Source organism: Ambystoma mexicanum, chromosome 10 (genome assembly GCF_040938575.1).
Source record: "Ambystoma mexicanum isolate Mex_15411 chromosome 10, UKY_AmexF1_1, whole genome shotgun sequence".
Lineage (NCBI taxonomy): Eukaryota > Metazoa > Chordata > Amphibia > Caudata > Ambystomatidae > Ambystoma > Ambystoma mexicanum.
In genome coordinates this window covers 555,039,289-555,111,377 of record NC_090932.1, presented here as the reverse complement: position 1 = coordinate 555,111,377, position 72,089 = coordinate 555,039,289, and the positions used below count along the sequence as shown (strand labels likewise).

The window sequence follows — 72,089 nt, the reverse complement described above, 5'->3', positions numbered from 1 at the left end:
CTTTAGTATCCCTGGGTCTGTGGGAACAACAGAACTTAGATGTCTACAATTCCATTCCAGACAATACTAAAGAGCATTACAAAGACAGTGTTCTTGTGAATGGTCAGGAGACTCCTGCCATCAGAGACACTGGGGCCAGCATTACTGTAGTTGATGAAATATTTTTCAAGGTTGAGAATGTTGCTAAGGCACCCACAATCCTAACTAAGCTTGCTGGAGGCCCTGTCCAAATGCTTCCACAGATACCAGCTCTCATCCACTGCAATGACATGACTGTCAAGATACCTGTAAGTGTGCAGAGTGAAGTACCTGGGAGAGTACTGTTGGGGAATGACTTAAAAACTCTTGGAGTTGTATCAAGCACCCCCAGGCCTCCCAGCAAAAGGAAACAGGAGCAGACTAGGAAGCCCAGAGAGAGTACCTCCAGCGGCTCTCAAGAGATTATAGAGGAAAATATTACTCCCAATCCACAGGACTTACTGACTGCAATTTCAAAGAAGAAAGAGGAAAAGGGGAAACCTAAAACCTCCAGAAAGAAACCAGCCAGTACTCCTGTGCTACCAACAAGGACATCCCCGAGAGGACTGTCCAAAGTCACACATGTGACCCCTCTACCAGCTGAGGCTGAGTGTGTGGAACAACCTTGTGTGGTTGAATCAGCTGCTGAGGAATCAGAGCTGGAAGAGGACCTTGCCCCTGTTGGAGATCTGGATCCTGCAGACCATCCTGAGCTGCAGTCTTTACTGGCAGAAGGTGAATCATGTAGGGCAGACTTCAGCAGAGGTCAACGAGAGTGTACTACTCTTGAAGGTCTTCGTCAACAGGCAGCTTCCCAGCTGTATGGGCAAGAGCCAGGGAAGAATAGGTTGTACTGGGAAGATGGCCTCTTCTACAGTGAACCGACTCAGTCTATCCCAGGGAGATACAGAAGACTTGTAGTGCCTCTTGAAAGCAGACTCCAGTTCCTACAGTTAGCCCATGGGATACCTTTGGCTGGTCACTTAAGTTTTAAGAAGACCAAGGAAAGGCTCTCTTTGTATTTCTACTGGCCTAATTTGGGGGTCTCATTTATATACATTATGTAGGAGCTGTCACACTTGCCAAGCCTGTGGCAAGAGTGGAGCCAAGAATGTGGCACCCTTACTGCCTCTCCCAGTGGTGGGAGTCCCTTTTGAGAGGGTAGGAATCGACATTGTTGGTCCCTTAGACCCTCCAACATCTTCAGGAAACAGGTTTATCCTGGTTGTAGTAGACCATGCTACTAGGTATCCTGAAGGCATACCTATGAGAACTGTTACAGCTCAGGCTTGGGCTAAGGCCCTACTTGGTATTTTTAACAGAGGAGATTTTCCTAAGGAAGTTATCTCTGACAGGTGATCCAATTTTATGTCCCACTACATGCAGGCCATGTGGAACAAACTGTGGAGTAACTTACAAGTTCTCAACGTCCTACAATCTCAGACAAATGGATTGGTAGAGAGCTTCAACTGTACAATGAAGAGCATGATAGGTGCTTTAGAAGAACCCCTTAGAAGAAAGTGGGACCTTCTACTGCCATGCCTTCTATTTGCTTATAGAGAAGTCCCTCAGGAGGAAGTTGGATTTAGCCCCTTTGAACTTCTTTATGGCCATCCAGTTAGAGGCCCCTTGGCCCTAATTAAGGAGGGCTGGTGAGTGCTCCTTCCCCCAAGCCAGTGAGAGTCATTGACTATGTGATATCTCTCCGGAGGAGAATGTCACACATGATGGCAGAAGCATCAGATAACTTGAAAGCAGATCAGGCTCTGGTGAAGCATTGGCATGACTGGAAGGCCAGCATGGTTCAGTTTTCTCAAGACCAGCTAGTTCTAGTTATGGTACCTACAAGGCAGAGGGCCTTACAGGACAAATGGATAGGACCCTTCAAGGTTGTGGGTAAACTTGGAGAGGTCAACTATCTGGTGGACCTAGGCAATCCTAAGGAGGCTCCCAGAGTCTTTCACACCAACTGTCTAAGTTTATGTCTCAAGACCAGAATGGAAGCTTTGCTTCTAGCTTCAGCTCAGGCGGAGGTGGAGAGTGAACCTCTACCTGACCTACTCAGAGACCAGCCTTTAGATGAGAAAATAGAAGGAGTACATCTCTCTTCTAACTTGACACCTAAACAACAGGAGGAGTGCGAGTTTCTGTTAAATCAGTTTGCCTCCCTGTTTTCACTTTCACCAGGCTTGCCCCTTGGGGCCAGCATGATAATCAAACTGGTGACTGTTTACCTGTTAAAAGCAGAGGTTACAGGATGTCAGATCATGTAAGATCCCACATGGAGGTCAACAAGATGCTCGATCTCGGGGTAATAGAGCCCTCTACCAGTCCCTTGTCTAGTCCAGTTGTTCTAGTACCAAAGGCAGGATCCAAGGAGTTGAGATTCTCTGTGGACTACAGCGCTCTTAATGCAGTCAACAAGACTGATGCCCACCCTTTACCGAGGACAGATGAACTCGTGGACAAACATGGTTCAGCCAAGTACCTCAGTACATTTAATCTCACTTCAGGCTATTGGTAAATAGCCCCGACAGACCATGCCAAGGAGAAAACCACATTTTTAACCCCAGCAGGCCTCTACCAGTTTAAGGTAATGCCTTTTGGATGAAAGAATGCACCTGCTACATTCCAAAGGATGGTTACCAGGTTCTGAATGGGATGGAGGACTTTACATGGCATACATGGATGACAGTGCAGTGTTCAGCCCTACTTGGAAAGAACATGTTGACCACTTAGGATATGTTTTGCAGGCTCTTGAACAGGCCCATCTGACCATAAAGGCTAGTAAATGTCAAATTGGTCAGAGTAAAGTGGTCTGCCTTGGACATGAGGTAGGAGGAGGTAAAATCAGGCCATTGCCTAGCTAAGTACAAGCTGTACAAAACTGGGCAACCCCTACTACTCAAACCCAAGTGAGAGCCTTCCTAGGCCTCACTGGTTACTATAGGAACTTCACAGAGAACTATGGGACCATAGCTTCTCACTTGAATGTGGTCTCCTCTCCCAAATTCCCTAAACAGGTCAGGTGAAAGGAGGAGTGCACTCATGCCTTTGAAGGCCTAAAGAAAGCCCTTTGTCAAGCTCCAGTCTTAAGAGCTCCTGACTATAACCAAACCTTCATTGTGCAGACAGATGCTCCAAATACAGGTATAGGTGCAGTTCTGGATCAGCTGGATGAGAAAGGTAGAGAGCACCCCATTTGCTCATCAGCAGGAAGCTGAAGGAACCTGAGACAAGGTGGGCAACCCTTGAAAAAGAATGTTTTGCTACTGTGTGGTCACTGAAGAAGTTTAGACCATACTTGTATGGATCTACTTTTGTGATTCAGACTGACCGCCAACCCTTGAGATGGTTGATGCAAATGAAAGGGGAGAACCCTAAACTACTAAGATGGTCAATCAGCCTGCAAGGGTTTGATTTTACCATTGAGCACAGGTCTGGGTGTCACCACCAAAATGCTGATGGTCTCCCCAGGATGTTTGATCGACTGGAGTAAGGAGATTCATCCAGGAGTGGATTAAATCCTCCTGTCCCTTAGTCTGGGGGGGACGAGTTTTAGGGAGAATTCTCAAAATGTGCTAATTTCCCTTGCCTTTTTTGACACCCAGCAACTTTGTTGGATTTCTAGGATTTGATTTTTCTACCTGGGAAGAGCATGAGCCTTTTTTTCCCCACTCTTACATGTATTTTGATGTGTGTTTTACTTTAGTGTTCTTTGGTTATGGAGTTTTAAAACAACTCCATGGGCATCATCTTTTTCTGGGTGTCACACAGCACCTTCAGTGCAGTGGAACAGGGATGTCTTTCAGACTTCCCAAGGTTTAAATACCTTCTCTGGGACTGACTACTGTCACCCAGAGCATGTAAAGTTAAATTTACTTTTCTAGTCTCTTTAAATGTACTGACCCAGCACACACTATCTTCCTATAGAGTGCTGAAGGGGTTGCCTAGCTTCCCCTAAGTCCAAACACTCATGTAACCGTCAAATGTTACCCTTTCATACTTTTAATGGCTGGTGGCAGTGGTTTAGATCAAACTACCATGATTTTTCCCGACTGCGAACAGCGGTAGCTAAAAATCGGGTCAGCCATGTTTTTCAATATGGCGCCCAACACCAGTCTGTAAAAACAGACTCCGATCGACTTTTTTCGCCATTTCTTTTAGACACAGGTTTGGTCCCTTTGTTCATTGGCCTTTGTTGAGCTTCAGTGTTGAAGCCCTCCTCTGGCGCCAGGGTGTCTGGGGTGGACAGGATGTGAGGGAGGTGCCTGAAACTCCCTGTGCTTAGTCTTCTAGGAGACCTGAATGCACTCTGGTTGTGAATGGCCAGCTGGCTGTCTGGCAAGGACGCCACCCTGCTGTGTGAGTGACAGCCAGGCTGGAATGAATGGGGGAAAACTGTTTAAAAGCAGGTCTCTGGGACTTGGAAAACAGAGTCGACCACTAGAACGAAAGAACCAAAAACGAGCTGAAGGAAGATGACTGCTGCAACTCCTGGACGACTGGTGAAGCACTTCTGCAGGTCCAAATTGCCTGAAACTCCACCGACAGAGAAGCCCTTCATGGTTAACTTCTTCCCTTGAGTTTGGTGGGAACAACCAACTCGCAAGCCACCTGGACACTGTCCCATCTGGTCAAATTTTCATCAGAGTGCTGTTGAAAACCAGATAGCCAGAGGGAAGGAAACCAGCTCGTGGACTTTAAGGTACTCGCACCTTAAATCGACATCTTGCTAAGCTTTTGGCCTCATCCCTGGCCAGTGCAGGAACCTCCCAAGTCCTGATTCTTGTTCCCATGACTGAAGCTCAGGAAACAGCAGCGAGATCGCTCGAACTGCCTGGAACAACTGCCTCATCTACAGCTCTTCTTCAATACAAAGGCACTGTCAAACGCGAACCGGAAATCTTTTCGGCCATTGCAAAATTTCGTGGAAACTTTCTCAACTTCGAAGACTTGTCCTTCCCTAAACATTTGTCAAACTTTTCGCCTAGCCAAATCCTTCTAAACTCTGTGGCAAAGACTTAGAGGCCGATTCATGGAATAATTAGCGCGGCGCAAGTGGGCAAAAACGTGCGATTCGCAGTGGAATAGCGAAAATCGCAGTGAACGTGCGAAAATCGCACGAAAAGCAGCGCACGTCGATTCATGGAAGGCGTGCGCGAGAAAACCAGGGGATGTGCGAAAAAAAAGTGCGCGGCGCACGTTGGCGCACGTTGGCGCACAGGCCATCTAACAGCGTGCGCCAGGTCACAGCGAAAATCGCACAGGCCACAGCGAAATTCGCACATAGCGCGGCGCACGCAATAAAAGTAGGCGGAACACGGGCGTAACACTCGGAATGGGGAACAACTTGCCAAAACGTGGGCGTCACGGGGGAAGTACAGGGCACAAGTGCGCGGAACGCCCACACGCTCGCCTACAACACGTATTCATGGAATAGAATAGGGGAAAAAAGCGCACGCTCAAACCAGCGCACAGGCACAAACACGACCGCCACAAGAAAGGAGGCGGTAGCGTCTCTGCGGCTGTAAGAAATGTGCGCCAAAAGGTGCGCCAACAAATAGCACTATATACTGCCATGGTGAATGTCCCATACTGTGGCCCTCCAGGAAAAATGACGTGCAAAGGGGTACCCACAAACACGGACACCCGCTGACAAAAAATACGTGTGCATGTATACCGGGATGCGCGGGAAGTGTCACACGCGATTTGCAGGGTACGTGCATCACAGGGGTTCGCGTGAAGTTATTCACACGATCGGGCCTGGGGGAGCGGGCTACGTGTATTACAGGGGTTCGCGTGAAGTTCCTCACGCGATCGGGCCTGGGGGAGCGGGCTACGTGTATTACAGGGGTTCGCGTGAAGTTCCTCACGCGATCGGGCCTGGGGAGCGGGCTACGTGTATTACAGGGGTTCGCGTGAAGTTCCTCACGCGATCGGGCCTGGGGGAGCGGGCTACGTGTATTACCGGGGTTCGCGTGAAGTTCCTCACGCGATCGGGCCTGGGGGAGCGGGCTACGTGTATTTCAGGGGTTCGCGTGAAGTTCCACACGCGATCGGGCCTGGGGGAGCGGGCTACGTGTATTACAGGGGTTCGCGTGAAGTTCCACACGCGATCGGGCCTGGGGGAGCGGGCTACGTGTATTTCAGGGGTTCGCGTGAAGTTCCACACGCGAATAGGCTGGGCGCGTGTATTTCAGGGGTGCGCGGGAAGTTCCACACGCAAATAGGCTGGGCGCGTGTATTTCAGGGGTTCGCGGGAAGTTCCACACGCGAATAGCCTGGGCGCGTGAATTTGAGGGGTGCGCGGGAAGTACCACACGCGAATAGCCTGGGCGCGTGAATTTGAGGGGTGCGCGGGGAGTTCCACACGCGAATAGCCTGGGCGCGTGTATTTCAGGGGTGCGCGGGGAGTTCCACACGCGAATAGCCTGGGCCCGTGTATTTCAGGGGTGCGCGGGAAGTCCCACACGCGAATAGCCTGGGCGCGTGTATTTCAGGGGTGCGCGGGAAGTTTTACACGCGAATAGCCTGGGCGCGTGTATTTCAGGGGTGCGCGGGAAGTTTTACACGCGAATAGCCTGGGCGCGTGTATTTCAGGGGTGCGCGGGAAGTTTAACACGCGATTTCTGCACGGTACGTGTATTTCAGGGGTGCCGGGGAGTCCCACATGTGATTTGACAGTGTGGGTCCTCCCAGGTGTACCCTGTACACCCTCCACGGCCCCTGCAGGCAGCCCACACCACAGGGGACTACCCTGCATCCCTGGTCATGTCCCGCAGGCAGCCCACCCAACATGGGCATGCCCCCCAGCAAAGGCACATGTCTCCTTGAACTAATGAACACCAACACATGTCCCCTTGCACCCCCACCCCCCAGCACTGTGGGGCACATGCCAGCAGGTCCCCCACCCATGTCCAACTCATGTCTCCCACCACCCCCACCCCCCAGCCACCAGGGTCACCCTCCACCAGGGCCCCACTCATGTCTCCCACCACCCCCACCCCCCAGCACTGTGGGGCACCTGCCAGCAGGCCCCCACCCATGTCCAACTCATGTCTCCCACCACCCCCACCCCCCAGCACTGTGGGGCACCTGCCAGCAGGCCCCCACCCATGTCCAACTCATGTCTCCCACCACCCCCACCCCCCAGCACTGTGGGGCACCTGCCAGCAGGCCCCCACCCATGTCCAACTCATGTCTCCCACCACCCCCACCCCCCAGCACTGTGGGGCACCTGCCAGCAGGCCCCCACCCATGTCCAACTCATGTCTCCCACCACCCCCACCCCCCAGCACTGTGGGGCACCTGCCAGCAGGCCCCCACCCATGTCCAACTCATGTCTCCCACCACCCCCACCCCCAGCCACCAGGGTCACCCTCCACCAGGGCCCCACTCATGTCTCCCACCACCCCCACCCCCCAGCACTGTGGGGCACCTGCCAGCAGGCCCCCACCCATGTCCAACTCATGTCTCCCACCACCCCCACCCCCCAGCACTGTGGGGCACCTGCCAGCAGGCCCCCACCCATGTCCAACTCATGTCTCCCACCACCCCCACCCCCCAGCACTGTGGGGCACCTGCCAGCAGGCCCCCACCCATGTCCAACTCATGTCTCCCACCACCCCCACCCCCCAGCCACCAGGGTCACCCTCCACCAGGGCCCCACTCATGTCTCCCACCACCCCCACCCCCCAGCACTGTGGGGCACCTGCCAGCAGGCCCCCACCCATGTCCAACTCATGTCTCCCACCACCCCCAAACCCCAGCCACCAGGGTCACCCTCCACCAGGGCCCCACTCATGTCTCCCACCACCCCCACCCCCCAGCACTGTGGGGCACCTGCCAGCAGGCCCCCACCCATGTCCAACTCATGTCTCCCACCACCCCCACCCCCCAGCACTGTGGGGCACCTGCCAGCAGGCCCCCACCCATGTCCAACTCATGTCTCCCACCACCCCCACCCCCCAGCACTGTGGGGCACCTGCCAGCAGGCCCCCACCCATGTCCAACTCATGTCTCCCACCACCCCCACCCCCCAGCACTGTGGGGCACCTGCCAGCAGGCCCCCACCCATGTCCAACTCATGTCTCCCACCACCCCCACCCCCAGCCACCAGGGTCACCCTCCACCAGGGCCCCACTCATGTCTCCCACCACCCCCCACCCCCCAGCACTGTGGGGCACCTGCCAGCAGGCCCCCACCCATGTCCAACTCATGTCTCCCACCACCCCCACCCCCCCAGCACTGTGGGGCACCTGCCAGCAGGCCCCCACCCATGTCCAACTCATGTCTCCCACCACCCCCACCCCCCAGCCACCAGGGTCACCCTCCACCAGGGCCCCACTCATGTCTCCCACCACCCCCACCCCCCAGCACTGTGGGGCACCTGCCAGCAGGCCCCCACCCATGTCCAACTCATGTCTCCCACCACCCCCAAACCCCAGCCACCAGGGTCACCCTCCACCAGGGCCCCACTCATGTCTCCCACCACCCCCACCCCCCAGCACTGTGGGGCACCTGCCAGCAGGCCCCCACCCATGTCCAACTCATGTCTCCCACCACCCCCACCCCCCAGCACTGTGGGGCACCTGCCAGCAGGCCCCCACCCATGTCCAACTCATGTCTCCCACCACCCCCACCCCCCAGCACTGTGGGGCACCTGCCAGCAGGCCCCCACCCATGTCCAACTCATGTCTCCCACCACCCCCACCCCCCAGCACTGTGGGGCACCTGCCAGCAGGCCCCCACCCATGTCCAACTCATGTCTCCCACCACCCACACACCCCAGCACTGTGGGGCACCTGCCAGCAGGCCCCCACCCATGTCCAATCCATGCCCCCCTGCACCTGGGTCCCAACATTCCCCAATCATGTCCGTAATGCCCATCCTCCCCTGCCAAAAGGCCCAACCAACTATCACACCCACCCACATATCAAAGGCAATTACATGTTACACCCCCAATGTAAATAATGCAATTTAACACATGTCTGTCACACACAATGGCTGCAAGTGAATGTCAAAACACCCAACATGACATGCCTGAAAGCAATGAGATGATACCACACATTGAAGATTAAAAAAATAATATGTATTGAACAGCAAATAAGAAAAAACACAAAGCAAATCAAACAAAACAAGATGAATGTCCATGAAAAAATTTTGAAAAAATAAAATAAGCCAATCAAGAAGATAATCCTGGGTCCATGAGCCCTACCAAATTAAACCTAACTGACTACTAACTAAAAAGGGAACTATATACAAAAAAGTGGTGCATTGTCCAATCGCAACCCAAAAAAAATTCAAAAAAACAAAGGAAACCTAACCCTAACTATACAACTATATACAAAGGCAGCGGGCTATTCGGACGGCTCACTGGTTGTTGTCATGGGCCAGGGCATCCTCGAACTCCTGCTCAATGGCTTGGAGGCGGGCATGTTCCCTGGCCCCGAGGTCCCGCAGGGATAACGCAGTGTCAAGCTCAAACTCCCTGCGAAGACCCTCGAGGCACTCAGCCCGCCTCAGCGCCCTCCGCATGGAGTCCTCCGCCCTGACCATCGTGAGCCGTTCCTCCTCTGCCCGCTGCCGCTCCGCACCTATCCGCTGGCACAACCTCTCCCACACGGAAGCCACTCCCATTCCAGGGTTCTCCTGCCCTCCGGCCGATGCCTGCACCCCTGATGTTGATGGCCCCGAGCCATGATGCCTCCCACGTTGAGCCTGCTGCTGCCTCCGACGCAACTGCCTGTGCCAGCACGACGGCATCCAGGCTGATGGAAACCACCGACGCCGTCGTGCACGTGCCCTGCCCGATGATGCCGTCACATCCTCCATCTGCTGGGGTCCAGTTGCTCTGGTGTCCACCCCTGCTGGATCTCTGACTCCCGACTGTGGCAGGGATGGGATCCCCACCGAGCTGGCTGCATTGGTCGGGGCAGGTCCACAGGGGGCCCTGGTGGCATCTGGGCTGGAAGACGGCAAGGAGAACGACTGGTGGATAGCCTGCACAGAGGAGGAGAGGGCCGCCACATTGGCCAACACATGCAGGAAACCCCCGAACATGGCCGATCCCAATTGGGCCACGTCGGCACGGTGCACTTCGTGATGACGTGCGTGCTCCTCCCGGGAAGCACGCACGGCATCACGAATCGCAGCCGTGCGCAACGCGACCCCAATCAGGACCTTCTCCGCACGGCCAGGGGTTCCCACGTCCGCAGGTGGAGGGGAGTCAGGTGACATGGACATCCCCTCTACCTGCGGACAGGCCTGGGACGGGGCATCCCTGCTGGTGCATGGTGGTGCACTCACAGGGTCAGGGACAGCGACATGCACAGGCCCCTCCACGGTGACCTGTGCTGCCTCCTGCCCCTGGCCCTGGACTGCACCACTTGCACCAGCAGGGATGCCCCCACCAGGCCCCATGTGTGCCCCAGTGGCGGCCTCCTCCTCCTCTGTGCAAACCACCAACCTGGATGGCTCCTCACCGTCTCCCACCGTAGCAGGCCCCTGTGGGGGCTCACCCACCCCTTCCGCTGCAGCCGTGGGGGCATCCCCGCCGCCTTGCTCCACAGCGCCGTCTCCGCCCTCTTCTTCACTAGCCGCTGCGTAGAGGGAGACAAAGAACACAAGCATCAGGGCACTGTACAATGGTCCCCTAGACAGGAAGCAATAGCAGATGAGCACCACTGTCAAAGTACACGTCCATCATGTCCCTCCACAACACATGGGCCAGTCCAGGCAAAACACACACAGTAACAGGCATGGTGCATGCCATGGACATTTCCATGCATGTCCAATGGACTCTTGAAACATTCAATGATATGTAACTCACATGCATCATGGCTCATGCCCATCACATGCACACACATCACCTCAGTCACATCCATCTGGCCCCAAACACACCAAACACAGCGGATACAAGGGTAATTTTGCTGCTTTACTGAATCTCTGCATTGTCACACACATGTGTCATGCATCCATGGCATGCACAAGTCACAGACACGCAGGTCAGGCACACAGACATGGCTACCATATATGTACCTGGCATCAGCACCCATCCCTCACCCCCACCCATGTTCAGGTACAGAGACTGGCATGCTCTCATGTTCATAATCTGATTAGGGCTCCCCATGCGGCATTTCAACACATGCAACAACCATGTGCATCACACATCACTGGTCGCACATGCATTACCATGATGTCCCTGCACACATACATGCATACATGGGCTATGGCACACATACAGGCAAGTATCATAGAACCAGCACACCGCAACATGCCCTGTCACACACAGTAATGCATGGACACTTACCGCTCAACTCCAGACGGGCCTCCCTCTCAAGGATCTGGGCGTGGAGCGCTGGGCATACGCGTTCCAGGACCCTCATCTGGATGGTACTCATGCGGCCCCGGCCCCCCTCCACGAGGCGCCGGGCCTTCACAAGGGTCCTGGACCTCAAGTCCTCCCAGCGCTTCTTGATCTTCAGGACGTCGCGGGTTGCCACCCCCTCCGCGTTGATGGCAACCACACAGTCGGCCCAGATCCTCTGCCGTCCTTCCTTGCTGGCGCGGGACGATCCAAAGAGGGCATCATACTGCCCCAGGACATGCTCCACCAGGACACCAACTTCGGTGACAGTGAAGCTGGTGCCCCTCTGCCCCTCTGGCCTGGGGTTGCCACTGGTGCCAGATGTGGAAGTGCCCGACATGGCAACCCCAGAGGCAGGTGTGGGTGGGCAACTGGGTCCTGGGGCTGGGCTGTGGAGCGATGTAATACCAGTCGGGAGTCTTCAGTTCCAGCAGGGGTGGACACAGCAACTGGACCCCTGCAGATGGCTGATGTGCAGGCACCAAATGGCAGGGCACGGTGGCAGCAGGCAGGCAGGCAGGCAGGCAGCAGCAGATGGCACGTGGGAGGCTGCTCGGGGCACTGGGGGGCAGTAACTCGGCCTTCTGGGCAGGAGCGTGGGCTTCCGTGTGTTTTCGCGTGGCCAGCTTGATACGGAGTGATTTGGCACGTGAAAATCCTGCACGTCAGCGTGAAATCCGAGGAAAGGCCCTTAGCGCGTAAGCGCGTCAGCACGCATACGCGATTCTATTGGACCAGAGTCCCTCAGCGCGTAAGCGCGTCTGTGACGTGACCCGCACGGGTGTTCCCCACTCAGGACGTGATGACGGGGCACACGTGGAGATACTGCACGTCAGAGTGTCATCGCGTGTAATTGGACAAAAGTGCGCGTACACGCGATTGGCCTATGTACGTGTATTTAATGGGTGCGCGGCCACTTACACACGCAAGTACGTCAGCGAACCGGTATCCCGTGGTGCGTGTGAATTTCCACACGCTATTGGACTGGCAACAGGATTCCAGGGCTGCGCGGGTCACACGCTGTATCCCGTGGTGCGTGTGAATTTCCACACGCTATTGGACTGGCAACAGGATTCCAGGGCTGCGCGGGTCACACGCTGTATCCCGTGGTGCGTGTGAATTTCCACACGCTATTGGACTGGCAACAGGATTCCAGGGCTGCGCGGGTCACACGCTCGCCTAGAACACGCGCTAAGCATAAATCGCGGACTTTAACAATAACAAGCTCAGACGCCAGGATGAACATACCGTTCCTAGCAGCAGTGGCAGTGGGCTACCAAAGGAGGAGGAGGATAGTCAGGGCCAGAATATTCACACCCAGAACCAGCCTTTTCGGGATGCCTGATGACCAGGTGTATGGGAGGTACAGGTTTCCACCACACATCATACTGGACCTGGTGACTGAGTGGGAGGATGACCTCACATCACCCACCCTGTGCTCCCAAGCACTCAGCCCCCTGGAGAAGGTCCTCAATGTACTGCACTTCTTAGCCACTGGATCATTTCAGCGGACAAGTGCCATAGTGGGTGGGGTGTCACAGGCCACCCAGTCACGCTGCCTACACCAGGTCTTGAACATCATGACTGCACGCCCATCAGTCCGCAGGCACATATACCTGCCCAGAACACCTGCAGAAAGGCATGCTGCCGCCCTGGATTTTTACGCAGTGGCACGATTCCCCAAAGTGCTAGGTGCCATCGACTGCACCCATGTGGCTCTACGTCCCCCCAGGGCATCTGAGCACATCTATAGGAACCGCAAGCACTGGCATTCCATCAACGTGCAGGTAGCATGTAATGCCAAGGGAATCATCACCTCAGTATATGCCAACTATCCCGGCTCCACCCACGACAGCTTCATTTACCGAATGTCCACCCTAAGCCGGGACCTAGAAGCTGGGCGGCATGGCGATACATGGCTGCTTGGTGAGTATGTATGCCACTGCACATGCATGCATGTTGGATACTGAGCAAGGTCACAACCTCACCAATGATACCAATCCCCACCTCCACAGGGGACAGTGCCTACCCTCTCAGCCCCCACATGATGACGCCAATTCGGAACCCCACCACGCCACCCCAGGTAAGATTTAACACAGCCCACATCACAACCAGGGGCATAGTGGAGCGCACATTCGGAGTGCTGAAGTCACGCTTTCGCTCCCTTGACCGTTCTGGCGGGCAGCTGTTATACGCTCCCCCAGTAGTGTGCAGGATCATAGTGGCAGCATGTGTCCTGCACAACGTTGCAACACGCCGGGGCCTGGCCGTGGACATGGTGGTGGCCCCACATCCCCAACCACATGCACAGCCGCTGCGCATGGGAGGGGAAAGGGCACGGGGGGAGGCAGCCCGTACACAGCTAGTGGCTAATTACTTCACATAGAAATCACACCCCTGTGGAGTGCACACTGCCCTGGCACATTCCATCTGACAATCAATGATGACTCAACCTGACACTGATCCTGAATGTGTGGAGAATGAACCGGGAATTCCATGTCAGCCTGAGATTGTTCACCTGGAAGTGTCACAATGTGTGCATCCCTACCCACACAGACACCACCAATGCAGTTTTGTGAAGTTACACATTGAAGCAGCTAAAATGAATACCCACTTGCAAAATGCAACAAGAGGACAGTGCCATGTCAGCCAACCCAACCCCAGCACTGCCACACGACACACCGTGCCATGACATGCTAATTGCAGGTAAACAAAGTAATCCACACAACATGACATCACTCTCACTATGTACAGTGGCACTATTAGAAACCTGCAACACCTGAAATGCTCACAGCAATGCCGGACCAACAACATACTTGAGCACGTAGTACCATTAACATGACATCAAAAATGTAACATATTAGTAGTCTCACCACCTGGAAATGCCTGCACTCCCACCACTACCAACTGTGCAGTGTTGGCGCCATGTAGAGTTGTAGGTGCACTGCTGCCAACATGGTCCCCATCGCCAGACTAGAGGTCCTTGTGTGGACTTGAGGAAGGGACCTGCAAATTGGGAGGTAGACACAGAAGAAGAGTTACACATCAATGCAACATGCAGTGTACAACACAACAGCAATATGCACTAGGAATGTATACACAGTATTGACTACAGACTGGCCACACAGTTAATGGGAGTCCAACGTCACTGTGTAATTCACTGTCACTTGGGCACACCCTTTGCAAGCCCATGGAAACGGGAAGCAGGAGGGGTGTGTGTGACTCAAACCCAAGCATCTGAACCAAATACATTACAAGCCTGCATGTGCCCAGCCACAATGCAGCGTATGCCCACAGGAACCACGGGAGCCAACAGATCGGAGCCAACAGATCGGAGCCAACAGATCGGAGCCAACAGATCGGAGCCAACAGATCGGAGCCAACAGATCGGAGCCAACAGATCGGAGCCAACAGATCCTCCCAAAAAAATTGGGAATAAAAGAAATCAAAATAAAAATGAAAATAAGAAAAAATCAAAAATGGCCATTGATGGGCCCGGGGGGGGTTGGGGAGGCCACCCAGGAGGTCCGAGGACAGGATGCACACCAGAACCCACCTGCGTGGATCCTGGGAAAATAAAACACCTCCATGGGCTCATGGCCCACACGGCTACCCTATTGTGGGAGTGTCACTGCTGTCGCTATTATCACCCTGTGCAGCTGCATCCGGAGGTGGTTGCACTATGGGAGGCAGCCCACGCAAGGCCCTAGTCTGCTCCTCCATGGCTGCAAGCATGCGGGTGTGGTAGGTCTGGTTCTGGAGGATGAGTGTGCGGAGGTCCCCATGCAACAACTCACGGGATGCCCGGACCTCCGCCCTCGTTGCCTGCATCTCAGCTGAGAGCGTACGGGTGAGACGCTCCAGCTGCTGTTCTGTCCTTTGGTGTGTGGAAGCCTCAAGCTCAACAAGAGTCGTCCTGAGGTGTAGGAGCTCCTGCCTCAGGGCTTCCCTGTGGCCCTGGGACTCAATGGAGATGGCCTCCTGCAGAGTCGCCAGTGCCGCCCGCCTGTCCCTGTTGGACCCCAACATGTCCTCCCTGTGTGACTGGCAGATGGAGTCAGTTGCCTGCTCTAGTCGCTCCATCAGCCTTTCTGGGGGGACAATGGAAGTGGCCACCCTATCCATGGCCTGAGCCATCATCTCGGATGATGCAGCCTGTTGGGTAGCCATACCGTAAATGGATTGCTCCCATGCGGTATTGCCAGGTGGCGTACGGCCACCACGTCGGCGGGCACCACACCTGTCTGGGGCAAGGCGAACTGCGCCTTGCTGTGCCGGCACTGCCTGAGGCTGCAGGACTGCATTCCCCCTCTGATCTGCTGGCCCAGGAACAGGATCAGATGTCGCGGAGTGTGACCCTGCATCCGTAACCACCAAAGGCGTAGCTGCCAACACTGACATCCCCATGGAGGGTACTGACCCTGGTGCAGGTGGGTGAGACAGAACAGAATCCCTCCCTGGAACACTCACCAGCGACGGCACGTAGGTCTCATCCGAATCAACACCTGAGTACAGCTCGGGGGAGGTGCAGCCAGAGACACCCCTTGAGAGCACGACCTGCAGCACTTGTGGGTTCTCCCCCACCACCACACCACGTCCCTCACTGGTGGTTGGTCGGCCCTGGGACACCTCCTGGGTCTGCACCATCTCCACAACCCCAGCAGTATCAGGTGCGTCTTCCCCTGCAAAGACATGAAAACAAAGTAATGGAAACAGGCATTAGCACCATGGCACACATTGAGGGCTGAGAAGCAAGAGAACCAGTACTTGATTGACATGTCCCACATGACTAAAACCCTCCCATGCATGCACCCTCACTGCGTATGAAGTGCAGGCAAACGGCACACACTGATGACACCAAGATGGAAGATGAACAAATTTTCTGCATGCTGCCTGGCAGTGGCATCACACATTGGCCTGTGATTGGCAGGTGAAACACACATGCCATCACACAGATGGCATGTACCATTGCTATTGAGTGAAGATGGAGAGGAGGGCAGCACCTATTCATTCAGTCCAGTTCCCGCATGTAATAGCTTTTCTGATTCTGACAGGTCAGATTTTTCACCTGGAGCTGCCAGTCTGTAATGGTCAAATTGCACAGGGACATGTGTGTACAAATGATATCCAGGTAACAAAGTCACTCCCCTTTACCATACCCATGTCAGACATGTGACTAGTGGACAGCGACATGCCTAGTGAAAGTGGTGGAATGCAAACAAACTGACTGAATGAACAGTGAAAATTAAGCAAATCTGTTGTGTCAAGGTGACACTTCAAGGGCAACTGGCGTGCAGTTGTGCTAGATGTCTACTGTTGGCAGAAGGGATACTGCTATGGCCAAATGCAGCTGCGCAGGAAGTATTGCATGAAGCACATGGCTGACCCATACGACTGAGGCACACACACTCTCTCCTGGCACCCAAACAGAAGCCCTCACACACACACCATGCACATGTATGACACACACATGCATGTGCACTCACCGGACAATGCCTCGTAATCAGCCAGATCTCCCACGCCTTGGATCTGTTCCTCCGTGACGTAGGTCCCAGCGACTGACTCATGTGGAGTGAGTTCCATGTCTACTACTGGAGACCCACCTCCAGTCACTAGAGTTGCGGCATGACTTGAGGCCAGCTTACTCTTTGCCCTGCGCTTTAGGTCATTCCAGCGCTTATAGCAATCATTGGCTGTGCGCCTCACGATTCCAAGGGCACTTACGATGTCCGCAACGGTCTGCCAGTGTGCCTGGCGTTGTGCAGGTGTGGTCTTGGATCCTGCAACAATGACCATCTCGTTGTCATGTCCGGACACATACTCGACAAGTGCATTCAGTTCGTCATCCGTGAAGCTGGGCTTCCTGGACGGGCCGGACTGTGTAGCCGTGTCTGGGGCATCAGCCTGTGCCGGACGAGCACTCTTCCTCTTCCGCTTGGAAGGTGGTGGTGATCCTGAGTGTCCTGCGCCGCTCTGGACACTAGGGGCAGGAGCCCTGGTGGACTCTGTATCAGGAGTGTGGGATTGCACACTCAGCATGGGAGTTGGTGCAGGCATTGGCTCGAGTGTGATGGTGTCAGGGGGAATGTCAGCAGCATGGACTAGGACCGACACTGTCCTGGCTGGGTGTGTGAGGGCTGGGGTGGATGGAGCCGCAGCTGCCCCTGCAGCCACTCCGCCCTGCCTCCTTGGTGCAGTAGATGACCTTGCAGCCCCAGATCCACGTGGCATGATGGCATCAACGTGCACCAGCGCACGTGTCGTAGCCCTGCTGACCTGGAAGTCAGCCATGGAGTCAGCCAGGTCTGGTGCCACAATGGGCTGGTCCAACAAGGGCTGAGCATGGATGGTGTCAGCCACTTCAGCCTCAACGGGAGGGGGGGAGGGGGGGGAGGGGGGGGGATGATGGGTGCCCTTGACTGGTCCTCCACACGTGGGGGGTCAGGCTCACCCTGCAAGTTACGACCACGTCCCCTACCGGATCCACCACGGCCACCACTTGTGGCTCTTCCACCTTTGCCACCCTTACGGAATCCTCGCCTCCCAGCCATGGCACTGATGTTAATGTGCGTATGGGAGTGGCTGTAGACAATTGTCCTGGGCAATTGGGGGTCAAAGGGGTTGGGTACCAGATGGTAATTGTACCCTAGTGCTCTAGCACGGCTGATTGTAACCCCTGGGGAAAGATGACGGGTCACGCAACGCACAGGAGGCCCAAAAAAGGGAGATGACGTGCACGCAACCCCTCCTAGACCACGTGTGCAGAAAGAAAAACCTGCACTACGCTGTGGCACCCAGTAACACAAGAATGAACGTATGCGTGTCACACGCAGCCTAGAATGACCTCTGAAGGGGTAGGCAACACACGGGGCAAGCACAGAAGTTGGATACGTGCGTGACTCACCGTCTGCCAGGTAAAAGAGCGTGAAGAATGAGCGCGTTTGGCTGGCTAAACCCCCGCCAAAAGAAGATGTGTGCGCTGTCTGAGAAGACAGGACAACAGTAGAAGGGGACACTGTTTGAGGGAACAGGCCCAGGTAAACCAGTAAAAGAGAAAAAAGAGAAAAAGCTGTCAGAGGTAACAGGGAATACGAACTGGAAACGCCGTGAAGTAAATCGCGTGTGAAACGACAAGAAGTACAGATTTCACCCACTCGCTCTCCACGAAAAGCACGTACAAGGAAATGGTGTTCTACATGTACCTTATATACAGGCCCACACGTACAGCGTCACTTACGCGGCGTGTACGTTCACCAATCACACGCTTTGTCAGTCCTGCGTGTAGATCCATTTTCACCAATCACACGCTTTGTCACTTCTACGTGTACATCCATTTTCACCAATCACACGCTTTGACACTGGGACGTGTCACGCAACAATTTCCTGCACGTGCAGGTGACTATAGGCGCGCATATGCTGTTGACGGGTTTACGCGCTAAGGCCCTTTGCTGACGTGTGGGATTTCACTACCTATCAGGCTGTCCACGCGTTCACACACGAGAGACTACGCTCCTGGCCAGGAGGCGAAATTACTGCCCCCCAGAGCCCTGAGCACGCTCCCACCTGCCATCTGCTGCTGCCTGACTGCCTGCTGGCCACGTGCCCCACAGTGCTGGTGGGTGGGGGTGTTGGGAGACATGGGTGGGGGCCTGGTGGAGGGTGCCCCTGCACTGGTGGGGGTGGTGGGAGACATGGGTGGGGGCTTGGTGGAGAGTGCCCCTGGTGGCGGGGGGTGGTGGGAGACATGGGTGGGGGCCTGGTGGAGGCTGCCCCTGGTGGCGGGAGGGTGGGGGTGGTGGGAGACATGAGTGGGGGCCTGGTGGAGGCTGCCCCTGCACTGCTGGGGGGGTGGGGGTGCAGGGGGACATGAGCAGGTGTGCAGGGTAGTCCCCTGTTTTGTAGACTGCCTGCAGGGGCCGTGGAGGGTGTACAGGGAACACCTGTGAGGACCCACCCAGCCTAATCGCGTGTGATGATTCCCACGCACCCCTGTAATACACGTACCCTGGCTAATCGCGTGTATTACTTCCCGCGTACCCCTGTAATACACTTACCCTGGCCAATCGCGTGTTAAACTTCCCGCGTACCCCTGTAATACACGTACCCTGGCTAATCGCGTGTTGAACTTCCCGCGTACCCCTGTAATACACTTACCCTGGTCAATCGCGTGTTAAACTTCCAGCGTACCCCTGTAATACACGTACCCTGGCTAATCGCGTGTTGAACTTCCCGCGTACCCCTGTAATACACTTACCCTGGCTAATCGCGTGTTAAACTTCCCGCGTACCCCTGTAATACACGTACCCTGGCCAATCGCGTGTTGAACTTCCCGCGTACCCCTGTAATACACGTACCCTGGCTAATCGCGTGTTGAACTTCCCGCGTACCCCTGTAATACACTTACCCTGGCCAATCGCGTGTTAAACTTCCCGCGTACCCCTGTAATACACGTACCCTGGCCAATCGCGTGTTGAACTTCCCGCGTACCCCTGTAATACACGTACCCTGGCTAATCGCGTGTTGAACTTCCCGAGTACCCCTGTAATACACTTACCCTGGTCAATCGCGTGTTAAACTTCCAGCGTACCCCTGTAATACACGTACCCTGGCTAATCGCGTGTTGAACTTCCCGCGTACCCCTGTAATACACTTACCCTGGCTAATCGCGTGTTAAACTTCCCGCGTACCCCTGTAATACACTTACCCTGGCTAATCGCGTGTTAAACTTCCCGCGTACCCCTGTAATACACTTACCCTGGCTAATCGCGTGTTAAACTTCCCGCGTACCCCTGTAATACACGTACCCTGGCCAATCGCGTGTTGAACTTCCCGCGTACCCCTGTAATACACGTACCCTGGCTAATCGCGTGTTGAACTTCCCGCGTACCCCTGTAATACACTTACCCTGGCCAATCGCGTGTTAAACTTCCCGCGTACCCCTGTAATACACGTACCCTGGCCAATCGCGTGTTGAACTTCCCGCGTACCCCTGTAATACACGTACCCTGGCTAATCGCGTGTTGAACTTCCCGCGTACCCCTGTAATACACTTACCCTGGTCAATCGCGTGTTAAACTTCCAGCGTACCCCTGTAATACACGTACCCTGGCTAATCGCGTGTTGAACTTCCCGCGTACCCCTGTAATACACTTACCCTGGCTAATCGCGTGTTAAACTTCCCGCGTACCCCTGTAATACACGTACCCTGGCCAATCGCGTGTTGAACTTCCCGCGTACCCCTGTAATACACGTACCCTGGCTAATCGCGTGTTGAACTTCCCGCGTACCCCTGTAATACACTTACCCTGGCCAATCGCGTGTTAAACTTCCCGCGTACCCCTGTAATACACGTACCCTGGCCAATCGCGTGTTGAACTTCCCGCGTACCCCTGTAATACACGTACCCTGGCTAATCGCGTGTTGAACTTCCCGCGTACCCCTGTAATACACTTACCCTGGTCAATCGCGTGTATGACTTCACGTGTACCCCTGATATGCACGTTTCCCGCTTTGCGTTCCTTGTTTGGCAGCCCTGTAACTGGTCCAGGGTTAGCGCAGCCCTTTGCGATGATTTAGCGATTTTGATGGCTTTTCCTTGCGCAAGGGCGTTCTTGGGGGCGTTACTGGCGCTGCTGCAGGGTCGCTGCGATACTCTGCGCCACGGCTGGTTTGGGAGCATGAAATCCATGAATACGCTGTGCGCGGAAATCGGTTTTAGCGCACGTGCCTGGCGCAGTCAATCGCACGCGGACACTCTGCGCCAGCCGCTTGCGACACTTTTCAGCGAAATTCTATGAATTACCCTGTTAACCGTTTACTACCAGAACTGTGCTATCCTATACAAAGACTTTGAACCATTGTCTTTGGCCCAGGCCTATGAACTGAATTAATTTGGTAGCTCACTGAAACCCTTTGCCCTGCCTATGCAAGTATTTGTGCTGTCTGTTCTTATAATCTTGTCTTTTTAACCCTTTTTAAAGTATCTGAAGTGCCATTTTGCTCCCACTTCAGGGGAGCAGAACTTGTTCATTTACTTACCGGTTGTGTATTTGGGGTTTATTAGTGTGTGATATTGAGCTGCTCTTGCTAGTGTCATGTTTTCAAACTAACTGTGTAAATAAATGTATATTCTTTTACAAAGAAACCTTGAGTAAGTGTTTGTTTGAATCACTGTAATTGTTGGTCCTTTGTGTAACTTGTTCTACTGCTCACTTTACTCTTGAGATAAGTCAGGCTGTTCAGCCATCGTACGCTGTGTAAAACGGGCTTGTACCAAAGGTGAAATTGTACTTACACTTGTAGTCTTAATTGTGTGTAGTGTTCCCAAAGGGTACTGCACATGATTCTGCCTAACAATAGATAAGGATGTTAATATGTCATTGGTGGAACCAAAGATACAACAATTATCCAAGAAATGGAACAGAAATAACAACCTCTTTTTGATCCAACAAAAGAAATATTAACATTATATAATACAATGGGGGTCATTACGAGTTTGGAGGTAGCCATGGTCGTGTCCGGGTCCGTGTTCTTTGAATGGGGACTTACCGGGTCATTCCAACCTTGGAGGACCCGGTATGTCCCCATTCAAAATACCCTTCCCCATTCCCATTCGAGCCCCCATAGGGCTCAATAGGTATGGGGAGGGAGCTAATAACGGGCCTGTAAATAGCAGGCCCGTTATTAGGTCCCTGGTTATTAGGTCCCTGGTCCCTTAGCGGCTCCCGCTAAGGACGGCTGGTTTTACCAGCCGGCCTTAGTAGAACCCGCTAAGGGACCTCGGAATGCAGCGGTAAGAGGTTAACGGCACCGTCATCCTTACCGGTGCCATTAAACCCTTACCGCCGCACTCGTAATGAGGCCCAATGTTTCCCAGTAGACTCACCTAGTTCCTATTTTAAGAATGTATATAATGATAAGGCGAAGAGATTCATAATGCAACTGAGATTATAACTTTTACCTACACTTTCTAGGACAGGTGCATGGATGAACATGAGATATGAGAGTTTTATGTTAAAGCGTATTATAATTTAAGATTTGAATTAGGACATTTTAAATCAGACCATACTGGGGTCTTTTGTGTTCTGGTAGTAGCACAATTTTAAACTTTACTATGTACCATATGTGGCTTCAAATTGTGGACAGTTTGCTCTAAGAAGATGAGCAATAATATAATAACACAATGGCCCTCATTACAACACCGGCGGTAACCAATGGCGCGATTAGAACCATGGCTGCTGCCGGTATTGTAACGAGTCCGCCAATGGTAAATGGGAAAATACCGCCCCATTCCAAGGTTGGCGGGGCGGTAATTCCCCATTTACCATTGGCCCTTCCACATTCCCATTTCTGCCCCATAGGGCTCAATGGGACTGGGGAAGGTGGTAATTACGGTACTGCAAATTGCGGTACCGTAATTACCTCGGAAGTCCCTTTGCGGGTCCCTACTTTAACGGCTGGTCCAGACCAGGCGTTAAGGTCGGGAGCCGCAAAGGGACCTCCTAATCAGGTGTTAAACCCTTAACGCCAGGGTTGTAATGACCCCCAATGTATTAAGCCCAAATTGTATATGATGAGGTAATAATGATTTTTAAATTGCTAGCTAGTTTAAAGGGAAAGGAAATTATATTACGTATTTACGAATTTATATTGTTGATTTAGTATATGAAATAATATTGTGATGGGTAATGAATTGTTTTTTTTTATATGTAGTGTTAAAAGGTTTCTTTAGCCAAACAGTTTAATAAAAAAACAAAAAAACTCTCTACCAAAGTCACCAACCCTACCTCCACTCTCACTACCCACACCCACCCTACGTCTACTCTCTCTACCCCACCCACCCTACCTCTACTCTCTCTATGCCCACCCATCCACTCTACCTCCATTCTCTACCCTCACACCATACCCCCACTCTCTACCTCACCCACCCTACCCCCAGTCTCTCTACCCCACCCATCGTACCCCAGCCTCTCTACCTCCACCCCCTCTACCTCCACTGTCTCTATACCCATACATCCTCCTGACCTCTACCTTATACCCAACACACCCTACCCCAACTCTGTCCACAACCACTCACACTGCACCCACCCAGTCTCGCTAACAAACCCACCCTACCCTTACTCTCTCTACCCCACCCAACCATCCTACCTCCATTCTCTACCCTCACTCAACCTTCCCCCAGTCTCCCTACCCACACCTGCCCACATGACCCCCTATCTCTCATCCCAAACATCCACCCTACCGCCACTCTCTCTACCCCATCCACCCACCATACCTCCATTCTCTCTAGCCCCACCCACCCTACCTCATCTCTCTACCCTAACCCACTTTACTCCCACTCTCACTGCCCACACTTGCCCACCTTACTCCCACTCGCTCTCTACCCCACCAAGCCTCCCCAAGCTCTCTACTGTCACCCACACTACCCTCATTCTCTCTACCCCACCCACTCATCTCTCTCTAGCCCCACCCAGCCTCCCCCATCACTCTACCCAAACCCACCCTATCCCGACTCTGTCCCCAACCACCCACTCTACCCCACTCTCTCCACCTCACCCACCCTAAAACCACTCTCTCTATCGTCACCCACTCAACCTACCTCCACTTTCTCTACCCCATGCCCACATCCTAGCACCACTCTCAACAGACCCACACCCACTCTCTCTACCCAACCCACCTTGCCCCCACTCTCGCTACTTCCACCTACACACACTACTCCCACTATCTCTACCCTCACTCAATCTCCCCAATGTCTCTATCCCCTCACACCCTACCCCAATTCTCTCTATTGTACCCACACACCTCTCTCTATGACCACCCACCCTCATAAACTTTCTCTACCAGAACCCACCCAACTCTCTCTACAATCGTCTGTGAGAAACCTGAAGGTGTCTCACCCGCTAACCCCGGGTTCTTTCATGTAGGTGGCTAGGACATGGTGATCACTATTGGATCCAGTTATTGGGGGTAGACCAGTGCGCAAGGATCCCCTGGATGGGGGGTCGTCTGGGTGTGGAAGTGGGACACCAAAGGGTGAGACGTGATATCCCCTTCCTTATGACACCTTTTCCCCATCCTACCAGGTAGGATATCTAGAAACTCTACCCCCCTCCCCCCTTTTCCGACACAAAGTCCCTCATTACAAGCCAGGTGTTAAGGGTTTAACGGCGCCGTCGGCGCCGTTAACTCTTAACGCCTGATTAAGAGGTCCCGGGTTTTAACGCCTGCTTTTTGCAGGCGTTAAAACCCATGCTGCAAAGTGACCTTGGTGCTAAGTACGGTGCCGCAATTTGCGGCACCGTACTTAGCGCCTTTCCCCATTCCCATTATGCCCTATGGAGCAAAAATGGGAATGGGGAAGGGCAAATGGTGAATGGGGAATTACCGCCCCACTCACCTTGGAATGGGGTGGTAATTCCGCCATCCACCATGCCGGATTCCGGCATGGACAATGGTGCTAATAGCACCATGGTCCAGCGCCGGACTTGTAATGAGGGCCAAACACTTTCTAACAGACAGTTCACTTTGAGCGACAATGCACTAACACCAGAGCAGTATAAATGACATGTCCCAACGCAAGGGTCAGACAGAGTCAGGCAATTACTGGTAATTAAACACACCTGACTTCCATCACACTTCCCCACACGGATAAAAGGCGGAGCACGAAATCACACTCTGAGCAAGGCCAAACGCACGAGGAAGCAGCTATTCTGGGAGGGCCATTTAAACAGAGGAGAAAGGCGGCGAGACCAGAGAGGTTGACAAGGAGGGAGTTACCTTTGCCCTTTTCAAGAAAGCCTCAAAGAAAAGAAACATAACACCAGGAATTGTAGCTGACGAGAGGTGTAGCGTCTTTCAAAGGTATACAGGGCCCTCCCACATTGATAGCCAACGTGGGGAGAAGCGATTGCCACCATGGTACTGTTGTCGACTCTGACAGCAAAGAACCACCAACGAACTCAGCAGAGCCGGTGAGTCGGGATAAACTGATAACAGACCAGACTGTGTGATGCTCAAGGTTGCAAGCAGCAACATTGTATGAACAAAGAACTTGTGTTTGATGAACTTTATGAAAACCCAGTTGAGTACCAGATGCAGAGTGGTCCGGTGCCATGTGGGTGCTCACTCGAAGGTCTCTGTTTGGTGCCCCCCACAGAGCATGTGAATATTGAATGTCAAAATCAAAGTGGTCCTGCAACGGGTTAAGTTAAATCCCATGCACATTCAAAAGGCTTCAAACTGAAATCAGTGTGAGCCCGGAAGAGGGGGACTGATTGTTTAAAGGCAGATCTGAGCCCGGAAGAGTGGGATCCGGCATGAACAGCAAAACTCACCCACGAAGATATTGGGCCTCATTCCGAGTATGGCGGTAAGGGATAGCGGCCACCGGTAACGAGACCGGTGGCGGTAATCCCTTACCGCCATACTCCGAGGTTCCCTTTGCGCCCTCGCCCTTAACGCCTGCTTTGAGCAGGTGTTAAAGTCGAGGGCGCAAAGGGGCCTCCAAGCCAATAACGGTGACCGTAATGAACGGTCACCGTTATTTGCATCTTCCCCATTCCCATTGAGCCCTATGGGGGCTCATTTGGGAATGGGGAAGAGCCTTGGTGAATGGGGAATTACCGCCCCGCCAACCTTGGAATGGGGCGGTAATTCCGCCATCCACCAAGGCGCTGCCGGTCTGGGTACGGCGTCAACCAAGGCGTTAATAGCGCCATTGGTTAGCGCCGTACTCGGAATGAGGCCCATTGTTGTGGTAAGTGTGAACCCGACTGAGGGATGCCTATGAACTGAAATTAGTCTGAGCCCGGACGAGGGGGAATGAATGTTTAAAAGGGGATCTGATCCGGAAGAGGGGGATCTGGGGTGAACAGCAAAATGTACCCGCAAAGATAATGGGCCTCATAACGGGTCTGGCAGTAACCCTGCCGGTGATATCAGCGGGTTGTTGCCAGACCCCAAAAAAATTACCATCGCCTGGCTTGCCGGTAGCACCAGGGTATTGCAACCTCGGCGGCTGGAAAGTCAGGTGCTGGTAATTCTGTTAATCCCCATTCCCATAGAGTCCCATAGGAGTCTATGGGAATGGGGAACACGAAAGCTCCAGCACCATTAATAACGTTGCCAGTGCTTCTGTGGTGGTCTGATTACCATGGCCGCTGTGTCTGGCAGGGTCAGACCTGCTGGGCACAGTGACTCCGGCAAGCAGACCTGTAGTATGTCGGTCTGGAAACAATGGTGCTGGTAAGCTTACCGGCACCGTTGTTTCCAGACTGGCATGCTTGTATTGAGGCCCATTGTTGCGGCAACTGTGAACCCGGCTGAGGGATGCCTGTGAATTAAAGTTGGTCTGAGCCCAGCTGAGGGGGACTAATTGTGAAGGAAGGATCTGAGCCCGACTGAGGGGGACCGAGGGCGAAGTGTAAATTGCCTGTCTTGACTATTTGGAAAAGGACATTTTCTTTCTTATTTATGGTACCTCAGATCCTCTGAAACAAGAGACTTTGCACAAAGAGACTTGGGCGCAGAAGGCCCTGATGTTGGTGAAGGAAACTGTGACCTCATGCAGAAGAAGCCCAGTAGCATGCTGTACTTTAGAGACCCACCTTGTCCCATGCTAAAAACATGGGGGAGGCCCACAGCGTAAGCTTCCTGACTTATCATTTTGTGAACACTGCCTTCTTTATGTGAACATTATCCCATACTTTTTTGTAGCATAGAAGTATGGATTGGCAAATTATTTTTTAGTTAGGCCGTTTTATTTGACTAGACTCCACCACGACTGTATTATTATTATTTGATATTCGTAGCTTTCTCCCATCTTAGATTTAGGTGTAGATAGACATTGGGCCTCATTACGACCCAGGCGGTAAGTTACCGCCTGGGCCGTGACTTTACCACCATGGCGTAAACTACGTTTACGCCATGGTGGTTGGCGGACTTACCGCCCCATTCCGAGGTCGGCGGGGCGGTAAGTCCCCAATCCCCATTTACCCTTCCCCATTCCCATTTTTGCCCCATAGGGCATAATGGGAGTGGGGAAGGCGTTAATTACGCCACCGTAAATTACGGTGGCGTAATTAACTCCATGGTCCCTTAGCGCCATGGATTTTAACACCTGCTAAAAGCAGGTGTTAAAAGCGCCATGGCGCTAAGGGACCTCGTAGTTGGCGGTAAGGGGTCGGCGCAGCTAACGCTGGCGTTAACCCCTTACCGCCAGGGTCGTAATGAGGCCCATTGTGTACACTCCTGATAAAAGTACAATAAACACCCTCGAACTGAGATCACTTGTGTCTATCTTACTTTGATACCATGCCTTGCTTACACCACCCACCCGACCCACCCCAACTCTCCACCTCCTCTCTTCCTTCTGCTCACAGTGTTGCTTAATTTCCTCACTCATATTTCCTCTTGCTCATTATCAATGGCACCCTCTCTCAATCATTCCCTCTCTTGCTCTATTCTCCTCCCTTCTCATTCTCTTGCACACCCACTCATCCTCCTTTGAAACGTTGCACCGTCTTCCTTGCACTGTGGTGCCTCTAAATACAAAACGGAAAGAACAGCAGTAAACGCAAAAACTATTGGCTTTGCCAATGCTTGTTTTAAAAGGCACCCTCACCCTGAACACCCTTTCAACCCCCTAATCCAACCAGCCACTTACCTTTATAAGAAAGCTCTTTTACTAACCTATATTCAACATGATATTATTTTCAAATGAAAATCAATGAAATCGCTATATTGTACACTTTGTTTTACAAATCGGTGTTATATAAAGTGATGATATTATGACTCAATACCACTTTCTGGGGGTTTGTTATCATACACTTTATACATAAACAAGCTTAAGTACTCAGCTTCACCCGGGATGTCCATTCTCAATTTTCTGTTCATATTCCACCGAAAAAGATGAAGAAATATTGGTGTTTGCCAAAACAAATCAATGAAAAGAAAGACACACTCATTCTCATCTAACAAAATATAAGAAAATAAAAAAAAACACGAGACCAGTTCAGCACAGACAGTGCGATGATGAGCACTTTCTACAAATGTCCTGTAGATGGAGACGGGACACCACAAAACATAATGCCAAAAACCAAAAAATATTTCAGGAAAGGGATGGCTGATTGAGCTAGAAATAGTTGCATTAATTTGCCAATGAAATAAGGAATATTCCATGCAAAATTCATGATGCCAAACCTCACCGTTCATGAGGAGTCCCCAAGATCAACACCAAATACATACCCATAAACACTTTGTTTTTTGTATATAGATTCCTTTCTTGCAGTGCCAAAATGCCCCAGCCACGCCCCTGACACAAAACTGCACCTTAGTCTACAGCCATGCCCTGTGAGCATTCTATCAACGGAGGATAGTGACCTTTCCTTCAGTACCATCAGGACATGACCTGCAGCAGTTCTGATCACAGTGGCTGTACTCATAGTAAGCAATGTCCTGGTATTTTGCCATGTATCCAGCACAGAGATTCTACTTGCAGTTCCAGCTGAGGGCAACCTGCAGCTATGCACATCTATCACTAGGACTGGGGCATAGTGGTCAGTGCTTGCTGGCCATGCCCAGAGTGCACTTTGTATGGGGTACAGGCTTAGTCACTATCTGCCAGCTTCTATTGCAAGTTTGGTGTCAATGCCTCCACTAATTTGTGCACTACATATCAGCAACAACACTGTGTGGTATACAAAATGCTTTTATGTTTTTGGGTTCTCCCTACAGCTTTGCCTCCTTAGACAAAACTTCACGTAACCTTCCTGTGAGCAGGCTGTGTATTTTGTTTGGTGCTTTTCGTGGAGTTACGTCTGTTGTCGTTGTTCCATTGTTGTAAATCTTCCGGGAATAATGTCAGTAAAAAGTACTAAAACTTGTTTTATTTTCTATCTTCTATTAGAGAATTAACTTCTTTACATTCCAGCCTGGAGAGGAACACCCCGGGGACCTGGAAGGGGAGGAAGGAAAGAGGTTGCCGCACCATACTTTCTAACCCAAAGACGGAAGGGGATCCTGGAGTGCCGCTCCCTGATGAAGGAGAATTCTGCCGAAGGAGGAAACCCCACTCTGCCCTACTCTTCCCCAGCAAAAAGTCATGGAAGAGCAGGTGGTGGAATCTGTGAGGTGAATTTGCAGGCCCTAACAGAAATCCCATTCACCTAACAACCACATTTAAACATTGCCACAAAAAACGCCTGTGCTCTACTTCCCTGGCACATGTGTGGCAAGCAGTTGAAAACTGCATTGAAGAATAGCCCTACGTTTGTGTTTCTTTCATCTGAGCCACAATGTTATGCACTGCACTGAAAAAAACAGCTCTACATTTTGCTGTTCTGTCATCTGAATACCAAAGTTGTGCACTGCATTCAGGACGGCCCTGCGTTTGTTTTTTTCTTTCATCTGAAATACCACAAAGTTATGCGATGCATTGAAAAACAGACCTGCATGCTTTATTCCATCTGAATGCCAATAGGTTAGGCAATACATCCGAAAACAGCCTTGTCTTACTGTTCATTCAGATGAAGGGCAAGGATTTCACATTGCAACTCAACACAGCTTTTGTTTTCCCTTTCAAGTGAACGGCAGCACTCTGAAACACTGCAAATGAATGAAAACGGCTTGTCTTTTTCTTCTGTGTCAAATCAAAAGAACCTTGTGCAGAGGGTCTATCCCTCCATGTCTATGGATCAACTACCAATGCAAACCCATTCAAGAAGGAAAAATTAAAAGACTCTCATGACTTACAGAACCGCATTTCAAACATTGGATGAAATACAGCTTCCACACAACTAAAAGAGGAAAAAGGAAACTTACTTTGAAAAGCCACAGTGTAAGGGAAGCTTTGCTTTCACAGAATTGTCAGTGAATATGTTGGGGTGTGGGGCTGACCAAGCCATGTATATTATGTTTTCCCCCAAAAGACTGCAATCAACTTGGCAGGGGCTCAGGAATACCAGTAAAACCAGTTTGGCTCAGGCAGGAAAAATGCAATTGGAAGTCTTGCCTCAACCTGAAAGTCACACTTATAAGTGAACTATTCTGCAATGACATATGAGGTGGCTGAGAGCGTGATAATTACCTGTTCTGCCAGACTAGCCAGCAGTACTAGCAGAGAAGACAAAGAAAGGCAGTGGGGCTAGTGCTTGACCAAGAATTGCGAGTTCCTCCAGCACCCCCTCTGAAGGACTAAGTGACAAACTTCAAAGAGGCAATAAAAGTATTTTGTTGCAAGCTGAGCCAGGGGGACACAGATTGCTGTGGGGAATGAAGCACTGCCCCATATGTCACAGATCCTCCATATTGTCATTAAAATTGTGATTCATTTTAGGCATTTTTCCCAGCACTCAGAATAAGAAAATAATATTGTTTTATGCTATTGTTCCATGAAATTTCCATGCTGATGTTAAGAGACTTAGTACATTTTCCTAGCACTTTGTGGACTGAAATGGCCAGTAAAGATTTGTTTCTGGCTGATGTATAAATGGGACAAAGAGGAAAATTGGTGGACAGATGGAAAATGAGATTATGAACATGTCGAATTATTTGCGGAATTGTAACTGTTATGTATTTCATGAAAAGGGCAAAAATGCACCAAAGGGCTAGGCTACCTCGCATGGAGTTGGCAGTCGGACTGTCTAATTCCCTGTGGTCCACTGAAACCACTGATCTACTTCTTATGGCGGTGGCAAGTATAAGTTTGAAGTTATGATGCATAACTTAGTTTTGCTAAAGAATGGACCTGAAAAAGAAAGAACTGTCGTAAAGGACCAAACAGACAAATGATGCTCCCTCCCGTGAGCCAATAAGGCCAGGGGGCGGAGAAAGAAATGATAGACTGTCCAATCCTGGGCATAGGGGTAATTCAAGAGAACTCCCCTAGATTGTAAAATGAGTTATGTCATGTGGGCTATATAAGATGGGACTGTACTAGACACAGGATAAGACACACACACAAGAATCCAGGCAGACAGGAGAAAGAAGACATAGGCAGCTGATCCCATCCAAGAGAGTGCAGAGACGAGACCCTTGCCTAGCTGTCCAGAGAGTCTTGAGGTCCAGCTGGCTGTCCAGAATCCTATCCAGGAGAGTGCAGAGACCAGGCCCCTTGCCTAGCTGTCCAGAGGGTCCTGAGATCCCGCTGACTTTCCAGAATCCCAAACCAAGGCTTACCTTGTAAGTAGTAAACAACGCCAGTCCCAAATTGCATACCCCTTTCCTTTTGTAACCTGAATCCCATAGAAAATCCCATTGAAAGTCCCAACTTGCCAGTATAATTCATTCATCTTTCCTTAGAAGAATCTGTATGAACCTATGTATGTTAGCGCATTCCTTTGATAAATCTTTCAGTTGTCTGTATAAGTCCTCAGTATCATTTTGAAATAAATCAATTCATTTCCCATTGAAATTCATGTTCAATATTGTTGCCATTCGAAATCAACAATTTTGTCGAGTTTTTTTACTAACTATAGTCATTAAAGTATAACCTCAACAGAATGAGTCCTTGTCACTGAAAACAGAATCTGTCAGTGTATTGTGTGCTTACACCATGAATTCCAATGTATTTGCATTTGTACCATTGAACACCCAAACCGTAGTCCCATTAAGAGCAATCCCTTTTGTCTAGAATCCAATCTGTTGTGTACCCCTGTCTTAGTCCTTAAATCCGATGTCCGATTTTGACAGCTCATCCCTTTCCTTGGCTACCTGTCATCACAAATCCTGTGTAAAACGAATTTTCATTTTGCCGTGTGTATTTTTCTTTTGCATTTCCTTTGTTCCCCAAAATCGATTTTCGTACCTTGTTTCCAAGTTGCCCTGGTTGGATGAGTAGCAGTCTTTAGGTTTCCCTATCTCCTCAAGTGTAGCAACACAAATGTCTTTACTAGCTGTCCCACCGCAGTGGTGAGTTGTTGTGCGAGTAATCATACAAATCTGATTCTGCCGTTTTGCTCCTAAAACAGGTTTTCATTTTCTTTTCTGACTTCCCATTTTGGGGTGGTGGGCTTTATTCTAAATCCGATTCTTCTCCATTTATCCTTACTCCTTGCCACTGCCTTCCATCCAAAGGGAATTAAGTTAGCTGATGTTTGTGGGTGAGTCTTGCAGGGGGAGTGCTTAACCTTAGTGCAATCACATGCTTTAAAACTATTTTTCCTGTTTGCCATTAAAGAGTCATATGAACTGTGGTAGGATTTCTGAACCAATTGTTCTGTAGGAAACATTGCATTGTGTGCCACAACATCGGTGGCTGTTGTCAAAATTGTTTGATTTAGCTTTTTTTCATTAAATAATAAATTAATAAATATCTTATTTATACACACCGGCTTGGTTCATAGTCCATTGTGACACAGGGTGTTTGTAAAGGTGGGTGCGAGACGGGTCAGAAGCCTATTCAAATAAAAGAACTTGTGGGTTATTCAAGATAAAAAGCGTTTTTATTGTGCGGCACATTCATTGTCAGGGGAGTCCCTGGCTGGATTGTGCTGTGTTCTAAAACCGTGACGTAGGCTTACCGGCACCGTTGTTTCCGGACCGGCACACCTGTAAGGAGGCCAATAGTAATCAAAGCAACCATTGCTCTGCTATTTCTCTGCACTGTTCCCAAAGCCACATGTTGAGTTAATTGACATAGAAAATAATGTTTCCTGTACATGTGGACTCTGATTTATATCAGCCCTTAAAATAAACATATAAATGAATGTAAGAAGTTAGAGCACTGCTATTTATCCTTTGCTGTTTTTGTTCCTCAGGCCGTGTGTGAACCTTGGGCATGCAGGTAATCTGTGATGCCATGTGTGAGATCATGAACAGTGCATGGTGGTGACTGAGTTATAGTTTCTTTGGTAACCAAAACGGGAATGTTTCTGTTGCTTTAGTGTTCTTTGGTGCAACCATAATGTCCCTTCAATTAATCTTTTTCCAGCGAATTTTAAAAGGTATCATTTCAGAAGTTTAGCGGTAACCATACTTAATTTTTTATTCAGTTAAGTTTTTTTTTCTGCATTATATAGACTAAGATACTGTCCCAAAGAGTGGTAGAATCGACAAGAGACAGACACAGAGGGTTTATTTATTAGGGTTAGTTTCAAGATTTGGGCCAATACGTAAACACCTATGTAAAAACTTCTAAAACAGTATGGCTTCTTCCCCAGTTTAAACACTTGAGTCTTTAGTTTGAATAAATCATAGTGTGTGTCCCGCTCACTGATGATTTTCTTTCCATTCACATACACCAACAGTACTGGGGGTTTGAGGGTCCCCATAGGTCTTTCTTTACTCTTCACTTTACAGGGTCTTGGCTCTGCTTCTCAACTTCAGTATAATGGTAGATCCTTTACATGGATCGCTAGGCCCTCATATACCTGGTTAGGTTGAGCCTGCTCACCAGGGAAGCTGGAAAAACTCCAGAGATCTAACCAAGTCACCGGTAAGCATGCTGTATCTATAAGCTTAGTGCCAATATACTCATCACATCCCTGCTGCTAAAAGGGTCATGCCTTTGCTCCCACAAACGTACCTTTTACCTCAATGGTTCACAACAATCTTGTGACTATGGGTATATAAGATATATTTTGGCTAGTGTATGGCTCCCTCACTATGCGGCGGCCCCTGATGTAATTCCCCCTACTATACATTCCCACCCCACAATTCTGTGCAAGAAACAGGCGGTTTGATTAGAACTCAAATGTATTCAAATAAAAGAATTAAAGGTGGTCCACAAACTTTTTTTATGAGAAGTCACTACACAATCATAGAAAACTTGTCCACAGAACCAACAATAAACGACCTGCTTGAATCTCCTTATTTCTCATACACGAACGTTCATTTACATAATCAAATCTCTATACATTTAATTCTTAATATTTAATTAAGTCTGCGGTTTGTTGGCCGGTATGTTCAAATTCTTTACATCCAAAATCTCTCCAAAATACACATAAAGTTACAATTACAAATGAATCAAAGAACTTTGCTTTCTCCAATAACACCAGCAATTTATGGAATCAAACAACTGCTGCATTACTCACATTTCCCAGATAAATATGGTGCTGAGGGTTATTTTTATGTGTGTGCAGTTTAAAATAAGCTTGTAATGAATTGTATACAAATTCTACAGGTTATGATTAGGGAAGCAATATTATTGGCTCAGAAAGCACAATGATTTTTATGAAACAATATAACTGTCCCTCCCCTTTCATCTCACTAATAGAGTCCCACTGTACAGCTCCAGGAATACGGGGTATATGGGACTTACATTTGCCTCAATTTAATGAGAACATAGGATTAAACTTGCTCTCATTTCTCTTTACGTATTAAATAGCTATGGCCATTACATAGTACACATTATCAAGCAGATTTTCATTAAGCTATTGCACAGATGGCTTCATGTCACAGTTTTATGTTAACTATATCTGTAAAATAAACGTTGGGTACAAATTCAATGTTTTTTAAATGTATTTTATTGTGCACTTAGTTAACACAAACAAAATACGGAAAAATACAGCAATCCCCACAAACATTCTTAACAGCAAGTAAAAACATTATTATGCAGTAAGCAATTTACAAAGAGTATAGCAGGTTAAAAATGGTTAAAAAATGTCCTTGTCAATAACTCATCTCTTAATTTACTGTGACTCCTATTACTCTAATTTAAAATACATCGATATTACTTCATCATTTCTTCTTGAATACTTCTTTAGTTTCAGCAAATGAAAAAATATAAAACTATATTGCACTTAATTCAATAAAATTGAGACTAATAGCAGAAACTCCACTACCAGCATAGGGACCAAATCTCAAGATGACTGAGACAGTGTGTCATGCTTCACATCAGTCGGGAGGATAGCTCAGGGGCAACGTGCTTGCCTTGGAAGCAAGGCGACACGGAGCAACACAGGTTCAATCCCCGGGTCGCTCTTAGATTATTATGGGTATTAAGCACGTTAGAAGTAACCTATCATATCAGTGGAGCTGCAAATTAGTTTATATTAAACAAATCTAAGTCAGTAGTAAAGGTTTATCAGCCTTCTTCCAGACATAGAAGCTGGCCCCTCTAATGACCAGTGATGAAGTGCCATATACAGTCCTCTTGGACATTTAGGATTTCCCCCCACAAAAGTAGAATAGGCCTTTTGATAATACCCTTTCAGTGCCGGGCATTGTGTTAGGATGTGTCTGCTGGATTCCACCCCCTTCCCCCCAGAGCAGAGCCTACATAATCTATCCTCTAGTTGGACACCAATCCAGCTCCCCGTTTATTCATATGTTGACAAAATGTTAAAACTGAGGTAAATTGGGGAGACCGGCAGGGTGCGCAGGTGTTATGGCTACCTGAGCCGACGTCCCCCTCGCCAAGCTGAGAACAATGGCGGAGCGTTCGATCTTTAGCAAGTCTTAATGCAGACAAACCTCGACATTCGTTGTCCGAACACATGTGGAAGGCGCGAGACGAATTGTGAGAGTGCCCGTGCCTGCATTTCACCTGAACGTGGGCAGGATCCGAGCAATATCGTGGCGATGTAGAAAACATGGAGGCCACCACCGAAGTGCAAGGATAGGAAGCCATGCTGTCTGCCCTTGTTGGAGTGACACAGCCTTCCCCCACTGGTCGCAGAGGAGGGCCCCGCGCTTCCGGCACCCGATGGGCAGAGACATGCCCTGCCGGTGAGGGTGAAAACTGAGATCTGAGACCTGCCGGCTTCCAGCTCAGAACAAAGCCCCAGTGGGGGAGGTCACAGTGCCACTCTACGCGTGTCATAACCCCAGTCCAGCATGCTCCTTAGTGGGTCAGAAAAGCCAGCGTTAACAGTCAGTTCTCTTGGAAAGACAAAGAAAAAAAAGAGTGTGTTGTATAATAATGATAATAACACACAGCAGGCTGCTGGGTTGCTGATGAGGGTTCTTTATTCAAATATGGACATCAGCTTCATAACTGCATAATAACACTGCTTCAATTGAATGGGCAACGGGCCCTGCAACCTTGCTCCGCTTAGGGGAGTCTCTGGTCTATGAAATGTCCTTTATGTCAGTCAAATAGAGGAGCGCACAGGAGTCGATGTTTCTCCATGCCTTCTCTCTGGCTCTCTGCCTCGTGGGAAGCGCGAGAGCCACCGTTCCACTTTTCACGCGAGATCTCGCCAGACCAGGTGGTCTCGCGATATCTCTACACACCTCCCTTTGATAATGCAAAATGAATTACTGCAGGACATAGTCATTATATCTCACCGGTCTTCTGTGTTCCCTTCTCGGGCGGTCATCCCTCTCGCAAGTGGCGTCCTGCTTATGATCAACTTCTTGCTCCACCATGGGTGCATCTGCTTCAGTTTCTTCTCTTTCGACTTCTCTTCTGCCTGTCTCCGGCTCTCGTTCTCTCTCCGCCTCTTTGTCCAGTACTTCATAGGTTTTGGGTATTTCATGGGTCTTTTCTCCCTCTTGCCTCTTTTCAAACATGGCTACTCTCTCTATGTTCCATGTGCGGCTGTCCTCCATGCGGACGTGGTAGGTTCCTCTGTGAATCACTTTTATGGGTCTGCTGAACCTTGAGCCAGTCATTTGATCTTTGGTCAGTAAACATATTTTGATCCAATCTCCTTCTTTTACCTCCCTCCCTTGTTTTGTCCTTCTTCTTCTGTCACTTCACCTTTTCATGCATGCTTTGCTGTTCTCTATTCTCCACACTACTTCCGACATGTCTACTTCCTTGTCTTCTCTTACTCTGGCCAACCATGGTGGCACTAGTGTGGAGGCCGCTCTCCTCCCTCTCAACATGCGAAATGGGGAGATTTGGGTGATACCGTAGGGAGTCAGTCTTTGAGCTGCAATGGCCTCTTTGGTCATCTTGAGGGGATCCATTCCCGAGGCGGTTGCTAATTGGTTGGCTCCATTGATAAATCTGTTGGCCCTCTCCACAAGCCCATTGGCTTGGGGATTATATAACGCTGCTTTCTTCTGGTAAATGTTGTGTTTCTACAGGAACAGTTCCATGTCTCTAGATATTAACTGTACCCCATTGTCTGTCACTAACTCACTGGGGAGCCCTTCCCTCTGGAAGATGGCGGTAAGGACTTCTATCACGGTGGCAGTCGTGATGTTCGGGACGAACTCTGCTTCGACCCACTTCGATAGGTAATCTACTAACACTATGCCATATCGATGTTCGGGCGCCATTGCTTCCAGTGGTCCGATAAAGTCCAGGCCTACTTTTGACCACACAGCTTCAGGGATTTCCATAGGAATCATGGGCGCTTGTCTGATCTTCAAGCGTTTGTCAATGTTGAGACACTCATGGCATCTATCGATCATTGTGCAAATCTCCTGGTCCATGGAGGGCCACCGGTAGGTTTCCCTCACTCTGCGTCACGTCATGGTGTTTCCTAAATGACCCGCATGGGCTCTGCACAGGATGGTTTTCCTCATGCCTGTGTGCGGGATCACTTGGCCGATTTTCATGATTATGCCGTCAGTCTCTGAGATTTCATCTGCCACTTTCCAATATGGTCTCATTCCATCTGGCACTGCCCTTTCATCTGGCCATCCATTTTTAATCCATTCCCTGATTCTCATCATGGTGGGATCTTTCCCGTCTTCTTCCATCCAATGTCTCTCACTGAGCTCTAGGTAGTCTGGGGCCCTGAAATCTGTAATGGATGGCATTGTCTTTTCCTTCTGGCAGTCTTGACATGCAGCCTGCCTGCGAGTTCTTCCACCCCGAGATGTGTTGTACCTCGAAAGTGTATTCTTGCAGTTTAGCTGCTATGCGTGCTAATCTGGGTGTTGACACTTTGGTCCCTCCTGGGCTGAACATATGGATGAGGGGCTTGTGGTCGGTAACTAACTTGAACTTAGTGCCCCATTCATACGTCCTGAAGTGTTCCACAGCCCATGCACAAGCCAGCATCTCTTTCTCGACTGTGGAATAATTTTGTTCAGCTGGTGATAGGGCCTTGGAGGCAAATGCAACCACATGTTCCGTGTCACCCTTTTTCTGGGTGAGAATGGCTCCTAGTCCATATGTGCTGGCGTCCATGGTAATGACTGTAGACCATTCTGGGTTGAACGGTTGCAGGCACGGCGCTTCCACTAAGCATCGTTTGATGCTTTCTACTGCTTTCTTCTGGGCTTCTTGTACTCTGACCCTTTTTTGAGGAGCTCATGAAGCGGCGCTGAGGTTTCTGAGAATTTGGGGATAAACTTGGCGTAATATTCAGCCAGACCTAGGAATGACCTCACCTCGTCTTTGTTGGTGGGTTCAGGAGCTTTGATTATTGCTCGCAGCAGGTTTTGCTTGGGGCTTATGCCTTGCGTTGATATCTTGTACCCCAAATACTCAACTTCTTGTGCTTTGAATACACATTTGTCATGCCTTAGTTTCACTCCCGCTTCTTGGAGCTTGGTAAGGACTGTCTTCAACGTGGCATCATGTGTCTGTTCGTCTGCAGTGTATACCAGGATATCATCCTGGAAATAGGACACGTTCTTGACATTCCATAGTAGCGTGTCCATCATGCGTTGAAACGCTGAGCTGCAGATGATAGGCCAAACGGCATCTTCATAAACTGATAGGTGCCAAACGGAGTGATGAATGGCTTGGATTCCTTATGTAACTGTATTTGATGGTACGCATTCCTCATGTCCAACTTTGAGAACACTCTGACCTCCTTCATCATGAGGATTAACTCGTTTATGCTTGGCAGGGGGTAGCTGTCCACGATTACTTCCAGGTTTAGACTGCGCAGATCAATGCATACCCTTAAATCTTGTGAATTTGTTTTTATAAGCACAACCGGGCTCAGCCACTCTGATGCTTCAATCTCTTCGATGGTGCCTTCTTTCCTCATTTTGTCCAGTTGGCTTCTGAGCGTGTCTCTTGCAGTCGCAGGTACTTTCCTTACTCTGTGTTTGATTGGGACTGCTTTGGCTTTGAGTAGTATTTTGTGGATGAACCCTTTGATGTGTCCAGTCCCTTCCGAAAATAATTTTGGATAATCTTCTCTCGCTACTGGCGCTCCTCTGGAACTGACTGACAGTACCTGGTCCTCTGTGCTGGGGTCTAGCTTAATTTTCAGTTTTGCCTGATCATCCCACCCTAATACTGCTGGGCCTTCTTGACTGAATTAAACTGTTTTGGTGGTCTCTCTCCCTTTGAACTCCACTTTTCTTTTGATGTAGCCCAGTAGGTCTATGGATGCGCCTCTGAACACTGTGGGTTTGTGCCGAGTGCTGAACACTTTGACGGTCTCTGTGCCCATCATCTTCTTGTACGTGCGCAGGGGTATTATAGTTAGATCAGAGCACGAGTCAGCCATGACTCTTGTTTCCAGTCCGTTTATTTTGATGGCACAGTGGGGCTTTTCTCTCCTCGCCCGTGGGCTGTTCACCATTATAATAGTAGGCCTCCCCTCTTTGTCAGCGGACGATTCCCTCTCTGTGTTGTGTTCAGCGTTGACACTGGTGACTTTTTTGTTTCGCCATCGGCACACTATTGAGAAATGTCCAATCTGTTTGCACACTGAGCATTCTTTGTCCCTTGCTGGGCATTCTTTGTCAAAGGCAAAGTGTTTTGTGCTGGTGCACCTGTGACATTTTAATGGTTCTTTCCTAGCCCATTTTCCTTCTCTCGTGTCAAGGATCGGCTTCTCCTTCTTTGGGTGGAAAGCTATCGCTTGTTGTTCGGCTGGGCTGTGCCCACTTGCGTATTCCTTCCTCCTACCTGCAGTCTCTTCCACTGCTCTCGCTATTTCGACGGCTTTCTCCAACTGCAGTTCTTTCTCTAGAATGAACTTGTCTTGCACCTTTATGCTGTTGATATAGACCACTAGCATGTCGCAGATCAATCCTTCTGCGTTGTTTCCGAAGTTGCACAGCGCCGCCAATTCGCGCAGTTTGGTCACATAATTGTCTACTGGTTCCGACACCTCCTGTTTGCGGCTGTAAAATCTTATCCTGTGTAGGACGACGGTGTTCTCCTTGCTGGCGAACTTTTTGACTATTCTTCTCCCAGCTTCCTTAGATACGTCATCATTGTCGCCAGCCACTGGCTCTGTGGTGAGACTTTCAAACACTTTTTGGCCCTCAACACCCAAGGCATTCAGTAGCATCGCTCTGCGTCTCGCTGCCATGTAGCCTGAACCACCCAAGGCCTCTAAATACGTGGTGAATTATGGTTGCCATTGTGGCCAAGGAATGGCAGGACTACCTGGTGTTTGCAGGAAAGGCGGTGGTGGTGGTGGTGTTGCTCCTTGCATGGCGTCGCGTGGGTTTCAGTGGGGGTCCTCGTCACCAATTATGTTGTGTAATAATTATAATAACACACAGGAGGCTGCTGGGTTGCTGAGGAGGGTTCTTTATTCAATTATGGACATCAGCTTCATAACTGCATAATAACACTGCTTCAACTGAATTGGCAACAGGCCCTGCAATTTCCGCTTTTCACACGAGATCTCGCAAGACCAGGTGGTCTCGCGATATCTCAACAGAGTCCCTCACTGTATTAAGCAGTGCGGCAGCACGCAACTCCCTACGATATAATGGGATTGCAAGGAACTGTGAAACTGTCACGCTTGATGTGAAGGTAAGACAGGCAGAAAAGATCCCTCGCAATGCGGCTGATGTAACGCACTGGCAGGAAGAAATGCATGGTAGGTGGCAATAACGCAGCCCCACGGAATTGAGAACCACCCCTGAGATTAGCACAGATAATGAGGAAGATGGCCCTATGAACAGTGGGATAGTCTTGCCACAACTAGGAACTGTACTTCATAGCAGCAAAGACCTGTGATTAAATCAGAAGGACAAAATAAGGCAACCTAATACTTAGTGAACCATCTTCACACACAGCAGAAAACACCCTTAAAGATGTGACATGGTCGTGACTTTGAGATAACCAGCTTACAGCGAATCCAGATGATTACTTGAGCAAGTGGCGGTCAGGAGAGGCTGGGGCACGAGCATTCATTAGGGTCAACCTGGTGTTAGATGGAGGCATAGTGACTGGACACAGCAGATAGCAGCAAGTGAACAAGTCACCACGACCACCAACCTCACAGGGTTAGATCTGCACTTGTGATTATATCCAGCCTGGATCCGGGCACATCACACAAGTTACACAGTTTCTGTCATGAGCCAGCAACCATGGAGCTGGATCAGGGTGCAAGTCAGCTGGATGTTCTGAGGGAGGACCATGATATTGCGACCAAAGTTGATATCAGACTCCTTCTGAGAGAAATCTGATCCATGAAATCCAGTTTGACAGAGAAGGTCACAGACCTGTAGGCTAGAATGGTGAAAGTTGAAGATCGCATAGAGGCCATAGAAAATAACCAGTTGTCAGTGGATCTAGTGGCAATGAGGAGTGAGGCACAGTTCCTGGACTTGGAGCAGAGGGAAAGAGACGTAGAACTGAAACTGGATGATCTGGAAAACCGAGAACGGAGATCAAACATTCTTGTAATGGGCGTAAGAAAAATCCAGAGAGACCCCCATCTGTGTTGGAGAGTCGGGTGAAGGCCCTGATAGCGACATTGTCCGATCCTACGGAGTCAGTCAACTTTGAATTTGATAGAATACATAGGGCCGTGGGGCCAGCGAACGGCCTGAGATTGGTTTTTGCCAAGTGTGTCATGATCCATGCCCCTGACCTCCTCAGGTATAACAGCCCCCTGGCAGCAGTGGGGCTAAAGCCCTTCACACTGGCCCCAAGGGCCTTAAAACTCCATCAGAAACATACATGGAGTCAGTCCTGCTGCCTTTGGCGCCAGGCTCATTATCAGTTTTGGACCTTAATCCAACATGAAGGCCTATTACACAGCTCAGTTCTTTAGAACCAAGCCCTGCGGTCTAGTGTTTTGGGTGTGGCTGGGCCTGGAACTACTTGGCCTTGAACTACTTTAGCTGGGCTATTTAAACCACACCCAAACAGCAGAACACGCTTTGTGTTATTCTGCACTCCTGCAGCGTAACGCTCACCGTGTCCAGCTCGTGCTCATCTGCTTCTCCGGCGGCCCGATCGTGAAGCCCTAGATCCGGATTCCATTAATAACCTGGAAGAACAAGAACATCATTAGCAAGCAAGAACACTTACCTGTGAAGTAACCGGTCTTGAATCTATCCTGGGCTTCGCTTAACTCGCCCTGCTCCGGAGTTCGCCGCAACCTGCAAAGGTAAAGAAACAGCATTAATAACAATTCTTACCTGGGCAAGCAGCGAGTACTGGCAGCACCCTGCACTTCTCTTCCCTCGCCCATCTCTGGGTTTCGCCGCAACCTGCAAGGGAGAAGGAACAAGGTCAGCATTAACAAAGCACTTACATGGGCAAGCAGCGCTTCAATCACTCATCACTCCGGAACATCACTGCAACCTGTACAAAGAAGAGAAGAGAACACAGGTTAGCAATTAACACCAATAAATAGCGCAGCTCTCTGTGCATCAATAACTCACCGTGGTCTTCGCCATCGGTGCAGCAACTCCGAGATCGTAACCATCCCTGTGAAAACAAAAAGAGACATTGTTAGGGAACAGCGTAGTGGAGCAAGACGCTGAGAAGACAGAGAAAACAGAGGAAAAGAAAGAGACAGAATAAAGATGGAAAATACATTATAACTCACCTGGAAGACAGCAAGCAGAGTCGGAGTCACAGCCAGTCTGGACCCGACATAAGGGCACACGGACCAGTGAAGCAACTAGGTCCACGGAACGCCTGCACCAATCACGCGCCCCTGCACAGAGACGCAGGACGGAGAGTTCAATGCACAAAAACCTAAGGTGAGCAATAACCCCAACAGAGGGGATTTGGACCAGAGGGAGGTGGGAGTCCACCCATCAAAGAACCAGTATCTTAACCCTCCATTCTCCTGTTATAGGCCCTACCCAACGTCTGCCACATAACCAAGCAGACTTGGGTCCGGGATATTGCTTAGACCTCCATCCAGTATCGTGTGGCACCCCGTGGATACCAGATGAGCGTAACATGTGTCATTATTTTAGGCAGAAAACAAGATATTCTGCAAAAAGCGAGAAAGAAGGAACCCATTGATTCTGAAGGATCTAAGATGAAGATATTTCAAGATTTGTCAGCCACAAGACTCATTAAATGAAAAGGCTGCCGCCCCCTGGTGACCTGGCTGTGGAAGCACGACACCCGATACCGATGGGGCTTCCCTTTTTCACTAAATTTTGAGTATGACGGCGAGGGATTTTGGGTCACATCAGAAGAAGCTTGAGGGGTCTTGGACATTCTTCAATCCAGTTTGCAAGAAAAAGCCCAAGATGTAACTTGTATCCATAAAGGATCAACACGCTCGGACAGGACCACGTCCCCGAAAAGAGGCTGTGGCACCAGGAAATGCAAGTGGTATAACACACCATGAAGGCGGGGCATTTGAATAGGAATCTTAAGAATAGGAATCTTAAGAGACACAGATATATATCTCCATGCAAATATAGGCTACATCGTTCTTCCTGTGCTTGTTAGCAGTTTAGTGCCAAACAGTGTAGGAATGTGACTCAACTGTTGAGTCTTGATGGATGGGGAAAGAAGATCAGCAGCGTTAAACTGGGTTGGGTCTGTGGGGAGTAAGATTAAAGTTAGATTAAATTTGTGGTTCGACAACTTTCAGACATTTCTCTCTTCCCACCCTCCGAAACACGGCACTGTTACTCTCTGTTCTGTCTATGTACCCAATCAAAATCAGCTACATTTTGGCAACACCCTCTTTGACTTTCTGGAAGGTAGGAAGCTGGGCTTTTTAATATGTGGGGGTGATGTTAACATTGTATCTGACCCTGCAATGGATTGGGATTGAGCGAAGCAGGGTGCTTTCCGCCCATCTGGCCCGGCGAGAGAGGGACTCACCGATCTTCTAAGGTCCAATCATCTCATTGATACTTGGCGCAGAATGCACCCCCACGAGAAAGCGTTCACTTTTTACTCCCCCCACATTTGACACATCCACGGAAAGAACCCCAGTTTAGAGGAATACTCGCTGAAGAGATAAATGACTATTTTGTTTCTAATGACACATGGGAAACAACACTAAACACAGTCTGGGAGGCGGCTAAAGTCACAATCCGGGGAGTGCTAATTAATAGCAGAGGGGGCATTTAGAAAAAGGACCAGAGTGAGGAGAGAGCTAGCTCTCAAAGGTGAAATCAGGCAAAAGGAATCATCTCTCCAGTCCCACCCTAGTGACAGAGAGGAAACCTTGGCACATATTAGATTGCTTCGGAAAGAGCTTGGTGATATATGGCAGAACAAAACACTGACCCAGTTGTGATATTTAAAGCAGAAATACTATGAGAAGGGTGATAAGGTTCATACAATGTTGGCCACTCGCCTCCGAAAACAAAGAGCAAACAGGGTGGTACCCATAGTGAAAGATGAAACAGGTAAAGAGGTGCTTAATCCCAGTGAGATTACAGGACGTTCTCCTATTTTTACAAGACCTTGTACAAAGCGGAGGTGGGAGGAGCATAGGGGGACATTGTACAGTACTTGTTGAGGTTCCCTTACGCCTCCATACCTTAAAAGCCGACCAAGTGGCACAGCGAGTAGAGCGCTCGCTTTGACATCTGTGCATGAGCCTGTTAACGCAGGTTCGAATCCCACCTGAGGGTTCGTAGCGCTATATAAATGCCTAATTATTATTATTTATTATTAGGTGATGATGAACAGCCCAATAACGATTGAGGAAGTCCAAAATGCCATCTCCAAACTGAAGGCAGGCTTAGCACCAGGGCAAGATGGGTTTACACTGACCTTTTATGAAGCTTATATCAATTCCCGTGCGCCCTTTTTAGTAAAACTCTTTAATAAAATTTTAGAAACCGGCCAAGCCCCAGCATCCTTTACAGAATCCAGGATTATAGTCATACTAAAAGAAGGCAAGGACATAACAGAATGTGCATCGTATTGTCCAATATCACTTATAAATGTCGCTGCCAAGGTATACGCAAGTGTACTGGCCAGCTGTCTTGCCCAGATGCTACTACTACTAATACATACTTACCAGGTCGGATATGTGAAAGGTGGGCAAGGCACGGACAATATCCACAAAACTTTAGAGTGGATAGCTTCCATTAATGAAAGTGACGATTGTACCACCCTAATGTCTATCAACGTGGAGAAGGCATTCTCAGGTTCGGGTGGCCTTTTCTGTGCACAGAGAGCATACTTGGCTTTTTAAGGCAGTGTTATTGGATGTTAGGAGATAGGAGAAATAACTGTTTGTTTTTGTTGCTATTTATACTGGGTAAATGGCAGTAACTGTGGGGAAAAGCATGCAATGTATGCATTTGTGAAGGTGTGGGAAATAAAGCAGAAGGATTTGATGGGTTCAGCAGCTTATTACTCTCCGGGATAGTTGTAGGGGAGAAGGTTCAAATAAGAAAACCTGGAAAAGTGCCAAAGGGACAAACCAAGTTTACCAGACGGCAGGTGATTAGCAAACTACTGAGTGATCCTGTGGTGCTTGGAGATGGGAGAGTCTGAAATAAAGTAAGGGTTGCAATAAAGGGTCTGGTGCTTGCGTTGCAGACTGAAGCGAAGGGGGAGATGTTTTATTTGTTGGTTTACTATACTGTTTGCACATAGTTGTACATGATGTGATAGACATGACTGCACCTGTGTATTGTTGAATGCTGTTGTAAATTCTAGAATGGAATGGGGAACCAGCTGGAATGGGAGAGCTGTCTAGATTGGAAGAACAGTTGTAGAGGCAGTGGTGTTGTTTCAGCTGGGAGCCTTTCAAATGATATTGGCTATCTGTGTGCATGAATAAAGATGCATGTACTCATCCTGGCTGCGTGTCACTTTATAACACCCTACAAAGCCTTCTCCCACAGTTATAATGTTATTTCTCCCATCTTTTAACATGAAATGGCACTTTGTTAGACAGCTGTGTGTGTTGTGTCTGATTACTATTATAATCATTCTTAAAGGAAGTTCAAAACTGTCAATGCAAGAAACAATCTCCGTCTGGTTGGTTTTCCTGAAAATACAGAAAGCGGTAACATGATAGACTTCCTGCTCAATAATTTGCCAAAAATACTGCAACTGGATCCTGCTGTAAACTTGGAAATTGAAAGAGCACATCGGGCACTTGGCCCAAACCTTCATTAGGTGAAAGGACAAGGCATATCATTGTGAAGTTCTTGAGGTTCCCAGTTAAGGAACTTATATTGAAGAAAGGACGTGAACTGAAAGATCTTGCTTGGGGAGGTAACAAGATTATGATTTTTGTGGATTTCAGTAAAGATGTCCTAGAGAAGAGAAAGGCGTTTGATAAGGCTAAAGTTAAAGCTTGTGAAAAAGGATTGAAATATTATATGGTCTTTCCTGCCATCATGAAGGTGATAATTGATGGACAGTTACATGCCTTTCGTGACTGTAAGAGTGCAGAGGCTTTTTTAACAGATTTGGATGTTGACCCAATGGAAGGTACATCTGGTGATACTAAAACTGCTAATCTGATAAGAAGAAAGAAGCAGAGGCCTATCTACGCTGATTGAGGATTGAGTATCGATTTGTCTTTCACTTTTTTTGGTATTTAGTATTTTAATACCCGTTAGAAACTTTTTTTTATTGTTACTATGTATCATTATTTCATTGTTAAGATGGCCGCCAGCATTTTTATTTTTGCCGTTTACAAAGTTTTAGAACCTCTGAGTTCACTTAAATGTATATGGACATTCTTACGGTAGCGACTAGTTCCCATCCGAGAAAAGGACCATCGCAATGGCCCGCCCCCTTGTTGTCACGTGACCTCTGATGTCATCCGTGTGCTTTCCGGAGCAGAGAAGCGTTTCCGGAGCACGTTCAGTAAGCGGGCTGGGGCTGAGCGGGAATTTTGAACGCTCTGGCTGCCGCCGGTGCAAGTGCAACCGGACCCTGCCAGCCTTTTGCTTGCAGCGTTTGGGTGGGCATTTCAACACCGGGAACATTTCTAGGAGGCCCTGGAGCATCCTGAGCGGCAAGGCTCTGGCTGCCAGGCTGCAGAAACAGCAGCAACTCGTTTGCTTTTGGCTGTAAATACAATTGGAATTTTCTTCTGGATACCGTGAACGTTCCTGCAAGACACCCGATTTAGACGGGGGAGCAGGAAATTACATTTACTTTAAAAATCATGCTCAGCTATTCAACATGAAAGGTATGGAGGGCTAAGAAAAGGAACAGGGAGACAGTGTATGCTTGTGTTTAACTGATCAACGGGGGTTAATAGAGTGATTTAATGTTTTATGAGGGTGTGATTATTAGGATGCGTGGTTTTAGAGGGTTGGCTGGGGCTATCTGCGTGTGATTCGGGATGGCACACAGGCATCTGTTGCAAGGGGGAAGGAGCATCTTGCTATTTGGAAGAAGGATCAGGCATTATGGTATTGGACTAGAGGGAGGGATTGGGCATCTTGCTGGGGTCTGAATGGTTGGATAGGGGCATGCTGGTGTAGGTCTGGTGGGATGGGGCACTTTTGTGTGGCTCTGGAGAAAGGGGGCACATTGGTGTGGGTCTGGAGGGATGGATAGGACATAGTGGTGTGGGTCTGGGTGAGGGATAGGGACAGTGGTATGGGTTGGGGTACATTGGTGTGGGTCTGGGGAGGGATGGAGGTCATGGGTGTGTTTCTGGAGGGAGAGATGGGGCACAGTGGGTCTGGAGGGTGGCATGGGTCATCTAGGTGTGGGTTGGGAAGTGGGACGGGGCATTTTGGTGTGGCTCTGGAGGGAGGTGGTGGGGGCACATTGGTGTGACTCTGGAGGGAGGTGGTGGGGCACATTGGTGTGGATCTTGGCGGAGGGATTGTGCACATGGGTGTGTTCTGGAGAGAGAGATGGGGCACAGTGGGTCTGGTGGGTAGCATGGGTCATCTAGGTGTGGGTTAGGAAGTTGGACGGGACATCTTGGTGTGGCTCTGGAGGGAGGTGGTGGGGGCACATTGGTGTGGATCTGGGTGGAGGGATGATGCACATGGGTGTGTTTCTGAAGGGAGAGATGGGGCACAGTGTGTCTGGAGGGTGGCATGGGTCATCTAGGTATGGGTTGGGAAGGGGCATTTTGGTGTGGCTCTGGAGGGAGGTGGTGGGGGCACATTGGTGTGGCTCTGGCGTTAGGTGGTGGGGGCACATTGGTGTGGATCTGGGTGGAGGGATGTTGCACATGGGTGTGTTTCAGGAGGAAGAGATGGGGCACAGTGTGTCTGGAGGGTGGCATGGTTCATCTAGGTGTGGATTGGGAAGTGGGACGGGGCATTTTGGTGCGGCTCTGGAGGGAGGTGGTTGGGGCACATTGGTGTGGCTCTGGAGGGAGGTGGTGGGGCACATTGGTGTGGATCTTGGCGGAAGGATGGTGCACATGGGTGTGTTTCTGGAGGGAGAGATGGGGCACAGTGGGTCTGGTGGGTAGCATGGGTCATCTAGGTGTGGGTTAGGAAGTTGGGCGGGGCATCTTGGTGTGGCTCTGGAGGAAGGTGGTGGGGCACATTGGTGTGGCTCTGGAGGGAGGTGGTGGGGCACATGGGTGTGTTTCTGGAGGGAGAGATGGGGCACAGTGGGTCTGGAGGGTGGCATGGGTCATCTAGGTGTGGGTTGGGAAGTTGGACGGGGCATCTTCGTGTGGCTCTGGAGGGAGGTAGTGGGGGCACATTTGTGTGGATCTGGGTGGAGGGATGGGTGCACATGGGTGTGTTTCTGGAGGGAGAGATGGGGCACAGTGTGTCTGGAGGGTGGCATGGGTCATCTAGGTGTGGGTTGGGAAGTGGGACAGGGCATTTTGGTGTGGCTCTGGAGGGAGGTTGTCGGGCACATTGGTGTGGATCTTGGCGGAGGGATGGTGCACATGGGTGTGTTTCTGGAGGGGGAGATGGGGCACAGTGGGTCTGGTGGGTAGTATGGGTCATCTAGGTGTGGGTTAGGAAGTTGGACGGGGCATTTTGGTGTGGCTCTGGAGGGAGGTGGTGGGGCACATTGGTGTCGCTCTGGAGGGAGGGGGATGGAGCACATGGGCGTGTTTCTGGAGGGAGAGATGGGGCACAGTGGGTCTGGAGGGTGACATGGGTCATCTAGGTGTGGGTTGGGAAGTGGAACGGGGCATTTTGGTGTGGCTCTAGAGGGAGGTGGTGGGGGCACATCGGTGTGGCTCTGGAGGGAGGTGGTGGGGCACATTGGTGTGGATCTTGGCGGAGGGATGGTGCATATGGGTGTGTTTCTGGAGGGAGAGATGGGGGAACAGTGTATCTGGAGGGTGGCATGGGTCATCTAGGTGTGGGTTGGGAAGTGGAACAGGGCATTTTGGTGTGGCTCTGGAGGGAGGTGGTGGGGGCACATTGGTGTGGCTCTGGAGGGAGGTGGTGGGGCACATTGGTGTGGATCTTGGCGGAAGGATTGTGCACATGGGTATGTTTCTGGAGGGAGAGATGGGGAACAGTGGGTCTGGTGGGTAGCATGGGTCATCTAGGTGTGGGTTGCGAAGTTGGATGGGCCATCTTGGTGTGGCTCTGGGGGAGGTGGTGGGGGCACATGGGTGTGTTTCTGGAGGGAGAGATGGGGCACAGCGGGTCGGGAGGGTGGCATGGGTCATCTAGGTGTGGGTTGCGAAGTTGGATGGGGCATCTTGTTGTGGCTCTGGGGGGAGGTGGTGGGGGCACATTGCCGTGGATCTGGGCGGAGGGATGGTGCACATGCGTGTGTTTCTGGAGGGAGAGATGGGGCATAGTGGGTCTGGAGGGTGGCATGGGTCATCTAGGTGTGGGTTGGGAAGTGGTACGGGCATCTTGGTGTGGCTCCGGAGGGAGGTGGTGGGGGCCCATTGGTGTGGCTCTGGCGGGAGGTGGTGGGGGCCCATTGGTGTGGCTCTGGAGGGAGGTGGTGGGGGCCCATTGGTGTGGCTCTGGAGGGAGGTGGTGGGGGCCCATTGGTGTGGCTCTGGAGGGAGGTGGTGGGGCACATTGGTGTGGCTCTGGGTGGAGGGATGGTGCACATGGGTGTGTTTCTGGAGGTAGAGATGGGGCACAGTGTGTCTGGAGGGAGGCATGGGTCATCTAGGTGTGGGTTGGGAAGTGGGACAGGGCATTTTGGTGTGGCTCTGGAGGGAGGTGGTGGGGCACATTGGTGTGGATCTTGGCGGAGGGATGGTGCACATGGGTGTGTTTCTGGAGGGAGAGATGGGGCACAGGGGGTCTGGTGGGTAGCATGGGTCATCTAGGTGTGGGTTAGGAAGTTGGACGGGGCATCTTGGTGTGGCTCTGTGGGGAGGTGGTGGGGCACATTGGTGTGGCTCTGAAGGGAGGTGGATGGTGCACATGGGTGTGTTTCTGGAAGGAGAGATGGGGCACAGTGGTTCTGGAGGGTGGCATGGGTCATCTAGGTGTGGGTTGGGAAGTTGGACTGGGCATCTTGGTGTGGCTCTGTAGGGAGGTGTTGGGGGCACATTGGTGTGGGTTTGATGGGAGGGATGGGGACATTGGTCTGGGGAGGGATGACCGCATATTGGTGTGGGTCTGGAAGGAGGGGATGGGGCACATTGGTGTGGGTCTGGGCGGATGGGGGCATACTAGGATGGGTGGTTTTAGAGGGGGTTGGCTGGGGCTATCTGCATGTGATTCAGGATCGGCACATGGGCATCTGATGGAAGGGGCATCTTGCTATGTGGAGGGAGGATGGGCCATTATGGTATTGGTCTAGAGGGAGGGATGGGGAATCTTGGTGTGGTTCTGAGAGGAAAGGATGGTGCACATGGGTGTGGGTCTGTAGGGAGGGATGGGGACATTGCTGTGGGTATGAAGGGAGGCATAGGACACATTGGTGTGCATCTGGAGGGAGGGATGGAGCACATTGGTGTGGGTCTGGAGGGAAGGATTGGGGTTCATGGGTCGGAGGACGGATAGGGGCATCTTTCTGTGTGGAGGGAGCATGGGCCATCATGGTATGGGTCTTGAGGAAGGGATTGGGCATCGTGGCGTCTGGATTGGAGGGGGCATTGTTGATATGGAATGGAGGGACAGGGCATATAATGGGGGCATGTCAGGGAATGGTGGAGCATGTGGGTCAGGGCTGGAGCGCTCTGGTGGGAAGGAAGGGGGCATCTGGGTGTGAATGGAGGGATATAGGGTATGTTTGTCTGGAGAGAAGGATGTTGGTTTATTGGAGTGGTGGGAGCATGTGTGTGTCGAAGGGATGGGGTAATCGGGTGTGGGTATAGAGAGAGGGCGAATGGCGCCATCTGAGTGTGGAGGTAGAGATGAAGCATATGGGTGTGGCTCTGAGGGGTGGAGCATCTTGGTGTAGGTATGGCGGGACGGATGTTGGTGTCTTTGTGTGGGTTCGGATGGAGGGATGGTGGCATGTAGGTCAGGAGGGAGGTGGCATTTGAATCTGGAACGTGTTTGGAAAGAGAAATGGGGCGTTTGAGTGTGAATGGTTTCTGCTTGTGGGTGGGGGCATAAAGGATCATTAACAGCGGAGCAGCGGGAGGGAGAGCCGTGGGCCCGACCTCGGTTGCATCCCAGACGTGCACACCCACAGCCCGGGGCACCTCTCGCAGAGCGGTCCGGTGTGCGTGGTTAACCAGCCCCCTCTTCTCACTAAGCCCGCATCTACGCTGGCCGGGGGCGCACTCTCCTCTCTCTGACCTGCCAGCGGCTGGGCATTGGTGGGCACACCCCGGTCACCACGGAAGCCCCGAGTGGGGGCAGCCGGGAGCTGAGGGAAACCTGACTGCTCTCGAGGGGTGCCTCCCCAGGCAGACAGGCGCCCGGCACGCCAGGCATGAGCCCTGAGCCATGGTGCAGCTGGCTCACTTGACGGTGAGCGCCAAGGTTCCAGCCGCCCACATCTGTGTGTGAGCAATGGCCAGGCCCGCTGGCACAGTGGGTGACCTTCCCTCTTGCCCAGGTACCTGGAGCTGGGCCCTATGCAGCCGGGCTGGGGTTTGAAGACTCTAGTGGTCCCACCCGACCCCCTGTCTGTGCTGTCTCTGGCCTGCCTCGTTGTCCATCTCCCAGCCCCCCCTCCCAAAAGGGAAGGGGTCGGGGAAGGATGAGTGGATCGGGCCGTGTGGGCAGGTGGCGGAGCGGCCTACCTCCATCCCCCTGGGAAGCGCTGTGCTGCTGCAGCTGGCGGTCAGGCTGAGCACCTGGATTATTATTATTTTTTTTTTAAAACCACAATGGTTTCGGCCGAGCTAGACAGGGAGCTGGGCTGTCCTGCCACAGCCAGCGCTGCCTCCCCCAACCTCTCCTGCACCGGCAGGGTCAGGCCGACGTCTAGGACAAAAAAAGTTGCCTGTGGCTCTTGGCGGTGGATCACTCGACTCGTGCATCGATGAAGAACGCAGCTAGCTGCGAGAATTAGTGTGAATTGCAGGACACATTGATCAACACGTCGAACGCACCATGTGGCCCTGGGTTTTTCCCGGGACTATGCCTGTCTGAGGGTCACTTGTACATGAATCGCCCCGGGGTTCACTCCCAGGGTCGTGGCTGGGGCTGTTGCAGGGACCCCATTCCATTCATCCCCCTAAGGTCAGACCCCGATCAGCACCGTCGCTGGATCCTTGGATCTGGCGAGCAAGCTCATTGCTGACGCGTCCTGGCTTCCCCAGTTTCCCCTCCTCATGCTGGTTTCGGGAGGGCCGGGTAGCCCACGCACCCTGGATGTGGTGGTGGCGGCAGCAGGCTTTAAAAAAGCCTGGCACACCTTCACCCCACCCCGGGGCACCTGGCCGTGCTGTGTGTGTGGCTGTCTTTGGTGTCCCACGGCTGCCGGCGCAGGATGACCATGGAGCGCGGACCTCGTGACCATGTGGGCTTCAGTCACAGATTGGGACAGAATACACTTGCCTGCACCAAGGGCTGGGGCAACCCCCCGTACGGGCCCGAGGCCAGCTGCCCTGAGCTTTGTGCTCCCCGACCACGGCCTCAGATCAGACGTGGTGACCTGCTGAATTTAAGCATATTACTAAGCAGAGGAAAAGGAACTAACCAAGATTCCCTCAGTAAAGGCCAGTGAAAAGGGAAGAGCCCAGCGCCGAATCCCCATTCAGCAGCAGGCGTGGGAAATGTGGCGTACAGAAGACGGACTCCCCGGCATCGCTCAGGGGGCTCAAGTCCTTCTGATCGAGTCTCCCCACGCGGATGGTGTTAGGCCGATAGCGGCCTCTTGCACACCGGGATCAGGTCTTCTTGGAGTCAGGTTGCTTGGGAATGCAGCCCAAAGCGTGTGGTAAACTCTAAGGCTAAATACGGGCGCGAGACTGGTGGCCAACAAGTACCGTAAGGGAAAGTTGAAGAGAGTTCAAGAGGGTGTGAAACGGTTGAGCGGTAAACTGGTGGGGTCTGTGCAGTCCACCCACAGGATTCAACACGGCAGGCAGGTTGGTCACCTGGAACGGTGGAGGCCCTTGCAGGTCTGCAGCCCGGGCACATCCAGCCCCAGCAGGGCGCATTTCCTCTGTATCGGTGCAACATGACCGGCTGGGAAGGCCCAGGGGGCAGGTGGCTCTCTGCTCCAGCAGAGAGTGTTACAGCCCCCTGACAGCAGTTTTGCTGTGTCCACGGGGCTGAGGGAGATAGACCGCCACCGGGCCCTTATCCGCCAACTGTCCTGGCCCCTCTTGGGGGTTGCTAGAGTGGCCACGGGAGACGGGGCTCCCGATGTGACTGTGGTGGACTGCCCTCAATACGCCCCAACCACATTGTGCTGCCGGGCGGGGAGGCACACAAAGGGCGCCAGGGGTCTGAGGTGATGTCGGTTAACCACCCGACCTGTCTGGAAACACTGACTAAGAGTATAACGCCTGCCCGAGTCAGAGGGATGAATGAAACCCTGTGATGTAATGATGTTGAGGGCCGGTGCCCGGTGATTGCAGTGGCATCCTGTTGCGGTGGGCCCTCCACCGACCCGTCTCGCCCACTCTGTCAGAGAGATGATGCATGAGCGATAGGACCCGAAAGATGGTGAACTCGGCCTGGTGGAGGTCCGTAGCGGTCCTGATGTGTAAATCGTTCATCCGACCTGGGTATAGGGGCAAAAGACTAATCGAATGATATAGTAGCTGGTTCTCTCCGAAGTTTCACTCAGGATAGCTGGCGCACAGAAACCCCAGTTTTATCTAGCAAAGCGAATGCTTAGAGGTCTTGGGGCCAAAATTATCTCAACCTGCTCTCAAACTTTAAATGGGTATGAAGCCCGGCTTGCTGGCGTGGAGCCGGGTATTGTATGAAAGTGCTCAGTGGGCAACTTTTGGTAAGCAGAACAGGCGCTGCGGGATGAACCGCACCCGGGGTTAAGGTGCATGATGCAGATGCCCATGAGTCCCCAGAAACGGTGTTGGTTGATATAGACAGCAGGATGGTGGCCATGGTAGTCGGAATCCGCTAAGGAGTGTGTAACAACTCACCTGTCGAATCAACTAGCCCTGTAAATGGATGGCCCTGGAGCATCAGGCCCATACCAGGCCAGCGTTGAGAGCCGCGGGGGCTAAGTCAGGCGAGTAGGAGGGCTGCTGCAGTACGCACAGAAGCCCGGGGCGAGGGCCCGCGTGGAGCCGCCACAGGTGCAGATCTTGGTTGTAGTAGCAAATATTAAAACAAGAACTTTGAAGGATGAAGTGGAGAAGGGTTCCATGTGAACAGAAGTTGAACATGGGTCAGTCAGTCCTAAGAGATGGGCGAGCGCCGTTCGGAAGGGATGGGCTATGGCCTCCATTGCCCTCAGCCGATCGACAGGAAGTCGGGTTCAGATCCCCGAACCCAGAGTGGCAGGGGCGGGCACCCTTGCGGCGTCCAGTGCAGTAATGCAAATGATCCCAGAGAAGCCGGCGGGAGCCGCACAGTTTTTTTTTTTTTAAAACAATTTTTATTTTATATAACACATTAAACATTACAATTCTTGGGACTTCCATCATCAGATTCAGCTTCAGAGTGTTACAATCAGCATTGTTCAGTCCCATTCCCTCCCTCCCCCCTAACCTGAGCCAATATGTCCATGTCATCATCCTGTGATTTTTCAGGCGGGTTTATCGTCGTCTCTTTATCCGTTTCATCATCTCTCTGATCAGACTGTGGGGGCCACTCATGGTAGCCACCAGCTGCCTCCATTCAATTAGGGGTCCTACCTCCTCCTCCCCTCCCCTACAAACCGTGTCCCACCAAACAGCCGTTTCTGCCTCTGCCCATTTTAAGAGGTCAGCCCACCACAACTCTATCCTCGGCCCCTGGGCTGCCTTCCTGCACATTGCTATCCTTCGTTTGGCCAGGACATATGCTAGATCTTTCATTTTGCTTATGTGCCTTAAGTTACGTGGCCTAGGGAATCCCCTCAGCATGCATGCCCAGGCCGACTCCACCTCCAGTGTAATACCGGTTCCTGCTAAGCGTGTCTTCACTTCTTGCCAAAACCGCCCCACCTCAGGACAGGCCCAAAACATGTGGAGTAGCCCAGCCTCCTCCACCCCGCACCTAGGGCATTTCTGAGTCGTATGGCCACCAAACCTAGCGATCTTACTGGGGGTGAGATATGCTCTATGTGTGACATATAGTTGGATCTGCTGGAGCCTTGCGTTCCGGGACACTTTTTTAATGATATCTTTGGGCTCTTTTCCAGAGCCCATCCGACATAGGCTCTCCCACCTCATCCTTCCAAAGTTGTCTCAGTTGTGTCAAGTCCTTCCCCACCTTGGACCCCAACAGCTCGTATATGCGGGAAATCTCATGCCCACCCTCTGAAATATCATATATAGCCTCCATGGTGGCATCCGTTTGTCCGGTGAGCACCTCTGTTGGCCACTTCGCTCGTACTCTCTTGACCATTCTGGTGTAAGTTATGTACTGCCCTTTATGCACCCCAGTATCTTCGATCAGGTTCGGGAACTCTAATGCCTCCCCTTCCAGCCATATGTCTCTCAGGGTGGACAGGCCCACTGGTTCCCAGTACTTGCGGACCCCTTGTATCAGCTGGAGATCCTCTACACATAGTGCTGCAAGCGGCACCTGCATAGAGTACGGAAACGGGTGTCCCGCAATCTGCCACGTTCTGTGCCATATCTCCCATCCCAGTACCAGCAGCCGCCATCCCCCGGACCCTCGACTTGGACAGCCACACCACTTCTTTGAGGAAGAAGGGGAGCGGTTCCCTGCACAGCAGCCTGGTTTCTGCCGTCTCCTCGTCAGACAGCCATCTTGTTACATACTGCAGCTGCCCTGCCAGATAGTATAGCTCAAAATTTGGCAGGTTGATACCTCCCCTATCACACGAGTTATGTAGTTTCCAGAGGGCCACCCTGTTCCTGGAGTTGCCCCAGATGAAGCCCCTACAAAGGCTATGGAGGCTAGCGAAAAAGCGCCTCGGGATCCCATGCGGGATGTTAACAAAGAAATGCAACAGTCTGGGCAAAACTACCATTTTTAGCAGAGCAGCCCTCCCCACCATAGCCAGGGGTAACCTGGACCAGAATCCCATGCTGTTCTTAATTCTTTCTACTGCTTTAACCGTGTTGCGTGCATGTTCTTCTTCTGCCGTATGGTATATGTCAATTCCGAGATATCGGAACGACTTTGTGTGCCAGGGTATCGGCAACACTGGCAGACTCCCGGGCAATACAAGCTTGTATCTCCCCAGAGGGAACACGCTAGACTTTTTGGGGTTAACCGCTATGCCAGAGAGAACGGCAAATTGCTCCATCATGTCTAGAATATATTTCATGTTCTCTTCTGGGTAGCGTAAATATAACAGTATGTCGTCCGCATATAAAGAAACCAGGTGCATGCCACCCGCAGTGCGAATACCTATCTCCTCGTATTGCTGTCTCAGACAGGTGGCCAATGGCTCCAGTGCCAATATGTATAACATGGGCGACCACGGGCAGCCCTGTCTAGTGCCTCTTCTTAGTTGCCATTTGTCCGAAATGATAGCACCCGTTTTGACCCTGGCGATCGGGGCGCTGTATAACATTGTCACCCACCTGAGGTACCCCGGTCCCATTCGATAGCCCTCTAAGGTCGCGATCAACCAGGGCCATCTCACTCGTCGAAGGCCTTGACCGCATCTAGTGAAACTATTGCCAGTTCACCTGGGCCATTTTTTGTCTGGTCAAGGATGTGATGCAGTCTTCTGAGATTATCAGTTATGTTCCTGCCCGGGACATAGCCCGTTTGGTCGGCGTGTATCAGTTTACCAATGACAGCCTTAAGCCTATTTGCCAGTACAGCAGTGAGGATTTTACTATCCTGATTGAGCATCGATAAGGGCCTGTACGACCCACAATCAGTGCTAGGCTTGCCCGGCTTCAGAAGCGGGATAATCACCGCCTCTCGCAGGGTCTCTGGTAGCCTGCCTTGCTCATACGACTCGTTAAGCATGGCCAGCAGCGGGGGAAGCAACTCTTGTTTATACAAAAAAGGTAGCAGGCGCCCCTCTCTCGAAAGAACAAGGCATGATAACCTGTTCAGTGGATATTAACCACATTGAGAGTTCGCAGCCATTGCTTTTTGCTCACTGTACCTTCACAGATGGGAAATATCCATTTGCATATCAGTCTTTGTCCCGCCCACAAGGGTAGTCCAGCACCGAAATGCTATGGCAATTCCTCTCTGAACAAGAGTACCATCAGCAACCCCATACACATGTTTCAGCCTTGTTGGGCATCATCAGTGAGGTGAAGCTGAGCCTCTCTAAGCACAGTGAGCAGGGAGTCCACGTCTGGTTGCCCCCAGGTAACCTAGGGTGACCAACCCCAAGTTCCTTTCAAAAATACAAAAAAGGTAGCAGGCGCCCCTCTCTCGAAAGAACAAGGCATGATAACCTGTTCAGTGGATATTAACCACATTGAGAGTTCGCAGCCATTGCTTTTTGCTCACTGTACCTTCACAGATGGGAAATATCCATTTGCATATCAGTCTTTGTCCCGCCCACAAGGGTAGTCCAGCACCGAAATGCTATGGCAATTCCTCTCTGAACAAGAGTACCATCAGCAACCCCATACACATGTTTCAGCCTTGTTGGGCATCATCAGTGAGGTGAAGCTGAGCCTCTCTAAGCACAGTGAGCAGGGAGTCCACGTCTGGTTGCCCCCAGGTAACCTAGGGTGACCAACCCCAAGTTCCTTTCAAAAATACAAAAAAGGTAGCAGGCGCCCCTCTCTCGAAAGAACAAGGCATGATAACCTGTTCAGTGGATATTAACCACATTGAGAGTTCGCAGCCATTGCTTTTTGCTCACTGTACCTTCACAGATGGGAAATATCCATTTGCATATCAGTCTTTGTCCCGCCCACAAGGGTAGTCCAGCACCGAAATGCTATGGCAATTCCTCTCTGAACAAGAGTACCATCAGCAACCCCATACACATGTTTCAGCCTTGTTGGGCATCATCAGTGAGGTGAAGCTGAGCCTCTCTAAGCACAGTGAGCAGGGAGTCCACGTCTGGTTGCCCCCAGGTAACCTAGGGTGACCAACCCCAAGTTCCTTTCAAAAATACAAAAAAGGTAGCAGGCGCCCCTCTCTCGAAAGAACAAGGCATGATAACCTGTTCAGTGGATATTAACCACATTGAGAGTTCGCAGCCATTGCTTTTTGCTCACTGTACCTTCACAGATGGGAAATATCCATTTGCATATCAGTCTTTGTCCCGCCCACAAGGGTAGTCCAGCACCGAAATGCTATGGCAATTCCTCTCTGAACAAGAGTACCATCAGCAACCCCATACACATGTTTCAGCCTTGTTGGGCATCATCAGTGAGGTGAAGCTGAGCCTCTCTAAGCACAGTGAGCAGGGAGTCCACGTCTGGTTGCCCCCAGGTAACCTAGGGTGACCAACCCCAAGTTCCTTTCAAAAATACAAAAAAGGTAGCAGGCGCCCCTCTCTCGAAAGAACAAGGCATGATAACCTGTTCAGTGGATATTAACCACATTGAGAGTTCGCAGCCATTGCTTTTTGCTCACTGTACCTTCACAGATGGGAAATATCCATTTGCATATCAGTCTTTGTCCCGCCCACAAGGGTAGTCCAGCACCGAAATGCTATGGCAATTCCTCTCTGAACAAGAGTACCATCAGCAACCCCATACACATGTTTCAGCCTTGTTGGGCATCATCAGTGAGGTGAAGCTGAGCCTCTCTAAGCACAGTGAGCAGGGAGTCCACGTCTGGTTGCCCCCAGGTAACCTAGGGTGACCAACCCCAAGTTCCTTTCAAAAATACAAAAAAGGTAGCAGGCGCCCCTCTCTCGAAAGAACAAGGCATGATAACCTGTTCAGTGGATATTAACCACATTGAGAGTTCGCAGCCATTGCTTTTTGCTCACTGTACCTTCACAGATGGGAAATATCCATTTGCATATCAGTCTTTGTCCCGCCCACAAGGGTAGTCCAGCACCGAAATGCTATGGCAATTCCTCTCTGAACAAGAGTACCATCAGCAACCCCATACACATGTTTCAGCCTTGTTGGGCATCATCAGTGAGGTGAAGCTGAGCCTCTCTAAGCACAGTGAGCAGGGAGTCCACGTCTGGTTGCCCCCAGGTAACCTAGGGTGACCAACCCCAAGTTCCTTTCAAAAATACAAAAAAGGTAGCAGGCGCCCCTCTCTCGAAAGAACAAGGCATGATAACCTGTTCAGTGGATATTAACCACATTGAGAGTTCGCAGCCATTGCTTTTTGCTCACTGTACCTTCACAGATGGGAAATATCCATTTGCATATCAGTCTTTGTCCCGCCCACAAGGGTAGTCCAGCACCGAAATGCTATGGCAATTCCTCTCTGAACAAGAGTACCATCAGCAACCCCATACACATGTTTCAGCCTTGTTGGGCATCATCAGTGAGGTGAAGCTGAGCCTCTCTAAGCACAGTGAGCAGGGAGTCCACGTCTGGTTGCCCCCAGGTAACCTAGGGTGACCAACCCCAAGTTCCTTTCAAAAATACAAAAAAGGTAGCAGGCGCCCCTCTCTCGAAAGAACAAGGCATGATAACCTGTTCAGTGGATATTAACCACATTGAGAGTTCGCAGCCATTGCTTTTTGCTCACTGTACCTTCACAGATGGGAAATATCCATTTGCATAGAGAGAGGGGCGCCCGCTACCTTTGCAAACTAAATTTCAAGGAACCTGGGATTGGTAACCCTAGGTCTCCTGGGGGCAACCAGACGTGGTCTCCCTCTCACTGTGCTTAGAGAGGCATCAGCTTCACCTCACTGATGATCCCCAACAAGGGTGAAACACGTGTATGGGGTTGCTGGTGGTACTCTCGTTCAGGTTGGAATTGCCATTGCATTTCGGTGCTGGACTGCCCCTGGGCAGGACAAAGACTGATATGCAAATGGATATTTCCCATCTGTGAAAGGCACAGTGAGTAAAAGCAGTGGCTGCGAACTCTCAAGTGGTTAATAACCACTGAACAGGTTATCAGGCCTTGTTCTGTCGAGAGAGGGGCGCCCGCTACCTTTGCAAACTAAATTTCAAGGAACCTGGGATTGGTAACCCTAGGTCTCCTGGGGGCAACCAGACGTGGTCTCCCTCTCACTGTGCTTAGAGAGGCATCAGCTTCACCTCACTGATGATCCCCAACAAGGGTGAAACACGTGTATGGGGTTGCTGGTGGTACTCTCGTTCAGGTTGGAATTGCCATTGCATTTCGGTGCTGGACTGCCCCTGGGCAGGACAAAGACTGATATGCAAATGGATATTTCCCATCTGTGAAAGGCACAGTGAGTAAAAGCAGTGGCTGCGAACTCTCAAGTGGTTAATAACCACTGAACAGGTTATCAGGCCTTGTTCTGTCGAGAGAGGGGCGCCCGCTACCTTTGCAAACTAAATTTCAAGGAACCTGGGATTGGTAACCCTAGGTCTCCTGGGGGCAACCAGACGTGGTCTCCCTCTCACTGTGCTTAGAGAGGCATCAGCTTCACCTCACTGATGATCCCCAACAAGGGTGAAACACGTGTATGGGGTTGCTGGTGGTACTCTCGTTCAGGTTGGAATTGCCATTGCATTTCGGTGCTGGACTGCCCCTGGGCAGGACAAAGACTGATATGCAAATGGATATTTCCCATCTGTGAAAGGCACAGTGAGTAAAAGCAGTGGCTGCGAACTCTCAAGTGGTTAATAACCACTGAACAGGTTATCAGGCCTTGTTCTGTCGAGAGAGGGGCGCCCGCTACCTTTGCAAACTAAATTTCAAGGAACCTGGGATTGGTAACCCTAGGTCTCCTGGGGGCAACCAGACGTGGTCTCCCTCTCACTGTGCTTAGAGAGGCATCAGCTTCACCTCACTGATGATCCCCAACAAGGGTGAAACACGTGTATGGGGTTGCTGGTGGTACTCTCGTTCAGGTTGGAATTGCCATTGCATTTCGGTGCTGGACTGCCCCTGGGCAGGACAAAGACTGATATGCAAATGGATATTTCCCATCTGTGAAAGGCACAGTGAGTAAAAGCAGTGGCTGCGAACTCTCAAGTGGTTAATAACCACTGAACAGGTTATCAGGCCTTGTTCTGTCGAGAGAGGGGCGCCCGCTACCTTTGCAAACTCTTGTTTATAGGTTTTATAAAATTCACTTGGAAGCCCATCGGACCCAGAGGCCTTACAGGTGGGCAAGTAGCGAACCACTAGTTCGAGTTTTTCCATCGTAATAGGGGCATCTAGGTCTGCGCGTTCTGCCTCATCTAAGGTGGGTAGGCCCATGTCCTCCAATGTTACCCGAATTTCGTGGTCTCTAGGGCCACCTGGGTCCCCATAAAGATGTTTATAGAATCTCAGGAACTCCTCATTCACCCCCTCCTGGGTATTCTGAGTCCACCCTCCCTTGCCTTTAATTTCCCTGATCACCGTTCGCGGCGTCTCACTCTTGTATAGCCAGGCCAGCAACCTGCCCGGCTTATCTCCCCCTGCGTGCTGTCTCTCCACGTATTTCTTATAGCTTAGTTTACATAACCTGTCCCAGCAGTCCCCACTAGCCTGTTGTAATTGCCTTATCCTGTCTCTGTCCTCATCAGCGATGCCTTCCGTACGTATCCTGCCCTCCAACTCCTCCTCAATTCCCTTCAACTCCTGCTCTATGCCCCCCTGAAGCCCCCTAGACTTCAAAATGGCAACCCCCCGCAAAACCACCTTAAACGCCTCCCAAACAGTTCCCATAGAGCTTACACTACCAGTATTTATCTCGAAGTACTCAGTGATCGCCTCTCTTAAATCCTCCCTGAATCCCGGGTCCTGCAGAGCCTCGGCTCTGAGTTTCCAAGTGGGAATCCGTGCCCTGGGAGGTTGATGCCGCCACTCCAGGACCAGGGGGAAGTGGTCCGAAAGCACCCTAGCTTTGTATTCCGCACCTTCCATCTCTCCTGCCAACTCCGTGGAGGCGAACACATAGTCTAATCTTGTATGAAGGGCGTGTGGTGCCGTATAGTGCGAGTATTGTCTATCCACTGGATGCAACTGCCTCCAGACGTCCACTAGGTCGAAGTCCCTCAGGAGGGCCTGTAGCACCTTTGCTGTTGGGGTTGGTTTGTCTATCTTACTATCCGATCTGTCAACATTAGGGTTAAGTACACAGTTAAAATCACCTCCCCAAATAATCCCAGCAGAGGGCCGACTCTACCGTACAGGGTCCTAAAGTAAGCCGCTGTGTCCTGGTTAGGGGCATATAAATTTACAATACACACTTCTCGGTTTTCCAATATACCCTTCACAACAATCAATCTGCCATCTGGGTCACCCGTGACCTGAAGCGGCTGAAATGGCACCTGCGGCGCCACCCAGCTGATAACTCCTAGAGCGTAGGCCGAGTATGTGGATCCCACCAGGCACCCCCTCCACTTCTTCTTAACCACCTCCAATTTCTCCCTAGTGAGGTGGGTCTCTTGCAATAATGCTATGTCGGTCCTCATCCTTTTCAGATACATCATCACCTTGTTACGTTTCAGATAGCTGTTGAGGCCCCTGACATTCCAGGTAACCACTCTAAGGCACCCTGGCGCCATCACCATGATATCCCGCACTCCTTCCCCGCCTCTTATCCCGCCTGTTAAGGGTCACATTTTGGCTCAATACCCTTTCCCTCCCATCAAACTTCCCTCCAACCCCCTTCCCAACTCCCCATTCCCCAACTTCAAACCACTGCACACCCACCTCCCCCCCCCTTCTATCCCAACCCCAACAAGTGCCCAGCTCCATTCCTGGATCTCAGGCCCCCCCGCGTTTGGTTCTGCCCTAAAAGGCCCCGGCCCAGAACCCAGCAGGGTGTCACCGAACTACCAGTGACCTAACTAAACTATTCGCTATGGGGTTGTGAGGTCATGCTCCGTATAGCTCCTATATCTATATCAAGGTTTCCAGTGCCACCGTATCATATTTATAATTGTAGCTCTGAACACACTCCTCTGCCGGTATATGCAATGCTATATTCAAGTCCCATTGTCATGAGCTGCAGCACCTAGGGCGCTTTACAGATGCATGTTACTTATCTCCACCTTCTGCTCCCTGGATGTCCGGTTCCTGTGGACAGCTCTGCGCATCTAACCAGCCCATGGCGTCCTCTGGGGTGTCAAAAAACAAGGTTCTGCTCTTGTAGAAAACCTTCAGTTTAGCTGGATAAATCAGCATGTACCTATGGCCCGCATCCCGCAATCTTCTTTTCACGGACCCAAAGTTCATGCGGCTGCGCTGTACTTGCAAGGTATAATCCGGGTATGCCGTTATGTTCGCAGCACCTCTTTGTATCGTGCCGCCCTTCCGAAAGTGTTCAAGGATTTTTTCCCGGTAGTTTAGGATCTTCGCTATCACCGGCCTGGGGGTGTTCACCGGCGGTGGCTTCCTCATCAGGGCCCTGTGTGCCTTCTCTACAGCGAACCCCTAGGACAGGGCTCCCTCGGTTATCTCCTGTAATAGCATAGACTCGATGTATTCCATAGGGTTAGTTCCCTCAGCTCTTTCCGACAATGCGAATATTGTTCCTTCGGGCGCGTCCCTCCGCCTCTTCCGCCCTGCTCTCCAGATTGCCCACACGTTGTACCAAGGCGTGGAGTTCAGATTTATGGGCAGCACAGGCTGCTGTGTTTGGGTCCACCTCTTTTTCCAGGTCCTCCGTGCGCTCAGCCAACAATCGTACGTCTTGCCGGAGAAGATTTACATCCTCCTGCACCGCTCCAACTTTGAGCTCAAGTGCAGCTTTCAATTCACTGATTGCCAGGCCCAGTTTGGTCTCCAAGGCCACTTTCAGGTCAGCAATCGCCGCAAGTACCTCCTGGTTGCCCATAATGTCTGGGCCCCCAGCGGGGGTCCTGTCTTTCTTCCTGGCCCCTTCAGCACCTGGTGGTGTTTTGGCAAAATCGTCCAGTGTGGGCTGCTTGCCTTTCTGTCTGATGGGTTTGTAAAGTGAGTCGGCCCCAAAACGTGCTGTCCTCTTTTAGAACGTGCTAAATTGCATAAAAAATTTCTAGGCCCGGCCTGATCGTTTCAGGGGTGTCCTCCAGCGACCTCCCCTATTTCTAGAATGGACTGTGTCCTCCCACGTACCCATGTGGGTTCATTCCTCCTTCACAGGACTAAGGACCGTGCCCCAGTCGATCTGGCTCCCCGGGCTGTCTGCCTGGCGCTGGTGTGGCTCTGCGGACTTCGGTGGCCACTCTTGCCGGTCCCCACTTTCATGGGGCAACCCCGTACACCTTCATCTGCAGTTACCTCTTGCGGCCACCTCGGGCACGTTGTGTGCGTCTCTTTGTTCCCACTTCAGGCGGCTGCAAGTCTCTGTGTTTGTCTATGCCTGTCTGTGCCCCTCGGGTGGCTGGATCAGCATTCGTAAATCAATCATAGGCATGTCTTGTGCTTCGTTCTGCTATTGTGTTTACTAGCCTCCACAGGATGGTTTAGTGGAGTTTGTTGCAGGTTGGGTTGCAGATGTGTGCCTGCGCCTCTTCGTCTCACGGTGCGGCGCTGGGTTTATTGTGTCATGGGCATATCAGCTTATCATCAGCTGTCTGTGAGCAGCTACGGTGCTCTTTTCTCTCCTCCCGTCACCTCGTTAAAGGAGACGGACGCTCCCAGCGTCGCCTCCCTCTGAACGATCCGCTTGGCTCACAGCGTACCAGGCAGCTCCCCGCGTCTATATACACGCGCGCATTGGTGCAATTTTGAATGCGCTATCCAAGCTCCGCATCGCAGCCCATTCAAAGAATTGCTTGGCAACGTGATAGTTAGTTCAATATAAGTCAGTAGTGCTCTGGTCGCCACCGGTTCATTCTAGTTACTGGTTCCACATTCCACCATGCAATAGTTCCATGTTTGCAGGGTCAGCGCTATGCATGACCCTGCCCTGTGCTACAATTGCAAGATCAACTCCCTTGTCCCCTGTGGATGTGTGAACTTATACACGTTGCAAAAGGTAATATGATTAAGCTGACATCTGTTTTGCTAGGAGCTGCTATCACATCTAATCAGGGTCCCCCTGTGTGCCTCCGTCAGGTCTCAGGCAATCCTTAGGCTGTGCTCGGCTTTATTATCAGTGAAACTTGATTGCATCCGTTTCAGGGTCTTCCTGTGTGGCACTCCGTATACTAAGCTGGCCCTGTACCTCCGTCCGGATGGCCGCAACACAGAGCCTGCAGCCGTGGGCACCATGCGCGACCCGAAAGGCTGCCCCGTCATAGGCCTGTCTAATGGCCAAGTCTCCACTGCGGCTGCAAGCGAACCCGCCCATAATGCTTGGACGATTCACACGCCGTCACTTTGCTACAGCTGCTTGTGGGCACGCCGGTGCCTCGTATGTGTTGCGCATACACTGCCGAGTATTGCAGTGTATATTGTACTGTCACTTATTCGTGGGTGAGCAGCCTCGTAGTCTATCACGCATACACGCGGACTGCTTGGGGTTCCAGTCCCGTTTCGTCGCGCACCGGGCATGCGCTTTTCAATCACAGCAGTATTCGTTTGCCGTTTTACTCCGACGTCGGGCTTCTCCCCTGGGTCCCGCGCTGTGGCCACAGAGGGTCTTCACAGCTCCGCTTTACTCACGGCCCCTTCTGGCAGACCCGATCTGAGCGCAGCTCGCTCTCCTACAACGGGCTACGTGCGAGTCAGCTGTCCTCCACATCTCTTTGTTGTTGGCGGTTCACCATTTTGGATTCCTCACAAGCGCACCGCCACAAAATTCTTCCTGCTGATTTCGCTCGCATCACAGCGCTGATCCTCACCATCTCCAGCTCCGGTTGGGCAGTGTTAGTTCATGAACTCGGGCAAACGATGTATTCAGACCAGGATGGTTTCAATGTGTCACATTTTCTCTGATCATTTCAGGATCATCAGGAGCCTCCTGGGAAACACGTCCTCCTACATGGCTCTGTAGCCACGCCCCCAGCCGCACAGAGTTCTTTTCTTTTCTTTGTGAAGGGCAGGGCACCCTGGAATGGGTTTGCCCCGAGAAAGGGGCCCGAGCTTTGCAAAGCGTCGCTGTTCCGGCGGCGTCCGGTGAGCTCCCGCTGGTCCTTAAAAATCTGGGTGAGATTTTGTAAATCTCGCGCCAGGCCGTACCCATATCCGCAGCATGTCTCCAAGGCAGACCACCTCTGGCATGTCAGAACAATGTAGGTACGGGAAGTCAGCAAGTTAGATCCGTAACTTCGGGAAAAGGATATGCTCTAAGGGCTGGGTCGGTCGGGTTGGGGCGCGAAGCAGGGCTGGGTGCGCACCATGGCTGGATGAGGCGCCTCCCCCCCTTCCCCCCGGGGGCGGCTCTGCCTCTGGATGCGAGCCGGGCCCTTCCTGGGGATCACCCCAGCTGCAGTGTTCGCCAATCTCCCCCCTCTGGGGGTTCAGGGCCGGCATTCTGCCTCGCCCAACACCTAGCAGCTGACTTGGAACTGGTGCGGACCAGGGGAATCTGACTGTTTAATTAAAACAAAGCATTGCGAAGGCCCGTGGAGAGTGTTGACGCAATGTGATTTCTGCCAAGTGCTCTGAATGTCAAAGGGAAGAAATTCAATGAAGCGTGGGTAAACGGCTGGGGTAACTATGACCTTTAAGGTAGCCACATGCCTCGTCATCTAATTAGTGATGTGCATGAATGGATGAATGAGATTCCCACTGTCCCTATCTACTATCTAGCGAAACCACAGCCAAGGGAACATGCTTGGCAGAATCGCGGGGGAAAGAAGACCCGGTTGAGTTTGACTCTAGTCTGGCACTGTGAAGAGAATTGAGGTAGGATAAGTGGGAGGCCCTCGGGCCGCTGGTGAAATACCACTACTCTTATTGTTTTTCCACTTACCCGGTGAGGCGGGGGGCGAGCCCCGTGGGGCTCTCGCTTCTTGCTCCAAGCACCCGGCACCTGCCGGGCACGACTCGCTCCGGGGACAGTGGCAGGTGGGGAGTTTGACTGGGGTGGTACACCCTGTCAAAGGATAACTCAGGTGTCCTAAGGCGAACTCAAGGAGGACAGAAACCTCCCGCGGAGCAGAAGGGCAAAAGCTAGCTTGATCTCGATTTTTCAGTATGAATACAGACCGTGAAAGCAGGGCTTCACGATCCTGCTGACTCTTTGGGTTTCAAGCAGGAGGTATCAGAAAGGTTACCACAGGGATAACTGGCTTGTGGCGGCCAAGCCTTCATAGCAACGTCGCTTTTTGATCCTTCGATGTCGACTCTTCCTATCATTATGAAACAGAATTCACCAAGCATCGGATTGTTCACCCACTGATAGGGAACGTGAGGTGGATTTAGACCGTCGTGAGACGGGTTAGTTTTACCCTACTGATGATGTGTTGTTGCAATAGTAATCCTGTTCAGTACGAGAGGAACCGCAGGTTCAGACATCTGGTGTGCATGCTTGGCTGAGGAGCCAATGGGGTGAAGCTACCATCTGTGGGATTATGACTGAACGCCTCTACGTCCGAAATCCCCCCTCCACCCCAGACCGTGATACTGCAGCGCTGTCGAGCATCAGTTAGCTTAGGATAGCCGGCCTCGGGGGCCGGTGTGTAGAGCCGCTTGCCTCAGGACTTGAGTGTGGACAGAAGGGGGCCACCTCTCTCACCCATAGTGCACCGCATGTTTGTGGGGAATCTGGTGCTAAATCATTCATCGACAACCTGATTCTGGTTCAGGGTTTTGTAAGTAGCAGAGCAGCTACGTCGCTGCGATCTATTGGAAGTCATCCTCTGAGCCAAGCTTTTGTTGCAAGGCAGCAGCACCGCCAAGGATCTCCATCCTCCCTCCTGGGGCCTGCGGGGTGCACAGGAAAATACCACCCACCCTAGGGGCGCACTCGCGGGGGTGTGCGGGCTGGGCGGGGAGCACTCTTCTCACCTTTCCTGGTCAGCCTGGCAGACCAGATGGCCTTGGGCCCGGGCCTTTGAGGTGGTGCCTTAAGCCCCCGCACAGGGCAGGGGAAGAGAGGGTGCAGCCACCCCAGGGCGCGGGGTTGTAGCTAAAGCCTGTGCCCCTGGACAGTGGGGTTCGGGCAGGCCCGGCTGGCCACTGGGCCACCTGGTCTGGTAGTAGGCCCAGATGGCCCAAGTTGTGGCTGGTGGACCAGATGGCCCGAGTTGCGGCTGACTCCTGCATTTGTCTCCGGTCGGGTTCCGTAAGCTTAATAGTCGGCGTGGAAGTGTCTTCCGGGCCCGAGAGCACTGAGGTGGTGCCTTAAGCCCAGGGCGGGGAAGAGAGGCAGCAGCTTAAGCACCCACTCCAGAGCACGCAGGGTGGTACCTTAAGCCTGTGCCCCTGGGCGGTGGGGGCAGGTACGGCCGCTGGGCCAGATGGCCCGAGTTGTGGTTGCCGCGGCTGACTCCTGCATTTGTCTACGGTTGCCATGGAAGTGCCACCTTGCGGCCTACAGGGCGGCCGTGGCGCAATTACCGGCTTTAGTTCAATGGCGTTCGTGGGTTGCTCCTGGTCCTCTGGCAATTATCAACCACGGGTGGTCAGGTCCAAGACGAGGTGCGTGTGTCAAGAGGCGCCCTGAGTGGGTCCCTTTCCTCCGCGTGGGGGTAAATGCGCTCGCAGTGGCCGGCCCTGAGTTCCACAGTGTTTGTGGGTTAGTCCTGGAGGGAAAGGCTCTAATGTTGTGGGAGCAGCTCAGGCCAGAGCTCCAGGGTGAAAGCCCCCAGACCCAGTGGTAGTCACATCGCTCCCCACAGGGAAAAGCTCTAAAGGGGCCCTGCTAAAGCTCCAGGGTGGCTGGCGGCGGGGGTGTCCTGGCCTTGGGTGCCTGTCTCACGTCTGTGTTGACTGTCTCCAAGCCTGGTGGTGATCGTGGGGAGCCCTGTCCCTCTCTGGAGGGTAAAGCTCTAATGTGGCGGGCAAAGCTCTAAGGCGGCCCGGGCCAGAGCTCCAGGGTGGCTGGGGCTGCTGCCCCCACTGGCCTTGGGTGCCAGCCTTGTGCGTGTGGGTGGAGTCCCCAAGCCTTGCGGTAGTTGCGGGGAGCCCTGGAAGGAGAAGCTCTAAATGGGCCCTGTTAAAGCTCCAGGATGGCTGGGGGGGTGCTGGTCCCCCCAAGCACCCAGCCTTGGGTACCTGTCTCACATGTGGGGCGACTGTCCCTCCCCAGAGGGATAAGCTCCAGGGTGGATCAAAAACCTCTTACGTGGAGGGGGGGGGGGACTCTAAAGTGGCCTTGCCAGAGCTCGAGGATGACGATTGGTGCTGGCCCATGCCTTTGGGCACCTGTCAGTGCCCTGTCCTTTGTCAGGTGGGGGGGGCCAAAGGCCCTTCCCATCCAGGCCCATTGGAATGCTTTGACCTACCAGATGGCCACTCTCCAAGCCCGGCCATCTGGTTATTGGCCAGAGGAATGTCTGCAAGGACCAGGCGGCTTGGCTGCTCTGGAAGTTCTGATGGGCGTTGGTTTAAAATGTTTCTCCAGTTGGGTCTATAAGAAGCCCAACGCTTTTGCCGAGAGGTCCCACTCTGTCACTCTGGGTACACAGATGACAAAACTTAGTCTCCTTCCTCCGGATTACTATAGACTGGGTGAGAGGGACCTGTCTGCGATCCTCTTGGTTCTCGTTGCCCAACCCGGGCTCTATGGTGAAAACCCGGGCCAGCCGGGGGGCGTGCCCCATGCAATGCCCCAGCAGAGACTGGCCTGCTGGGGGTGCTCTTCCGAGCACTCCATGGGATCGATTTGGTGCACTTGGTCTGTCTAGGGTTGGACTGCTTGGCCATCCTCGGCTGTTTCAAGCAATTTGCTTCCACCCGCCTTGGGACCGTGTCAAGGGTTTGCTTCCCTCGGGGAGGGCCCCCTCGTGTGGGCATCTCTAGAGCGAAGGCTAAGCCGCCCGGCAACTCCTCAGTGGTCAGATCAGACGGATCCCCTCGCAAGCCACGACGCGGCCCCTCCTACACCAAGCACGTTTCTCCAGCAGTTCGGAACACACATTGGCTGCTGACCCCCTCTGTCGCCATACCAGTGGCAGCGTGCTGGCAAACCCCCCCTACCGGTTCAAGTTGTGCCTGGCCTCTCCCACCCACCCTGTGGCATGGCTGAGCAGGCCCGGCCGCCGGCACCCGCGTGACCAACCTGTCCACCCGACACGCACACGTCTAGGGATGCTCTTTGGCCCTCGGGTCCTGCAGACAGCCCCAGAGGGTGCGAAGGTTGGCTCTGAGGCAGTCGCGCGGCTCCCCCCCGTTGCCACCCTCCATCAGGTGTGGCTACCTCATTGATCCTGCCAGTAGCATATGCGTGTCTGAAAGATTAAGCCATGCACGTGTAAGTACAAACGACTGGTACAGTGAAACTGCAAATGGCTCATTAAATCAGTTATGGTTCCATTGATCGCGCCATCTGTTACTTGGATAACTGGTCATTCTAGAGCTAATACGTGTCGACGAGCGCGGACCTCCCGGGATGCATGCATTTATCAGACCAAGACCAATCCGGGCTCGCCCGGCCGCTTTGGTGACTCTAAATAACCTCATGCCGATCGCACATCCATGTGACCACGACGATGCATTCAGATCAACTTTCGATGGTACTTTGGTGACCACGGGCAATGGGGAATCGGGGTTTGATTCTGGAGAGGGAGCCTGAGAAACGGCTACCACATCAAGGAATGCAGCAGGCGCCAAAATTACCCAATCCCGACTCCGGGAGTTAGTGACGAAAAATAACAGTACAGGACTCTTTTGAGGCACTGTAATTGGAATGAGTACAATTTTTAAATCCTTTAACGAGTACCCATTGGTGGGCAAGTCTGGTGCCAGCAGCCACAGTAATTCCAGCTCCAATAGCATATATTAAAGTTGCTGCAGTTAAAAAGCTTGTAGTTGGATCTTGGGATTGAGCTGGCGGTCCGCCGTGAGGCGAGCTACCACTGCCTGTCCCAGCCCCTGCCTGAATGTCCTGGGGGTCTGAAGCGTTTACTTTGACAGAAGTACAGTGTTCAAAGCAGGCTGGTCGCCTGAATACTTAAACTAGGAATAATGGAATAGGACACTGGTTCTATTTTGGTGTTTTTCGGAAGTGGGGCCGTGATTAAGAGGGACGGCTGGGGGCATTCGTATTGTGCCGCTAGAGATGACATCTTGGACCAGCGCAAGACGAACCAAAGTGAAAGCATTAGCCAATAATGTTTTCATTAATCAACTGTTTTTGGTTGTTGGTCTTCAGGTCTGCCACTCTGCCAAATTCCCCTAGGAGTGCTGTTAACTTCCCGAGGGAAGTGTCCATGTCTGTTAGCACGACTAGGAGGTCGTCGGCAAAGGCCATTGCCCTATGGTCTTCCCC

General features: G+C 51.5%; 1 non-coding gene across 1 annotated transcript; it reads left to right on the top strand.

Moving 5' to 3' along the window:
* The first annotated feature begins 52,662 nt into the window (after positions 1-52,662).
* On the top strand, positions 52,663-52,813 carry LOC138496177 (5.8S ribosomal RNA). The gene has a single exon (XR_011277730.1). It is a non-coding gene; the product is annotated as a 5.8S ribosomal RNA (ribosomal RNA).
* The last annotated feature ends 19,276 nt before the right edge of the window (positions 52,814-72,089 follow it).